Source organism: Lissotriton vulgaris, chromosome 4_1, assembly GCF_964263255.1.
Source record: "Lissotriton vulgaris chromosome 4_1, aLisVul1.2, whole genome shotgun sequence".
NCBI lineage: Eukaryota > Metazoa > Chordata > Amphibia > Caudata > Salamandridae > Lissotriton > Lissotriton vulgaris.
The window spans coordinates 824,609,939-824,682,027 of record NC_141691.1 but is presented as its reverse complement, the minus strand read 5'-3'; positions in this window follow the sequence as shown (position 1 = coordinate 824,682,027).

The following is a 72,089-nucleotide window of genomic DNA, read 5'->3' as shown; positions in this document are numbered from 1 at the left end:
AAGTGACAGTTTCCCATATTTTGATTGGTCAGGAGAGGTGGTGCGATCATTACCACCTCCTAAAATTCAGCTTTCCCAGATTCAATATTCAGGTTTTCATACCCGCCCCCCGGGTTCACGTTCCCATCCATAGAGTACAACAGAAAGTATGAGCGCATAAGACAGTTGCAACAAGTTTGTTAAATTCAAGGTGATTGTCCACACTGGGTGCTGGATTCCCAGGCGCATTTTGCTTCAGGAGCCAGCTGGCTTGGTTTAGCTTCTGCGCAGTCGGGTTTCTCCCAGGTCACATGGAAAACCCCAGAAGAGAGTCAAAGATGGCGTAGCTTAAGAGCTCCCAGCCCCAAAAGACGCGGTACATGAAAAATAAGCGAAAACAAATTAATATCACATCCAGAATGATCACACTGTATACCATGAAAAATCTTATCCCACCCTTACTTTATAATGACTATAGCATTAAGGTTTTAGTGCGAAAAGATAGATAGGCTGAAGCAGCAGCAATAGCAGAGAGCGTGGTGAGAGTCAAGCGGCCATATTAGCAACAATGCGCATGTGCACAGAACTCCCTCCAGAATGCGAGTGCGTCACATCACATGGGTATGACCGACGCATGCGCAGACTGAATTTTAGCGAAGCAGCCATTTTCCTTAGCGCAAGCTTCGTTAATATGGAAAAAGACATACAGGCAAGCATCCGGGGACACCCGTGTGTTTGGAAAAACGTGTAATAAACGACAATAATGATTTTTAGTAATGTTATACATTTGGCGAGGTTCTTGCACGGGGCAAGGCGCTTCACGTGCAAATCCTTGCTCCATCAATACCGCATACATACGTCTGCCTCTAGATTGGGATGGTACCTGTTATATTGCATTCCTTCTGCCACCTGTTTTTTTAGCTCCTCCTGATTATCACAGAAACACAAATCTAGTAAAGAATAGACTCCGAAGAGATCTCCCGCTTGTCGACTATACAGAAACGGCATGGGAACAATACACCGATTTTAATAAGGGATTCTTTTTCTTTTTAGGCCCCGTCCAAAACAGTAAATTAATACGTAGATTAACTAGAACCCTTGAAGCTGTAGTACATGAAACTGCCTCCGCCTTAGGTAACCTAACAGAGGAACAGTCCGCCATGCGGGTTGTTGTCCTTCAGAATCGTCTTGTTATTGACGTCATCTTGGAAGATAGAGGTGGAGCCTGTAAGGTCATCGGGTCAAGTTGCTGTGTTTTCATTCCAGAAAACGCGCCATCTGTATACAAAGCTATTACACGTCTTCACAAAATTGCAAGTTTAATACATCAGACTCCAGGCACCTGGACGTGGTCCGGTTGGTTCTGGACAACGTTGTCCGCTTGGGGATGGAAGATCCTATCCTTCCTAGGCTTTGGCCTTGTCATAGTATTCAGTTGCTGCCTGTGCCTACAGTGTGGGCCGGCGATATGTGGACTGTGTGCCACATCGTGCATTGAACATTCCAGTTTTCTCTCAAACAGACAACGGAAGAGAGACGAACAAATTATGTTACAAGAACAAACTGATCAATTTATGATGATCGATATATCATGAAGGGTCCGTAGGGAACAAGGAGGGAATGAGGAAATATAAATTTTTGGTCAAGTTATGTTCCCTATCGTGTACCCCACCGTCTCCATGTACGAGTTAAAGTGCATGTAACTTCCCTCCTGTGCCAGCTATGAAGACGCAAATACATTTGCGTCCAACGTTAACATGTCCTCTTTCAGACCCACCCTCAATGGGTTGGATAGTCCGTTCCTAAGTATGCTATGCCAACGTCTTTTTGTAGTGTACTCTACATGTTTTTCAGCTCTGGCAAAGTAGGCCCAGAATTTCTGCCATCGAGCCTTTTTCTTCCTTCTGACTCTAAAAGCCTCAGCCCAGGCTGCCCCCGTACCTGTGAACTCTGCCTTACTTTCAGCGCGGCCCACCACGCTCAGCTCAGCCTGCTGCCTGCCAAGATTGACTACAACCTTCGAGTTATCTGTTCCGCTCCTCGAAGATACATTCCTGCCTACTAGTTTCAGTAAACATTCCCCAGCTGCAGAGCCAAAGGGCCGGCCTGTCTCCGTGCAAGTAATTCATAGCCTCTGTTACCATGCTCCCATGGAAGGCCCATGCCCCACGCTTCTCATACAGACACTCAGGCGCTTATACACGCACTCACAGTCAGTATAGAATAGCTTCTGCCCCAGAGACCTTTCCGCCCAGATAGCTCAGTTCCTAAACATCAGATATCAGATATGATAGAAGCACAAGTCGATCTGACATGCCAGACTTCTGTCTCTTTCTGTCATTGCAAATGTCAAGCCCCCTGCACCCTCCAGTTTCACGCCAAATCACACGTCATGCAGCTGCGCGCGCATCCAAGCTTCCGATTTCTGCTGACATTGCAACATTTCTGTTTTAGTGCCACCCACATGTGACACCTACCTATGACGTTTATAGAACACACCTCCAGTTACGCCTAGTCCACGCCTTCTGATTACGTACTAGTAACACGTGGATGCTGTTATCTTGTCTACTCTCAGTTGTTACGCCTACTATATTGCTTCCTATGATGTAAATTAAGTATATAAGCTATGTATTGTTAATAAAACATTGCTCTATCCCTTCCTGAACCCCGTGTGGTTGCAGGAACATGATATCCTATTCCGGAATAATTCCTTTTTAAGGAATAAAACCCCTAAGAACTCTAACACCACGGACTCTGTTTTCTTTCTTTCCGATTGAGTTATTATTGATTAAGTACTTACCTGCATAGAAATTAAGATAGTAAATTAAATATTTACGACACTACTTCACTTCCCTTCTCCTCTCGTCCCTTTCTGTGCTTTCATACTCATTTTCCTGTCCTTTATCAATGCACTCCACTTCACTTACTCCTTTTAATTTTTTTAAGAACACAGCTCTTTGATGAGAAATGGAGGTAGTTCTGAAAAGAACTTTTTTTCTCTTCTTTTTTCCTTTTTTAGAACAAAAACAAAAACAGGGAATGGGAAACTGCTCAACAGGAGCAAAAAAAACAAATTTAGGGCTGGGAACGGCAGCAATGGTTCTCCAATGCTCAAACCATGAGCAGAACACTTTGTTCCCCATAGCAAAGTAGCTGATCACAGTCTCTGCATTTAAGAACGCCTTATTTAAAAACAGACTTTTGGAGCATTTACTTTTTTCTGGTAATTTGGAATGGAAAAATGTTTTCATATGAAGTGTTCTTTTATTTTCGGCTGAGGAACCTCTTCATCAAGAAATTCTTTTGAGTCATCTTCACTGCTGGATGGTCTGGCAGCCATGGTAATCCAAGATATTAATCCCACAAAGATCCTACAGCAAAAAGAAAGGTCTTGCAGTCACAAAAGTGAAAGAAGAAGTGAAGGAAATGGGTGGGGATTTCATTCTTTGCAAAAAAAACTGTTAGCAACCAATGAAATGAGTTATTTTAAGGTCACATGACTTGACGCGCTTACGCTGCGCGCACCGAAGTACTTCCGGGGTCGCTTACGCGGCGCGAACGTAGGCGCCTCCGGGGGTGATTATGCGGCGAGAACGTCGGCGCTTCCGGGGGCGCTTACACGGCGCGCCTAAGTGACGTTTCGATAGCTTTCTGGAAATGCAAAATCATTTTCATTTCGTAAATCAAGAATACTGCTTTTATAAGTATGGTACTAAATGTCTTCCATTATTATTTACTTTTCATACATTTTTTTCTACGAATGCAGAAATAGCGCTGTCGGTGCGCTCTCGGGAGAGCTTACCAGTGCGCGCACCCTGAGCGCACTGGGAAAAAATGTTAAAAAAAATATATACATTTAACAAATGTTTTTAAAAATATATATATTTAATTAATTGTTGTAAAAAACAGCTAACAAAAAAAAACTAATCATAGGTTACAAAGTCGATACAAATGAATTAGCTTTTAAAAAAACTATGAAATTTACTGAAAAAACCATAGCTTTCACAAACTTTATTGTTAGGAATTATCTTTTAAAAAACCTTTGAAATTCACTAAAAAAACCATAGGTTTCACAATCGTTATAGTTAGGAAATAGGTTTTCAAAAACCTTTGAAATTCACTGAAAAAACCATAGGTTTCACAGCAGTTATAGTTAGCTGAACAGTTTACTCATACAAAACCATTGAAATTCCACGTTATAGTTAGTTGGACTCACTATAACTTGCGCGTGCAATGCACTGCTGATGACGTCACATATTACATCACTCATGACATGGTCAGTGACATCACTCATGACATCACTGATGACACCATCCTTGTGACATAGTGACAGACCTCCTTTCACTGTAATGTAACCCTTGAAACACATATTCAAAAATAGAAACTGAAATTAAAAAAAAAATGGAGATACCTATATCAGTTACAACAAGCAATTCAGTAATGCCACTATCTATATACACATCCACTCATTCACCAACAGTTCTATATAGTCACTCATGCATATACTCACTCATCATATGAAGTGATACACCTATACATCCTGTTACACACCGACAGTCATCCAAAAGTTACTCACACACATATTCACACGTGCAAATAAACTATTGAACATCCATTTATTTGAATATAGAGTTATACACACACTTCCACCTTACTTCTATTGAAAATTACACATATTTATTCTCTTAAACAATCACTTATAGAAACACATACTTATTTAAACAGGAACTCTTACAATCTCTTACTCTCACATATACTCACTTATATACATCAATATTCATATATACTAGATTAAAACATATGTAGTTACTGATAAAGACACTAGTGAGACAGTCATTCACTCACTAACAAACACATATAGACACTCATCCACCCATACAGTCCTGTACATATGCTGTCTTCAAAACACATACAAACAGAGAGTCAGTCACTCATGCATCTATGTGCTAAGTAATACCCCCACCAAACCATATAGACACTCATACTGATACTAAGAAAAATATCTAATAACCCATATACATACGCATGTAGCTACTTACCAACACATGTAGCCACTTATACACAAAGTGAAACACTAATATATATATTTAAATATTTAAACATAACTCACTAATATTTATTTTTAAGAAAGACACATATTCACTGGATGGTGTCATCAGTGATGTCATGAGTGATGTCACTGACCATGTCATGAGTGATGTAATATGTGACGTCATCAGCAGTGCATTGCACGCGCAAGTTATAGTGAGTCCAACTAACTATAACGTGGAATTTCATTGGTTTTATATCAGTAAAATTTCCAGCTAACTATAACATGTGTCAAACCTATGGTTTTTTCAGTGAATTTCATAGGTTTTTTAAATGCTACTTCCTAACTATAACGTGTGTAAAACCTATGGTTTTTTCTGTGAATTTCATTGGTTTTTAAAATGCTAATTCAGAAATATGTCGTGTATGCAACCTATACTTTTGTCAATAAAGTTCTGGCAATATTTTTTTCAAAAACAAGCCGTTTTCTTCACTGTTCAAGTTGCATAGAGACTCCTTGTAAAGCGATACAGAATTCGAAAGTCTGTACCTTGCCTTTTTTTAAACACATTAAAATTTGTCTGTAAATAAAAATAGCATTACTAAACTTTCGTGCGCGACCCGGTGTGCGCACTCTCGGCAACAGTTGTCAATAAAATGGATATTGCATTTCCAGGCTTTCGTGCGCGACCGAGTGCGCGCACCTGCCTATATATTTCGTGAAAACTTTGCAATTTGAACTTTCCAAAAACAGCTCCAGGAGCATATTATAAAGGGCGTTTATCGGCTTTCGATCGTGCGCGACCGTGTGCGCGCACCCGCCTATATATATTTCGGGAAAACTTCGCGATTGCAACTTATTAAATTTCTTCATACACCCACCATAGAACTTATACTACTCAGAAGATATATTAAATCCGGATATGTTTCGATTTACTCCTTTTCTCGTTTTGAAATTGGACCGCTACTTCCAACCAGATACTATCACCGCGTACACGTCCTGAGACGCGCATGTGAAGTCATGTGACTTGAAAACAACACTTCCAATTGGTTCCTAGTAGTTTCTATGCTGCGTCAATACCTACGCCTGCTTCAAACACATGCACAGTTTTGAAACAGCATGGGCCTGAAAGTCACTGAGTGAAATATCATACATTACAGTCAGCCACTTTCAAGACGCATTCCTTCAGAGGAACACTTACCGTTTATTAGAGGTAGATCGTCCGACTCCACTGGAAAACACCCCTAATAAAAAAGACATATATATAAAATGCGGACTAGCCGCTGTATCGTACTAGCAAACTTTAACTTAAAAATCGTTAGAGAAAACAAAAGGAATCGAACAAAATCAATAGGCCACTGATAGGATCTCTTTTTGACCTTGCTAAAATAGAAACATTAGGAACAACCCCTCATGAGAAATATGAAACTAGTGAAACTAGTGAGAGAAACCGAGCTCGACGCCATCTTGCCCCCTTTTAGGCCCCATCACGAACATAGATAGCCCTACATAGCAAAACATGATCTTATCGCCTGCCCAACTTCAGATCTGACCCCCCCCCCCCTTTTGCTCTCATGTCCTGTCGGAATGTCCGGCTGTAGATTACAATCACATGTTCCATTTGGGAGGGGAAACGACATCAGAGCGACAAATATTAGAAATATACCACACGACAGCAAAATAACAGATTAAAACGTTTTTATTCTTGAACAAAAATATATTAAAACAACTATGGAGAACCATTACGCGAATAGTCCGGAGGCGACACCATGCGCCAAGGCCTGTCCCCAGGATGAACCAAGGAATCCGTTCCTGGGACCGTGGCAAAGAGCAGCCGGTCGCCATCGGCCAGAGAAGGCATGGGCCCGACCCGAGATGTAGTTGTCTTCCCATTCTCTTCCTCTTTCGGCGCCTTGCAGGCCACGAGGGGGGGATGTCTTGCATATGCCTCCGACCCCACCCCCTCTCTTCATCGCCTGGTCCGGCCATAACAAATGTCAGCAAAACGCCGTGGGGTACACTGGGAGGGAGAGACGGCGCGGACGATAATCTTTCGGCGCCTTGCAGGCCACGAGGGGGGATGTCTTGCATATGCCTCCGACCCCCCCCTCTCTTCATCACCTGGTCCGGCCATAACAAATGTCAGCAAGACGCCGTGGGGTGCACTGGGAGGGACAGGCGGCGCGGACGAGCCTCTCCAGCCTCCCCACGTGCAGGCCCCTCAGCTGCACCCCCAACGCTCCACGCACCCGTCAAAGGACTCGTCCACTCTTGCGGTGCAGCGACGCTCCATGCACCTGGCAAAGGACTCGTCCACTGTGGCGGTGCAACGATGCTTCGCCCGACAGGCTTGAGTCCATCAGCTCCTGCAACCCAGTGACTGCCGGTGGTTGCAGATCTTTCCTTTCAAAATGCTGCCAACAATATTTTCTGAATGGCGTAGCCACGAGACGTTGGCGCTCTCATGCTGACGCCAGCCTCAGTTTGAATGACCAGCAATCCGGGGCGCGACGCGGAGCGCGTAACGTAAGCATAACAGGTCATGTGACTTGTTAAGGCTTTTCATTGGTTTAGAAATATTTTTATGAGCATATTTGACTATTTTATTAAAGACACTACACATAACCTGTTTTTCAAGTTATGTTTAATTTTAAATGAAACGGTTTACATTTTCACTTTTTATTTCCAGTAAATTTGAAAAATAAATGTTTATAGTTCCATATGCTGAAGCACGTCAGCTTCCCACCCTATGTCATACAATTCTGACAAATCGGCATCCTCATCATGTTCTTCATCATCCTCAGGATTTAAATCATCTAAGGGTTCCACTTCCACTGACGTTTCAATGACATGTTCAACAATAAGATCGAGACCAACGGATTGCTCATTATCACTCATGGTTAATGTCCTTATCTTTAAAGAAAGAGAACAACAATGAGATGTTGCAGAGTAAGAGACAAATCTCAGACACTATAATAGTAAAATTGTTTAACAACAGTAACATTTTGCAGCTAATATTTAGCCATGTCCAGCGATGCTGAGGAGGTGAGTCCTATGTCCAAGTTTTCAGTGAACAGGACTCATCTCTTTTTAACCTTGGATAAGCTTCACCAACTCTGTGTCCCCTGCTCATACTTAAATGTAAAGGAGCAGATTTATGTTAACTGGCGCATCCCCAGAGATGCACCAGTTAATGTGCACCGCTGCTCTGCCACCCATGGTGTGCTGCATTTACAATGTGGAGCACCATTTACTCGCAGTGACAAAATGGCGGTCAACACTTCCTGATTTCCTTCGAATCGAACGTTAACAGACGTCACGCAGCAAAAAAAAATTCCGCTCGTGCGCAGCCCCTCCTTCCCCAAAGTAGCAATGTTGGGCTACTTTTGGGCTGCTTTCTAGTAGGGTTTTTGAGCGTCAGAAAGTCTACAAAAGCCGTCGGCAACGGCCTGGGGTGGAGAACCATTACGCGAATAGTCCGGAGGAGACACCACACGCCAAGGCCTGTCCCCAGGATGAACCAAGGGATCCGTTCCTGGGGCCGTGGCAAAGAGCGGCCGGCCGCCATCGGCCAGAGAAGGCATGGGCCCGACCCGAGATGTAGTTGTCTTCCCATTCTCTTCTTTTTTCGGTGCCTTGCAGGCCACAAGGGGGATGTGACATACCTAATAGTATAACTCATATATATCCGACCTCCCCCTCTCTTCATCGCCTGGTCCGGCCGTAACAAATGTCAGCAAGACGCCGTGGGGTCCACTGGGAGGGAGAGGCGGCGCGGACGAGCCTCCCCAGATGGAGGCCCCTCAGCTGCACCCCCAACGATCCATGCACCCGGCAAAGGGTTCGTACTCTGTGGCGATATAGGGACACTCCACGAGCCCAGCAAAGCGTTCGCATACTGTGGCGGTATAGGGACGCTCCACGAGCCCATCAAAGGACTCGCCCACTGTTGCGGAACAGCGACGCTCCACTCACCCAGCAGGGTCTCGTCCACTGTGGCGGTGCAACGATGCTTCGCCCGACAGGCTTGAGTCCATCTGCTCCTGCAACCCAGTGACTGCCGGTGGTTGCAGATCTCCTAAAAATGGCGGTCGACTTTGCAGGAATGGGCCTGGCGTGAAAAGTTGGCCTGGTCACCTGTTAACCAGAAAATGGGCCCCTGTCTTTCCTTTCAAAATGCTGCCAACAATATTATATCAAACTCTGCATCGGTACTTACTTATAAATGCAGAAACAACTCAATTAACACAAGGGCTCTTTTCAGAGCCACCTTATATCAAAGCACTCAAACTTCTGATTTATCTCCATTTTCACACTTTTGTAAATAGGTGTGCGCGCCCGAGTGCGCGCACCCCGCAACTTTTTCGAGAAAAAAATATATATATTTTCGCTTTTAAGGACCTTACTGCACACCCTGAGAAAACCTACGCAGCAAAACAATCTCTACCTTCTCCCCTTTCCATGTTCCAACGCTTTGAAATGACAATATATTTACTCGCAGTGACAAAATGGCGGTCAACACTTCCTGATTTCCTTCGAATCGAACGTTAACAGACGTCACGCAGCAAAAAAAAATTCCGCTCGCGCGCAGCCCCTCCTTCCCCAAAGTAGCAATGTTGGGCTACTTTTGGGCTGCTTTCTAGTAGGGTTTTTGAGCGTCAGAAAGTCTACAAAAGCCGTCGGCAACGGCCTGGGGTGGAGAACCATTACGCGAATAGTCCGGAGGAGACACCACACGCCAAGGCCTGTCCCCAGGATGAACCAAGGGATCCGCTCCTGGGGCCGTGGCAAAGAGCGGCCGGCCGCCATCGGCCAGAGAAGGCATGGGCCCGACCCGAGATGTAGTTGTCTTCCCATTCTCTTCTTTTTTCGGTGCCTTGCAGGCCACAAGGGGGATGTGACATACCTAATAGTATAACTCATATATATCCGACCTACCCCTCTCTTCATCGCCTGGTCCGGCCATAACAAATGTCAGCAAGACGCCGTGGGGTCCACTGGGAGGGAGAGGCGGCGCGGACGAGCCTCCCCAGATGGAGGCCCCTCAGCTGCACCCCCAACGATCCATGCACCCGGCAAAGGGTTCGTACTCTGTGGCGATATAGGGACACTCCACGAGCCCAGCAAAGCGTTCGCATACTGTGGCGGCATAGGGACGCTCCACGAGCCCAGCAAAGGACTCGCCCACTGTTGCGGTACAGCGACGCTCCACTCACCCAGTAGGGTCTCGTCCACTGTGGCGGTGCAACGATGCTTCGCCCGACAGGCTTGAGTCCATCTGCTCCTGCAACCCAGTGACTGCCGGTGGTTGCAGATCTCCTAAAAATGGCGGTCGACTTTGCAGGAATGGGCCTGGCGTGAAAAGTTGGCCTGGTCACCTGTTAACCAGAAAATGGGCCCCTGTCTTTCCTTTCAAAATGCTGCCAACAATATTATATCAAACTCTGCATTGGTACTTACTTATAAATGCAGAAACAACTCAATTAACACAAGGGCTCTTTTCAGAGCCACCTTATATCAAAGCACTCAAACTTCTGATTTATCTCCATTTTCACTCTTTAGTAAATAGGTGTGCGCGCCCGAGTGCGCACACCCCGCAACTTTTTCGAGAAACAAATATATATATTTTCGCTTTTAAGGACCTTACTGCACACCCTGAGAAAACCTACGCAGCAAAACAATCTCTACCTTCTCCCCTTTCCATGTTCCAACGCTTTGAAATGACAATATATTTACTCGCAGTGACAAAATGGCGGTCAACACTTCCTGATTTCCTTCGAATCGAACGTTAACAGACGTCACGCAGCAAAAAAAAATTCCGCTCGCGCGCAGCCGCTCGGGTTCGCGCACCCGTCCGCGCTTATAGATATATAATTGACTTTGACTTTAATTTTCTCAACAACTACTGAACGGATTTACACCATTCCACAATAAGCGTAATCTGCGAGCCGGACTCTACAGTTTTGCCAAATTTCTTATAAATCCATTCAGCCGTTCGACCTGTAGCCGTGTCTAAACGTCCTATGGAAAATAACATGGAGAAAACACGTTTTGGGACCCCCCTTATATCTCAGCCCCCACTTGAACAATCCCCCCCAAACTTTCAGGAAATGAGCGCAGCGCACCGAGCCATCTTCTTTGAGAAATTCACAAAGATTCATCCACCAGGGCCAAAGTTATTCCAAATAGAATGTTCAGAATTTCCTATGGAAAACAATCCTAACTATAACTACCTACTGGCGACTGCCAGTAGGTAATATATATATATATATATATATATATATATATATATATATATATATATATATATATATATATATATATATATATATATATATATATATATATATACATATATATAGATATATATAGATAATGATTCACTGAAAAAACCATAGGTTTCAGCCCCGTTATAGTTAGGAATTAGCATTTAAAAAATCCTTAGAAATTCACTGAAAAAAACATAGGTTTCACCCATGTTATAGTTAGCTGGACATTTCTCGCATACAAATCCATTGAAATTCCTGGTCAGTGACATCACTCATCACATCACTGATGACATCTCAAATGACATCACTGATGACCTCAGTGAATTACGGTGTGAATTACGGTGTACCAACACCCACCTTACTACACAAACCCCCTACCAAACTAGCAATCAGTGACTCATTGGTTCTTCGCCCTAGAGCAAAAACACCAATGACTAGTCAACCAAGAACATGCGACATGAAGTAAAGTAGATAACAAAAACACTCTTTCAGTATACTCTTACACCAGTGAAAAACAAGATGTAAATAAAGACACGTGCAACTTTGAAATGTTTATTTCTAACGCCATAATCTCATGCACAGTACCTTAGAAAATACAACCAAACATATTATCAGAAACATGGTTGTCAGCATTGTTACTATTCTATGAAATACGAATGGAAAAGCATCCTATAATGCTAAAGGTAAACACATTTAAAATATACCTACATTTCAGCCTCCCTACCAAGCAGATTAGTTTATAACAGAAAGTCTCATAGGATTACATGGGCAGACCCATACCTCTGGTACTCAGCAGTAGTGGATCACATTCAATGCTCCACAAACTGTCAAGATACGAATGTTCTCCAACTGTGTGTAACTTTGCCTCCACAATGGATTATGAAACGTGCAAGTATCAGAGGTTGCCACAGCTCCACATGCATTCTGGCTCGAACGTGCGAGGATTATTCTGAATAGACACAGTATTCAAGATAACCTTGATGTTCCATGCTCTCACTATACACACAAAACTAGCGAGGCAGTTTACAAATCTAGCATACCAAATTATTCTTATATAAAGCAAAATACTCAGCCTTCTCTAAACAATATCACAAGTACGTGCCGTGTGCAAAGCAGAGCAGGAAAGCAAAAATAGCGTGTAAGCTTCTAATAAACCCATGCTAACTTAAAAGGGTGTGAGTGCAACGTTCAGCCCCACGGCACCCTTTCTTGATCAAAGCACGTGATATAAACATGGGTGAATTAGGAATGCAGAGTCCAAGCCTAAAAAGGAGAGTCAAGTTCACATTTCCCAAAAAAAGTTATTCGCTCTTTCATAGAAAACAGTAACTAAATAATAAAGAATACGTAGAAAAATCAAAGAGTCTTAATCCAACAGCGTGTAAGCACAGTATGTAGCAACAGCCTCCAAGAGGAAGTCATTGTTCTCATCTGAAAACATTTCAGCCATCCAATTCAATAGTGGGAATGAACATACATGTTCCTCAACAACCGGAGCCTCTATCACCATCGGAGGAAAACTTGGGTCATCTTCAATGTAACTGCGTGCAAAGAACTCAAGCGCCGCTGCAAAAACATTCCAAGGTCCCATTATTCCATGTATCGCTGCTAAGTCCATAATCCCACCGCCAGAACAGAGCAAGTCATGAACCACTGAGGGGCTCATCAGCTGGTCATATTCCGCGTTGGGAGACACCGTACTACAGAGACACAATTCCAGGGCCCAGTCGAAATCGCAGCTCAGGCAATGGAAGACAGGTTGAACGCATGTGAAAAAGGAAATTTGAAACGATAATCCATAAGCTGCACTCAATGTAGCCAAAGGCAGAGCTCCATAGTAACTAAGTATTTGGTTGCGGAGAAGCAACAGCCAAGACATATTATCGTCTGCTGCAGAATGTGCATCCATATTTATGTAAACAGATTAATAAAAGCACACATACAACTAATGCGAGTATTGAGCGCAATCAACCAAAGAGGCTGAAAAAAATTGAATGAAAAAATCCCAAAATGACACCAAATATACTTTCTACAGAAGTCACAAGGCCACTGCTTCTAACTTTAAAAAAGTAAAGTAACCCCGTAGTCAAGGACACATTAAAGATACTCTAAATTAACTCCCCAAAATTCAAGAGCACGTCTGTATTTAATAAATCATGCACTTCTGTGCGGGTGTTTGCTACTTAAAGGACAAATGTTTCTGTATCAGATATAAGAGCGACCTCTTTTTGAGACAATAGCGCTCTTATACGAATCATTTGGTTGACTCTGTTTTCAAGGTCGAAATCGATAGCCAGATGGAAACATCCAGCTTCCCATGCAGATGAATTAACACAACTTTTTTTTAATCAAACCACACGCTCAGTTACCGCAATCATGTAAGGGATGCCTGCTAACATTGCACAACAATCTCCATTATTTCAAAGTAAATAACTCCTGTTTCCAGTAAACTGAACGTTGTTATGCTAGCAGGTATCGGACTACCTTTCAAAACTCAGTCCAAATTAGGCGCATCTTGTATACAAGAGCCATACAATTGTATGTGTCTACAAATTAAGGAGTGATCTGGTACTATTGTGCAATCCTCGCCATTCCCATAGACTTCTTTTCCCTCCCTCAGACACCTATATGTAAATGATAATAACCAAGCTTAATGGAAAGGGAAGACCACTCGGTCCACCCGAACGTATGGATGGGTGCCCCGCTCTCCCCCAGGAAACCATTTTGGGCGGGGGGCGTGGTTCGGCTGGTATGCCCAAAGCGGCGTAGCCGGAGCACGCCCTTCCCGCCCAGAAGGGGTTGTCCTAGACACCCGCCCAGAAGACCGCGCCCAGATGGGCATACCCGAGGAGGGCCCCGCCCCCCCCGCAGACGGATAAATAGAGCGGGAATCCAAGGAAGCGGCCTCTTGTTCCAGTGCTCTGAAGGCTGCACCACTCGTTGCTCGTGAGCCCTCAACGGAACAAGCAGCAATTTTGACCCACCCACCATCCCCTTCTTGCAATGTTTGTTTGAATAAAGTAATTGTTGGTGATATTCAAATGTATTAAAGAGATGCAGTCACATTTTACAGCATTGATGTATGCCTTGGATTGTATTGATGTGTATAGGCCTTTTTTTCCTTTGTAGAAAAAGTGAAGGAGTGTATCACATGATAAAAATTGTCTTGTGCTTTAGGCCTTTTTTCCTTTGTAGAAATGAAAAGTTGATGAATCGTCAAGCTGTTGCAGATTAGGTGTATTTTCTTTCCTTAGTAGGTAAAACACCTGTTGTATTTATTTTGGTCGGGCGGTAAGGTCATGATCGGTGAGCAGTAATTTCAAGGTCCCTAGGGGGGGCGCCACCCACTATGGATGGGGTCACCCGGGGGGAGGCGGCCATTGGCCCCTCCCACGGGGAGGCGGTACCCACGACGGATGGGTCGCCTAGGGGGAGACGGCCATAGGCCCCTCCCAGGGGGGAGACGGCTATATGCCCCTCCTATGAATTTCCCGGGGGCCGGATATCCGCTCCGGTGGAAGAGAGTGTGGGGAAGGGGGGGGAATCCACGCTGTCCTTCTTACAGATACCTCACACGGGAACTCGGAAGACCTTTAAAATGGCGTAGAGTGAAAGGGGGCCCCCACGACAAGGGAAGTTACAGTTGGCAACGAGGGTAAAGTCCTCTGCGCATGCGCCACTCAAACCGTGATGGCGGGAGTTTGGTAGTAGGGATCTGACACCGGTTAAGACCTTGCCGTTGGCCCTTAATGCTAGGATGTACAATTTTATTTTAGAATGTATGCATTTTCAGGATGCTAGACTTGGCTAGGAAACCTTTGTATTAGAGATCTGTTAAGGTTAGCCAAAGAACATGTCTTCATCAAAATGTAATGAAAGTAAAATTGTACATAATGTATGAAACGTTTTTATTTAAAGTTTTAAATTTTGTTTCATATTTTAATAAATACGGCCGGGGGGGTAACTCCCCCCCGCCTTCCAAAAGCTCAAACTTGTGTCTGTCTCCTCCCCTGGGGAATTGGTGTTGGGAGGGGGTGGCGGGCATCCCGGCCATATGGAGATAACCGCTCCCTAAACATCCGTATCTGCCTATAGCACAGTATTTCATGCAAACCTCAAACTTAACTAGGTTAAAAAATAACGTTATGATACTGTGGATAAGCCACACACCTGAATTGGATCTTAAATGAGTGACCACTTCTAACCATTCTCATAGCGGGCCCTGTGCTCTGATTTGACAGTGAGAGAGTGATTGCACCATGGTTTGTACTGCTCATCATTCTCAGCATACACTACGAATACGCTTCGAGGTTACGCGTCACATCAAAGCTTCTGTGTGACTTTTTTGTACGGCACCCCGTACAAAAAGACGCAAATGTTTTTAATTGTTTAAAAACATATATTCATATATTTAATGAACATACTAACAGAGGACTTAATCTAGGATAATTATGGAATACATTTTTTTAAGTTTTAAAAATCCTATATTACTTATATATTGTATGAGTGCAGCTGCGTGCCCCTCCGCCTGGTACCCTAGACTCAACCACGCCCAGACGCGGTACGTAAGCACGTGTGATCGTCACCACAAAACCATTAGCAAGCATATTGCTTTTCCACACATGCTTTTACAACATGTATGCATTTACCACACATGATAAATGCATAATCTTAATAATGTTTTTTTGTTGACCAACACGTGTTGTAATGCCTCTGCCTTACGTCCTTCAAATTAGTTTCTAGATATACATGTGACCAAGTCTGATAAGATCGGAGGCCAAGGACAAACACCATGGTATCTGTGGCATGAAATCTCATCCATCACAGAGAAAATATGCGCAGGGTAAAATGAAAGTAACAGGTATAATAAAAATAACCGAGGAAAACTACAAAAATGGCGGTTGGATGGAGTATATAATCAACGTTTGGCGCCTCAACACTCCATTTCAAATAAATATACATACAATATGCTTATTAATATATTACAAAAGCATAGCACCGGATAACACACATGACCTGGAAAAAGAAAGCGGCAAATTTAATACCTAAAATCAGGAAAGGTTTGCTTGGTGAACTTGAGGAAAAAGAAAAAACAGTGCACTTGCAAACAAGGCTGCGCATGCGTAGAGAGTACAACTGATGCAGCAAAAAAATAACGGAAAAATTGACATACTGTCATAGAAATATAGCTCTAAAAATTGCCCCTGTAATTTGCCCCCCCAGAGACCTAATAAACAAAACAGATTTCTAGTTTTTTTTCACCTTTTCCAACATGTACAAGTACTGCACGAGTACCCCGCCATTTTTTATTTTTTTTTAATTAAAAATTAAGCCTATAGATCCATGTACCACCCCCTGGCATGACTACAACAAGATGGCTGCCAACATTTCCTGTTTTGGAGTATTGACAACCAATCAGCATACAGCTCTTGCTCGTAATTGTACGTAATTGTACGTATTTCCATACGCGTACGCATTGATTTTCCTTTCAAAAAATAAAAATAAAAAATGAAAAATAGAGCCTAAACATCCATGTACGACCCCCTGAGCAAGCCTAGAGGGTCAGAATGCTTCTATCCTACCCCCTTCCCTTATTTCTCAATTTTGCTTTACTGTTTTCTTGTGACTCGGTTCTAGCGAGGCACAAGATGGCCACTAACACTTCCTGGTTTCGAGTGTTGATAGACAGTTCACAGCCAACCAGCATGCAGCTCGCGCTCGTAATTGAACAGATTTCCGTACGCGTGCTTAACTCCGTCTCTAGATATCACTATGATTTTACTTGCGATTTTCTCAGAAACTACACCATTTAACAAAAAGCACAATCTGCGAACAGAACTCTACCTCTCTGACAAATTTCGTGTAATTCTGTTCAGCCGTTCGGGCTGTAGCCCTTGCTAAATGTCCCTATGGAAAATTGCATGGGGAAAACATGTTTTGGGACCCCCTTTTTTCTTAGCCCCCACTTGACAAATCACCCAAAAACTTTCAGGGAAGGAGCGGAACCAAGCAGGCCATTTTCTTGGAGAAATTCACGAAGATTCGTCCACTGGCGCCAAAGTTATTCCAGATAGAATGTTGTGGATTTCCTATGGAAAGTAGGTCCTAACTATAACTACCTACTGGCGACCGCCAGTAGGTAATATATACATATATATAAACCGGAAGCAGTTTCCAGAACGTTGTCCTGGATGTGGTTATCCCAGAAGGAGTAGGGCGCCTGACCCCCACCGACCGAATGAGCTACAGGCTGACGCTGCTGTGGTGAAATCTTGATCGAGGTAGTCCGCGACCTCGCGGCATGGAAGATTGAAGTTCCGAAAAACAACTACCTTAATACAAGTAAGCACGCTGGCCGGTTTGGTGGGAAAGAAGTTATAGTGCACGGCTGAGTACGCTGGTGGATATTTATCTGTACAAGTGAAAACGCAGTACGTATTCATCTTCTGAGGGCATTGCAGAGATGTCTAATGACAATGTTCGGGACCGGGAAACATTGGCAGCCACAATGTTTTCTGACAGCACCCCTCTTCCTATTGACATCAGAGGAAGAACTAATGATGACGCTAGTGGCAGTATTAACAGCGCGATGAAAGATTTAATAAAGACTCTTGAAAAGAAATCCTGCCTAGAACAGTCCAAATGGTGGGAATCAAAATCATTACAAAGCTACATTGAGGTAAAACGAATACCACGGGGTCTCCGTATATATTAACTGCCCCAACATATGAGGACCCCAACCCTGAGCTCATGAGGGAGTGGGCTGACGTCAGGTCCAGATTTTAATAAAATATGCCGATATTGACAGAGCTAAGCTGTTGAGTGAAATAGCTAGTATTCAGGAAGAGTTGGAGGCCAGGGGGGATGAGGAGGAGCGGACACGTCTGCTAAAAGCTATGAATGAGCGTCTTAGGAAGGAGGAAGCTAAAATCACTGAAAGAAAAGCTTACAAATTTGTGAGAGATTGTAATGATTACGAGTTGGGTCAGATTTTTACGTTTTCTCGTAAATATGATTCACTCCGTAAGGGAGCAGCTAAGCCACCACTACCTAAATCTAAGACCGTTCATCAAAAACAGATGGCATCAGACTCCACAGCCTCATCCAACTCCACCTTTAGCTCTGACATTGAAACAGGATCGGAAACAGACCGCCGCAAACAAATACAGGCGGACATTGGACCCAAACCTTCACCTGGCCAGGAAATTGCTTTTTTATGTCAGGAGAGACTGAAATCACTAAGGCCGCGAAATCAGAGAGGTCAAGCAGCAAATGTGCAAATTATCGAAGGCGCCAAAGAAACAGGGCGGCAAAAAGAAGGTTTCCAAAAGAAAAAACGAGGACGGGGACGAGGTCGGGGGCAGGGAGCTGCTTCCCCACAGGATTGGCGGGGGACAAGAACCGCACTATCATCAACCTAACATCATTAAAATTAACAGCAAATGAGGAGGAAATTCTCAAATTGAGCTTGACCTATGCCTCTCCTTGCAATTTCAATTATGCGGCCACTCGTTGTGATGTGTATAAAGCAGTGCGCAAACTAAAACTACGAAAATTCTACACTTTGAAGGAAAGGAATAAAAACAACACAGCCCAAACTATGAACTTGAATAGCGATACTATGATTGCCACACAAGGTACAAAAATCATTACGGAACTTTGGGAAACAGAGGGAGCTGGCTATGAGGATATTCATGCGAATGAAGATAAAACATTTGAAGTATAGGGCAACAGAATTTCGACAAAAACCCATTTCAGGCCACCTTCCGTTTTCGTACCAGTTTTGCCCAGAGACAATATAGATGTCTTCCATGAGAATGTGGTGGGGGACTTAAAACAACTACATGGTGAGACAATAACTAGAAAGAAAATGAAATGGCAACATAATGATCGCACACAACGATATGAGGCGTTAACTAAAAGGCTTTCACAAGATAAAGACATCATTGTGAGGGGAAGTGATAAAGGGGGCAATGTAGTCCTCATGTTTAAAACCTACTACCACCAAGAAGCTTATGCTCAACTCAACGATCGTACATGTTATGAACGAGTTCAGATGCAAATATTAACAACGGTTAAAATGAACTACCATCACAAACTGACTAAGTGGAAGACTTCTAAACTCATCAGCGAAGCTGAGTACAAATATTTAAAAGTTGACCATCCTATCACACCCATATTGTACTTTTTACCTAAATTACATAAAGACCCCCAACATCCACCGGGCAGACCTATAATTTCTGCTACAGGCAGTCTTCTGGAGCACAGCTCTGTTTACATTGATTATTTTTTACAGGGTTATGTGCGGAATTTAGACTCATACATTAAGGATACTGGGGACTTATTAACTAAAATCATGGACATTGAATGGGTAGTGGGGGATTGGCTAATCTCGCTGGATGTAACATCGCTGTGAATTTGAAGATCATAACAAAATGTTATTGAGCATGCTTCGTTTGTATCTGACAAATAATTTGGTTTTGTTTAATCATCAGCTATAGCGCCAACTTCAGGGTGCAGCAATGGGGGCCAGCTTCTCCCCGAGCTTTGCATGCTTGCACATGGGAGCTTGGGAGGAGTTGGTCCTCAGGCCTAACTACCACAACATTGTTAACAATAACCTGATCAGATGGTATCGTTTCATACACGATTTGATGATTATATGGAGAGGTAGTAAGGAGGAAGCTCTGAATTTCATTGAGAGTTTAAACAACAATAACCTCAACCTCAAGTTCACTGCCACCCTTAGCCAAGAGTCTATCACTTTTTTGGACACTGAACTATATATTCATGATGGACATCTTGAGAGTAGAGTTTTCCGAAAAATAACTGCTGGAAATACTATACTTCATGCAGCTAGTGCTCACCCGGAGCATTTAATCTTGAGCATCCCCTATGGGGAAATGCTTTGTTTACGCCGAGTATGTAGCAACCCCACAGACCTGAAGGTAGCTCAGGAAGACAGTAAAAAACGGTTTTTGGAACGTGGATATTCTAAACATGTAATTCACAAAGCTATAGAAAAATCCATGTTGTCAACTAGGGAGGAACTCCTGACTTAGACTATGAGGCAATCACTACTTGAGACTGGGGAATCTGACAACAGAGTGTGTTCAGAGGACAAGAAGTTCCGCATGATAACAGGATACAGCAGGCAACATAAAGAATTATATAAAATCATAAACAAACATTGGCCTCTTGTTACCCGAGATTCCATCATTGGAGCCACTCTTCCCAACAAGATCTCACTTACTTTCAGTAAAGCACCTTCCCTTAAAGATAAAATTGTTGACACTAGTCCAGAGCCATTCAATAAAACATATTGGAGGCAACAGAACAAAGGATTCTATCGCTGTAAAACCTGCAAGGCGTGTGTCCATGGAGAAAACACTAGAACATACATGGACGGTTTCACTAACCATCCTCACCCTATAACACAGGTTTTAACCTGTAAAACCGAATTTGCGGTTTATGTTCTCCAATGCCCTTGCCCACTAAGATATGTGGGTAGCACGAAGCATGCTGTACATAAGCGCATTTTGGAACATCTACGTGCTATTGCCAATGGTGACAATACTTACCCAGTGGCCCGATATTTCAGGGATATCCACCAGAGTAATAACAGCTTGCTCAAATACTGGGTAATTGATTCCATACTAGCCAGTAGAAGGGGTGGAGACAGAGAGAATAAACTGAGGAGGCTAGAGACTAAATATATCCTGCTACATAACACCAAGAGCCCGGGGGGGGGGCTTAATGTAACAGAAGATCTGTATACATGTTTACCGTAGCCAATTCTGTACTAACACAGTATTGACTGTCATCCAAAATACTGATGTAATTTTAGCCCGGCTGGGAATTATGCAGTGTAGCATAAAATATTCTAAATATTCAAAATATTCAAGCTCTTGATTTTGAAGCTGATATCAACCTGTATTGACTGCCAATTGATTAAAAGTCTGACTTCATTCATGATGGGTATGGCTGAATATGGCAGACTAGTTGGGTCTTTGGTTCCTGATAGCCATTCATACTCAGCCACTTTATGCACTTTATTCACGGTGATTATTATTATTTCTTAACATAGTGACATAGATCAGAGATAGTGCAGAAGCGGAGGTCCCCTAAGAACACATAGTATGTTATTTTGAATTTTTCATCAATAGCATCTACATAGGACTGTTGATTTTAGTATCTTTGTAAATATTTTAACCATATGTGTGGTTATTGATATGTATAAATTTAAATTTGATATACAAAATACAGTATTTTAATGATAGGACCGTAGATTTGGGTAGGTGACCTATCATGTGACAACGGATAATATTTGCACTATTATGCAATATATTGCACATTACAAGTCTTTGCACCATTGCTAGTTTTTGCACATTGGAAATTGCACTATTGCGAATTTTGCACATATAAAAACAATATGCATTTGCACTTTATTATATTATAGAGTGTAGTCAATACTGTATTAAGTATTTGGGTATTTCACCAATAATTGATATTCTCAGTCCCATTAAGCTAGTAAAAGAAATGATGAAAGAAATGTATGTATTTTGCTTATGTAACCTCTGTTTAAATTTAAAGTGATTTAAATAGTTTTTGTGTACAATTCTCGTATTTTACCGTAATCCTTTATTTCAAAACTTTGGTTTATATCTGTTTTCCAAAATTTATACTTTGGAGACCTGCCAGTATTTCTTCTATGTTCACTTTGACACAACACTACCCTCCCATGTGACGAACTTTACCCAATCACTGGCATTATAAAATGGTGTTTTCTCTAAATGAACATTGTCATGTGAACAAGGCTCTTGCGAGCCAAAACGTCATGAGGCTTCTACTGCACCTTAATAAAAAATTTGGAGCACTTTAACTGGTCCGTGTCCGTTGGCTTTTTTCCTGGCTGGAGGTGGTCCAGAGCGCGAGGAAGGTGACGGTGTGTTGGATATATATATATATATATATATATATATATATATATATATATATATATATATATATATATATATATATATATATATATTACCTACTGGCGGTCGCCAGTAGGTAGTTATAGTTAGGATTTTTTTCAATGTTAATTCTCAAAATTCTATTTGGAACAACTTTGGCTTTGGTTGACGAATCTGCCTCAAAATTTCCTCAAAATGGCCTCGCGGCGCCCCGGTCCTTCCCTGAAAGTTTGGGGGGGATTTGTCAAGCGGGGGCCGAGATAAAAGGGGGTCCCAAAATGCGTTTTCCCCATGTTAATTTCCATAGGGCGGTCGATTTCACTTTTAGCTCGAACGGCTGGATGGATTTACACCAAACTTGGCAAAATTGTACGGACTGGTAGCCCGATGTGCCTTTGCTATGTCTCAAGATATGTGCTCCAGTGGATTTTGAGTAATTTAAATTAAAAAAAATATATATATCTATAGGCGCTCCCCGGTGCGCGCACCGGAGAGCGCTCCAGGCGCGACACGCAACTTGCGCGCAGATAGCTGATTGGCTCTTGGGTGTCTGTAAACATTCTAAACAGTCTGGAGCGGCCGCCATCTTGTGTCTCGGTAAAATCGAGACACAAGGGGTTTGAAAAAAAAAGGGGCAAATGACCATAAGGGGGCAGAGTAGACCCCCTCTGACCCCCTAGGTTTGATGTGGGGGCTAAAATAGGGTCCTGTGGGGCATTAAATATTTTTTTTTCGATTTGCGCGGGGGAAGCGCCCGGTACGCGCTCCGGAAAGCGCACCGGGGAACGAAGCACGGGGAAAATCCAGGACCATATTTATGAAGGCCTTGCGCTGCCAGTTTTGCTCTGCCTGTGCGTCACTTTTTGTGACGCACCAGCGGTGTAAAAAAATGCGCCTTGTTACGCTATATTTAAAAAGTGATGCATCTATCTAGATGCGTCACTTTTTAAATATAGCGCAACAAGGCGCATTTTTTTACACTGCTGGTGCGATGCGTCACTTTTCTGTGCGCACTCCTTATGACATTCCAGATGTGTCATATTTAATGTATGACAAATCATGTTGCAAGGAGTTACAGTATTTCTGACATATCTGTAAACATAAAAGTGACGCGAGGCAGGCGCAAGATTTTGACGCAACAGCATCCTAAAAGTGACGCAGTGAAATCTCATAGATTTCAGTACGTCGTTATTACCAAGCTTTTTGCGGGGGAATGCCCCCTCTGCATACATTATACCTGACGCAGATATAATGTGGCGCAGAGTTTTAAAAAGTGACCCATGTACCTAGATGCGTCACTTTTTAAAAATAGCGCAACGAGGTGCATTTTTTTACACCGCTGGTGCAATGCGTCACTTTTCTGTGCGCACTCCTTACGACATTCGAGATGTGACATATTTAATGTATGACGAATCATGTCGCAAGGAGTTACAGATACGTCAGTATTTCTGACATAAAAGTAAACATAAAAGTGACGCATTGCTGGAGTGCGTCACAAAAGTGACGCAACTCCAGTAATGCGTCCTTTCACAAGGGGAAAGCACCATCGCACCAGTGGTGTAAAAAAATGCGCCTCGTTGCGCTATATTTAAAAAGTGACATATCTAGGTAGATAGGTCACTTTTTAAAACCCTGCGCCACATTATATCTGCGTCAGGTATAATGTATGCAGAGGGGGCGTTCCTCCGCAAAAAGCTTCGTAATAGCGACACAGTGAAATCTATGAGATTTCACTGCGTCACTTTTAGGATGCTGTTGCGTCAAAATTTTGCGCTTGCCTCACAGCAGGTGTAAGACTGACGCAAGACCTTTCACATGGTGCTTTTTCCATGTGAAAGGACACATTACTGGAGTTGCGTCACTTTTGTGACGCACTCCAGCAATGCGTTACTTTTGTGTTTACAGATATGTCAGAAATACTGACATATCTGTAACTCGTTGCGACATGATTAGTCATAAATTAAATATGACATATCTGGAATGTCATAAGGAGTGCGCCCAGAAAAGTGACGCATCGCTGTTTTCACGTAGCGATGCGACACTTTTCAGAAATGAGGCCTCCAGTTAATTCACTGTGTCACCTCTACGACCCTTTCTTGCGTCAATACGTCCCTTTTGCATACATTACACCTGACGTAGGAATAATGTGGCACAGGGGTTTACAAAGTGATGAATTTACCAAGAAACGCCACTTTGTAAATATGAATAAATAAGGTGCATTTTTTATTGGACTGTTGTGTCACAAAAAGTGATGCTTTGGTGGTGTTAAAGTGATGCATGGCTTCATAAATGAGGCCTTCTACCTTCAACTCCAGCAATGCATCTTTTCTTATCCTTCAACACTCCTGTTCTTTTCAACATTTTCATTGAATATCAACATTCCCAATATTCACTCTTCTTCTCATAACTTTCTTTTCTAACACTCACCTTCTTTCAGTCCTCCTACTTCACTTCTTTTTTCCTCTCATACCTTTCTGTTCTTTCTTACTCATTCTCCTTTCAATTATCAATCCACTATATTTCACTTACTCTTCATTTTTTTAAGAATATAGCTCTTTGATGAGAATTGGAGGTAGTTCTGAAAAGAACTTTTGGTTTTCTTCTTTTTACAAAACAGGAACAAAAACAGGGAATGGAAACTGCTCAACAGGAGCAAAAAGAACAAAAAAAATTAGGGGTGGAAAGGGCAGCGATGGTTTTCTAATGCTCGAACCATGAGCTGGACACTTTGTTCTCCAAAGGTAAGCAGTTGATTGCAGTATCTGCATCTGAGGACACCATGATTAAATGCAGGTTGAATGTTTGGCACCTGCTCCTGTGATTGCCCCCTCCCAGAAGAAGTTGCTCCTCCGGTTGATGTAGAGGCCCCATCACTGGGAACCTCTTGTGCCAGAGCCCTGACACTTTCCCGGGCATAATTCTGGGGGTGCCTCCTCTCCACATGCCGGATCATCGTGAAGTTCCCAAATGAGTATTTTTTTTTGGGGTCACCCCGTGACAGGACCTGTTTGCAGATCCTGCACTCCACTTTTGGAGCATTCACCTTCTTCTGGTCAGCTGGAATCTTAAAAAATTTCCAAATAAAATGTTCCTTCACCTTTGGGGTAGGAGGCTCTTCATTGATGAAATCAGGTTCATCCTCACTGCTGGATTCTCTGGCAGTCATGGTAAATCAAGAAAGATCCAGGAGCAAAAAACAGGTCTTTCAGTCACAAAAGTGAAAGAAGAAGTGAAGGAAATGGGTGGGGATTTCATTCTTTGTAAAAAAAACTGTTAGCAACCAATGAAAAGTGTTATTTTAGGGTCACATGACCTGACGCGTTTATGCTGCGCGCTCCGGAGCGCTTCCGGGTGTGTTTACGCAGCGCGATCGTAGGCGCTTCCGGGGCGCAAACGTGGCGCGAGCATAGGCGCTTCTGGGTGCGTTTACGCAGCGCGATCGTAGGCGGTTCCGGGGCGCAAACGTGGCACGAACGTAGGCGCTTCTGGGTGCGTTTACGCGGCGCGAACGTAGGCGCTTCCGAGGGCACTTACGTTGCGCGCCGAAGTGACGTCATCAAACCTTTACAGAAATGCATAATCATTTTCCTTATAAAAAAACTGATTTTATTTATATGGTACGAAATGTTTTGCATTATTATTAACTTTTCATTCATATTTTTTTTCACGAACGACAGTAGCGCTCTGGGTGCGCTTTCAGGTGAGCTCACCGGTTAGCTTACCGGAAAGCTTACTGGAGAGCTTAGCTGAAAGCTTCCCGGAGCGCGCACCCAGAGCGCAAAAGAAAAAAATTATATAAAAAAAAAAAAATGAATACTTACAAAAAAACAGCAAATTGTAAAAAAAAAAAAGGTTAGAAACTCGATATAGAAAGGAATTAGCATTTAAAAAACCTATGAAATTCACTGAAAAAACCATAGGCTTCACACCAGTTATAGTTAGCTGGAAATTTTACTGACATAAAACCATTGAAATTTCCACGTTATAGTTAGTTGGACTCACTATAACTTGCGCGTGTAATGCACTGCTGATGACATCACATATTACATCACTCATGACATGGTCAGTGACATCACTCATGACATCACTGATGACACCATCCTTGTGACAGAGAGACTGACCTACTTTCACTGTAAAGTAACTCTTAAAACACATTTTGAAAAATAAAAAATAACATTTATAAAAAAGTGGACATACCTATACCAGATACAACAACCAATTCAGTAATTCCAACATTTATATACACATCCACTTGCTCACCAACACTTCTATATAGTCACTCATACATATACTCACTCATCATATGTAGTGAGACACCTATACATCCGTTAACACACTGACAGTCTTCAAAAAGTTGCTCACACACATACTCACACATGCAAATAAACTATTGAACATCCATTTATTTGCATATACAGCTATATATACACTACCACCTTACTTCTAAGGAAACTTACACATACTTACTATCTTAAACAATCACTTATAGAAACACATACTTATTAAAACAAGAACTCTTTAAAACTTTCACTCTCACATATACTCAATTATATACACCAATACTCACATATACTACATTAAAACATATGTAGTTACTGATAAAGACACTAGTGAGACAGTCATTCACTTACTAACACATACATATACACACTCATTCACCCTTACAATCCTACACATATGCTGTCTTCAAAACACATACAAACAGTGAGTCAGTCATTAATGCATCTTTGTGCTAAGTAACACCCCCACCAAATCAAACAGACAATTATAAAGATTCTAAAAAAAACATAATTTGTTTAAATTTTTGTCTTAATGGATGTTTTTTTAAAAATAAATGATTGGATAACTGCCTTATTAAGTGTATCTTAGTGAATACATATATTAGCGAGTAATGTTAAAATATTTAAATATATGTATCAGTGTTTCACTTTGTGTATAAGTGGCTGCATGGGTTGGTGAGTAGCTACATGTGTGTGTGTATGGGTTATTAGATTTTTTTTGTATCAGTATGAGTGTCTGTATGGTTTGGTGGGGGTATTACTTAGCACATAGATGCATTAATGACTGACTCACTGTTTGCATGTGTTTTGAAGACAGCATATGTGTTGGATTTTAAGGGTGGATGACTGTGTATATGTGTGTGTTAGTGAGTGAATGACTGTCTCACTAGTGTCTTTATCAGTATCTAAATATGTTTTTTTCTAGTATATTTGAGTATTGATGTTTATAAGTGAGTATATGTGAGAGTGAGAGATTGTAAGAGTTCCTATTTAAATAAGTATGTGTTTCTATAAGTGATTGTTTAAGAGAGTAAGTATGTGTAAGTTTCCTTAGAAGTAAGGTGGTAGTGTGTGTATAGCTGTATATGCAAATAAATGGATGTTCAATAGTTTATTTGCATGTGTGAGTATGTGTGTGAGTAACTTTTGGATGACTTTCGGTGTGTAACAGGATGTATAGGTGTATCACTACATATGATGAGTGAGTATATGTATCAGTGACTATATAGAACTGTTGGGGAATGAGTGGATGTGTATATTCAGGTATGGGTATCTTCATTTTTTTGAAAATGTTAGTTTCTATTTTTGAATATGTGTTTCAAGGGTTACATTACACTGAAAGTAGGTCAGTCTCTCTGTCAGAAGGATGGTGTCATCAGTGATGTCATGAGTGATGTCACTGACCATGTCATGAGTCATGTAATTTGTGACGTCATCAGCAGTGCATTGCAGGCGCACAAGTTATAGTGAGTCCAACTGACTATAACGTGGAATTTCAATGGTTTTATGTCAGTAAAATTTCCATCTAACTATAACTTGTGTGAAACTTATGTTTTTTTCAGTGAATTTAATAGGTTTTTTTAAATGCTAATTCCTAACTATAACTGGTGTGAAACGTATGGTTTTTTCAGTGAATTTCTTAGGTTTTTTAAATGCTAATTCCTAACTATAACTGGTGTGAAACCTATGGTTTTTTCAGTGAATTTCAAAGGTTTTTTATATGCTAATCCCTAACTATACCGTGTGTGAAACCTATGGTTTTTTTCAGTGAATTTCATAGGTTTTTGAAATGCTAATTCCTAACTTTATATAGGGCCTCATACCTATGTGTTTTTAGTGAATTTTTAAGGTTATTTATTAACAAATGTCTATAGCTAAGAAAGGTATTTTTTTCTAAAAATGATTCCTATATTGTATATTAATGTAATACTTTTTTTAAAAGTATATGTATATTTTTCTTATGTTTCACCCTGGTGCGCTCCCGGTGCGCGTACCGGTGAGCGCCCCGGTGCGCATACCGGGGCGCGTCCCGTCAGCGCACCCCAAAAAAAACAAGGAAAACAAAAATAATGAAGGAGTGAGCATGAGGAATGGGGACAGAGAGAGTGGTGTAAAGAGAAAGAGAGCTAGAGGGAGAAACATAGAGGGACTGTGTAATAGATAGTAAAACAGAGAAAGAATAGCCTCCTCCCTGTTAATCCCCACAGAAGGTCTCTCAACTACAGAACTCATCTCACACTACAACACCACCACATCCGCCATACTAGACCAACTGGCTCCCCTAAAACGAAAAAAACCCAGGAACATCCCATCGAGAACCTGGTTCAACAAGGACATCAACGAGGAAAGGAGACTCCTCAGAGCCACAGAACGACATTGGAGAAAGAACCCCTCCTCTAACAACCGGGAGGAACTCAGAGCAATGAGAAAAAGGTACAAGAACCACATCAACAATGAAAAAACTAACTTCTTCTGCAATGCGCTAGAAAAGGCAAAGAACAGGCCAAGAGAACTCTTTGATATCATCAAAAAACAAACCTCCAAGACATCCACGGTCCTTGCGCAACCCTCCAAAACCCTATGTGACAACTTCGTCTCCTTCTTCAACGAAAAAATAACCAAGATCGAACTATCCCTAGACATCAACCCGACTCCGATCATCAACATCAACCTAACCACAACACTCACCACCTTTGAAGCTTCAACCTCCATCACCTGGCCCGCTTTCGACCACGTCCACGAAGCCGAGATCCTCAATCTAATAGCATCCTCCAAACCCTCCTCCCACAACCTTGATCCCATCCCCGCCCAAATGGTCAAAGACCTCAAATTCACCCTTGCTCCAATCTGGTGCAAAATCATCAACAGCTCCCTAAAAACAGGCACCATCCCGGACTGCCTCAAAGTGGGCCAGGTCACCCCCCCTCCTGAAGAAACCAGGTCTCGACTCCAACGACCCAAACAACTTCAGACCAGTCTCAAGTCTACCCTTCCTAGCCAAAATCCTAGAAAAATGCGTGCTTCGTCAACTCAACAACCAGCTCGACAATATCAACCTTCTTGACCAAAACCAATCAGGCTTCAGAAAAGGCTACAGCACCGAAACCGCAATCCTGAACATAGTTGACGACATACGCAACTCCCTTGACGCGGATCAGTGCTGCCTACTCATCCTCCTAGACCTGTCAGCGGCATTCGACACGGTTGACCACAAGCTCCTCATCAAGGCCCTCAAAGAACGAGTAGGGGCGGGTGACATGGTCCTGAAATGGTTTGACTCCTTCTTCCAGAACCGCTCCCAAAGAGTAAAAATAAAATCGTTCTCATCTGATCCTCTCCCTGTGTCCAGAGGGGTCCCACAAGGATCCGTTCTCTCCCCTCAACTTTTCAACATATACATGGTCCCCCTCACCACCATACTGAAAAAAGCCAACATCCCTTTCCACCTCTACGCAGACGACACACAGATCTACATAGAAATAACGTCCCAAAATGACATCCGAAGACTCAATAACACTCTAAAAGAAATCCAAGACTGGCTAGGGATGAATCACCTCAAACTCAATCAAGGAAAAACAGAGATCCTCCTCATCTCTAACAAAGACAACAACCCACAAGTAATGGAATGGCTGAACGACATTGACGCCCTCAGTGGAAATCTCACCTTGACCAGCTCAGTAAAATCCCTGGGAATCACCCTGGATCACAAACTAACGATGTCAAATCACATCAAGAACTCCGCGAAAAGTGCCTTCCTCAACCTGAAGCTCCTCAATAAAATCAAACCTCACATCCCACAAAAAGACCTCCTACAAGCCACCCAAGCTTTGGTCCTGTCTAGACTGGACTATGGAATCGCAACCCTAACCGGCACAGCCATATCCCACCTAGCGCCACTAAAAACATCCCTCAATGCAGCAGCCAGAATGGTCTCAGGTGTAAGGAAATTCGACCACATATCCCCCGCACTCAACGACCTGAAATGGCTCCCAGTGGAAATGCGCGCAAACTTCAGAACAGCCTGTCTCACACACAAAGCCCTACACACAGGGAAACCGGAATATCTAGCCTCCAAACTCAAGAAAGCTGGTCAATCCAGAAATCTCAGAAGTTCAAACTCCCTACTACTCATCCCCTTGAAAACCCGGAAACAAAGAACCGCCAACCGCTCTTTTGCTTGCAACGCCCCGAAAATTTGGAACTGCATCCCAGTGGACATCAGAACTACCCCGTCCTTTACGGAATTCAAGAACCGCCTAAAAATCCTCTACCTCAACCGTGCTTTCCCGAACTCTACCTCAATAGCGCAATCGAGAACCTTAACTACCTCATAAATACTACCTCAACAACGCGACAGGAACCTTGAATACCTCAAAAACACTCCCTCAATCCCGCCCCTCAGGCGGCTGTTAATTTGCTGAACTTGTATGATGTCTGTCTATTTTTCACTGTACTATTTCGCTCTCTTTCCTCCCAATCAAATTGTGAAGCGCTCCGATACCCCTGGGTCTGGCCAGCGCTATAGAAAACTCCAAAAATAAAAAAATAAAAAAATAAAAGGTATAAGAGGAAGTAACTGAGAAAAGGAAAATCAATAAGGGAGCAAACAAAGACAAGAAAGAAGAAGAAGACTAAAGCAGAGGTTCTGGGAGAATGTGAATGGGTGATGTAAGTAAAAGGAAGGAGAGTAAAGGATGGGGAATGACGGGTAGTGACGGAACCAGAGAAAAGGAACAGCGGGGACGGAGGGAAAGAAAAGAGCAGTGAGTGTAAGTAAAGAGGGGTGAAAGAGGGTGGATAAAAGTGAATAAGGGTAAGACATGGGGAGTGACAGAGAGAAAGAACAGAGAGACTAAAGGAAGGAGTGACAGAAAGGGACTAAGTGAACCAGAAAAAAAAGGTAAGTGAGGGAGTGTGGGTGAGCAGGGGCACTGAAAGAAGTTGAATGAGGTAGAAATGTAAGGAAAAGAGAAGTAAACATGGAGGATAAGAATAAGTGAGGGAAGCAGAGTAAGGAAACAGGGGTGAGGTAGGGTGAGAGAAAAGTAGTGAGGTTAAAGCAAAGGAGGATGACAGACTACATTTTTTAGTCACATTTACCATATAGAAATAATGAAAACTTAATTGCATGTTTAAACTACACTTTGTATCTGTGAAAGACAAAAGAAAAAAAAGTTATAATCAGCAAAATATATATTTTAAAAAGGAAGAAACAGGTCAAGAGGTAAACAATCAAAATAAATGTAGTAAGAAATAAAACAAGAGTGAATGATACAGAAACGGGAATAAAGTAATGTAGAAGGACAAAAAAGAGTGAAAAAGAAATAGGAGAGCAAATTACTGAAGGTTAGTAAGATACTAAAAGAAAGTGAGATACCAAAACGAAATCAGGAAAGAGAAGTAAGTAAAAGGAGAATGAGTGAAAGGGAAAGGAGTCTAAATGAGGATCCATTTACAAGAAAGAAGAATGGAAGATAACTGAGAGTGAGTGAAGGGGAGTTACAGAGTGAAGGGATGAAAGGAATGAGGTTAATATAGAACAATAGAGGAAAAAGGAGCGAGGAAGTAAGTACACAGAAAGACTAAGGGAAGAACTGAGTGAAGTGCAGTACAATGAGCGAAGAAAGGAAAAAGAGTAAAGGAGCAAAAGAAGGAAAGAGAGGGGAAGAGAACTAAAGCAGTGGTACTGAGAGAATGTGAGAAAGCTGAAAAGTGGTGCAAGGGAGAGAGGAAATGCAGACAATTGAAATTGGATTGAGGGGTTGTGAAAGAAGTGGAGTAAAGGAACAGCGATGAAACAAAGTGAAAGAAAGGCAGTGTAAGTGAGTAAAGAGAGGTGAAAAAGGGTGGAAAAAGGAAAATGAGTGTGAGACAATGGGAATACAATATAAATTACACAAAATAAACTATAGAATAACTTCTACAACAAGTTACATAGTTTATTTTTGCTGTTCTCAGACTGTATTGAATTTCACTAAAAACATGGGGCCCGATTCACAGAATGAATTTAAGACTCAATCCTAAACTTACTACTGTTTTGGTATTCACAGATTGCACTTACTACTTTTGGTATTCACAGAATGACCTTACTACTTTTGGCATTCACAGAATACACTTACTACTTTTGGTATTCACAGAATGAACTTACTCATTTCGGTATTCACAGAAGTTAGGACTCCTAACTTTAGGACTCCTAAATGCCATCTGTGAATACCAAAAGTCTTAATATTAGGATTTTCTCAATTTAGTAGTAGTAAAGTTAGGACTACTAACTTTAGGACTCCTAAATGCCTTCTGTGAATACCGAAAGTCTTAAAATTAGGATTTTTCTCAATTTAGTAGTAGTAAAGTTAGGACTCCTAACTTTACTACTACTAAATTGAGAAAAATCCTAATTTTAAGACTTTTGGTATTCACAGAAGGCATTTAGGCATCCTAAAATTAGGAGTCCTAACTTTACTACTACTAAATTGAGAAAATCGTAATTTTAGGACTTTCGGTATTCACAGTAGGCATTTAGGAGTCCTAAAGTTAGTAGTCCTAACTTCTGTGAATACCGAAATGAGTAAGTGCATTCTGTGAATGCCAAAAGTAGTAAGTTCACTCTGTGAATACCAAAAGTAGTAAGTTCAATCTGTGAATACCAAAACAGTAGTAAGTTTAGGATTGAGTCTTAAGTTCATTCTGTGAATCGGGCCCAGTGAGTTCAAACTCTTCATCATATAACAGCGGGAAAAAAAACACAATCTAAAAGATTGTGTTTTAAAAAACCCATATAAACTTACAAATCATATATGTAAACTAATCTTTGATTCACTTACTTTTCCTTGAGGCCAAATAGTAGATAGAGAAAGTCTTTTTCGTAGGGAAATACTCTGCTGTTCTCTAAAACTTCCATTTCACCGACTTTCTATAAAAAAAGCTGTAAGAACATCTGAAATAATTGTCAACGTTTTCATTTTCCTCCTTGTATTAAGTTATGATTTATTGCTCATACCTTCAACTTTTCTTACGGCCAAATAGTGTCAGATATATGAGTATATTTTGAAATTTCTCTAAATAAACTCTGAAATTACCGTTTACCTGAAGTTTTCAAAGAAAAGCTCATATGACATTTTCACAATGTTTAAAAATTCATATTCCCTTTTTTGATCACTCATGTTCAACATTTCCTATAATACTGATATCACTTACTATGAGATCCACTTACAGTACCTATATGAGATAAATAATTTTAAACATTAGACTAACTAACTAACTAAGTTTTATTTACTGCTCCCGTCTTCATAGGCCAATTACCTTTAATAAAACTTTGGTTCTAAAAACACTAAGTAACAATTTTTTAAGTCAAAAGGCAAACATTGTTTATAAGTCAAATGAGAATCATTGCAGTAACGCCAACCTTTTTGACATTTTAAGTAGCATGTATAATGTACTGATGTTGTCGAAGCACCGTCATGATAAATATTAGCTACAGTTGTAAAGGTTCTTCCGGAAATTGATAACTGAGAAGCCACAACATTTTTGATACAAGTTGTCAATTTAGTTCCATCAGGTCTACATTGTTGGAAAACTAAAATGACATACTGACCATAAGTTTGTATAAATAATGTGGACAGCATTGGACACTTACAGTGGGTACACACCATATTATGATCAGCTGCTTTAACTAGATTTTTAAATGACACTGATTTGCAGTCTGGTAAAGTCAAATATATAAATCTTTCAGTGTCTATTCTAGTAGTACTTGATAAACTACAATTGTCGCAGTCATGCTGCCATTGATAAAAAAGGCTAAAAAGAGTTTCTACATCTACACCTTCATCTTCCAAAACACCAAACATATACATTAAAATTTCCTGACAATCCTGCTGAAGGTTCTGTGAAAATTTATCTTGACCAGAACACATATCTAAAATATTTCGAATTTCTGTTACACTTTCTATTTTTGCTCTATCACTGCTACATTTCTCAAACACAGAATTCAATAAACCACACAATCTTTGATCCCGATTTTCAACAATCTGTTCTTGTAAAGTTTGAAGAAAAAAAACAACATTAACCACTACATTAGCATAGCAGTTGACACCAGAACTGTTTTCAAACTGAAATCCAACAACATTTTCATCAAAATCCTTTTTCTTTCTGTTTTCAATTACATTTTCATATACTTTTTGTCTTTTTTCTACTACCTCACTACAATTACTCTCATTTCTTCTTTTTCGGCCTACCACACGTTTTTCAAACAGAGGATATTGTGGCAAATGTGGAGCATACTCTCTTCTTAATCTATTGTATTCTTTAACACAATCCAGATCTGCACAAATCTTTGTCTCATCACACTTAATCAAGTACAATCCTGATAAAGTTCTGACTCGTGATAATGCCACATATGCCATACCCTCTTTAAACACAGAACTTCCAATTTTCACCAAAGCACAATCTACACTTAAACCTTGAGATTTATGAATTGTCACGGCATATGACAAACAAACAGGAAACTGTTTTCGGCGAACATATAAGTCTTTTACAAGCAAAAATCTAGCAGAACCAACGACTGATTTGTTGTACTTGCTCAATGCCATCAAATTTAATTTTTAAAAATTCAATTCCATCTCTATTTCTGTAATTCACAAAATCAACAACATGACCCATGGCTCCATTTACCAGACCTCTTTCAACATTTAAATTTCTTCTCAAAATGATACGACAATTTAAACACACATTTAGAGTCTTTTCAAAACCAGCTGTTTTAGATATGCCCTTCTCTAATGAATCCAATTTTGATTTCAAATTTTCTGACAAAATAATTGTTGCTCCCATATGCTCTATTTTATCTATTGCTCCCAGTTTCACAATCTCTTCATTTTCTAACTTTAATATTTTGTTGTTGAAGATGGAACATTCTTGCAGAGTTGGCATTAAACATATCCCAGATTTGTTCTCAGTAATTTTCTTGAAAATATTCTCTGGAAGAATGTTTTCATTTGGATACAAATTTGAAATTAATCGTGCATGTAAAGCTTCTTTCCCATGCTCACTTACTTTTCCGATTCTTACATCTTGTAGAATATTTTTATAATCTTCACCCTTTGCCTGTCGCATATTCTGAAGCAGTTCTACATATTTGAAATGTAACCATATATTAACGTTTCCAATGCTTCCAAGGGATTTCCTGGTATCTTCATGCGGGAGCATTTTAAACACTGGTTGTCCTTTTACTGGAGTCAACTGCAGTAGATCTCCAAAAACAATAATGTGTTTTCCTCCAAATAACACATCATACTCTGTTCTAAGAATTTCTTGCATTCTCAAATGCACAAAAGCAAGAATTAGATTTGAGACCATGCTTACTTCATCAATGATAAGAAGTTTCATTTTCTTCAGGACTCTGGAAACTTCAGAACACGCATCTCCAGATAGCCTGTTGTAATGCAATTTATTATCATGCTCAACTGGCAGCATCAGTAAACGATGGAGAGTAATCCCTTTAATGTTATGTGCTGCCAGTCCAGTTGGAGCGGTTACAACACAAGTCAGCGGTGATTCAGTCCTTTTCTGCAGATAAGTTGCTATTGCTTTAATCAGAAAACTTTTTCCTGTTCCCGCTTCTCCACTTACGTATAGTCGGACAGGCTTAAATAATGTACATGAGCACACTTTTTTCTCATGTCTAAATCCATGTTCAATCTGTTCTGTGACTTCGTCATATATCTTTTTCTGCTCAACGTTTAGTTGCTCCACCAAATCTTCTAAGTTAATTACATCCTCTTGTGCTTGTTCCATAGCTCTTTCCACCTCATCCATGGCAGTGGCAGGTTCATTTTGGATAATTTGTCCTCCTAGTGGATCCTGACTCAATGAAGTAGAACTCTGACTGTCTTGAGAACTGTCTCTAGCAATCTCTTCAGCAACTGTGGCTTCTTGCTCTATTTCTTCATTCAACATTTGCAGAAAATTTTGAAAAACAGGACTTTCTATGGTATCCTTGATTGCATTAAAAGAATCTTCGTAACAGAGAAAATCTCCAAGTAGTTCCTCTTCTTTACGCCATGGTTTAAAGAGTTGCAAAAGAGCTAAATAGTAAAATACTCTTTTTTCTGGAGATTCACAACTCAATTTTCGATGATTAATCAAATGACGTTTTCTCTGCTTCACTAGACATCTTTCATTTCCAATGACAGCATATTTTCCATTATTGATATCTTCTGTGATGTTCCTCTTATAACTATAATTTTGCAGAATTTCATACAAACTCGGTTTCGTGTTGCAGGAAGACCTAGACTCACCCAAATTATTGTTCTAGATTTGGCATAGAGACTTGCTGATGATAACCGATCCGAACATTCATATGCTCCAATTTCTCGATGCGACAACATCTTCAGACTGTAACTGTATAATTTCTTGCTTAGACTCTTTTCATGTGAAATGTCCTCCCACATTTCCTTTAGTTCTGTCTTTTCTTTTTTTTTGTGATGTAAGATGTCACATATCGAGCCACAGCAATAGAGTTGTCAGCAACGAACTGAATATCCATGTTAGCATTCCACATGGACAAAATCACTGGGTTGTAGTCGTTGATGTACTTGGACTCTTCATTTCTTTTTAAATTGTATGTATTTTTTGGTGATTTCCTCGTCACAGTATGTCGTAGAGATGACATCAAATTATTTACTCTTCCCTTAGAAATCACTGGTCGTGGAAACGCAAAACGATATTTTGTGTAGAACTTTTCCTTGTTTTTGAATTTTCGACGACAGTACTTCCTACAACGATGGGATTGATACCGTAAAACTTGTTGCCTTAAATTGTTTTCTTCAGTAGTTTTCGAACAGCACATGTTGAATACTCTTCAATGAAAGCCATCACTGTTTCATCTGAATCTTATCCAACTTGGGTGCATCTTTAATCCACAACAACATGTGTATATGTGGAGCACCTCTCGCTTGATACTTCTTTCTCCAAAAGAAATCCAAACCCTCTCCAAGAGGAGGATTTTTTTTATTGGTAATAACAGACATCATAGCTTCAAATCTATGATTGAAATATCTGCATACATTCACTGGATCCAAAGAACACAGTTCTCCTGGTGTTTTTAATTCTATATTTTGTATATTTGCATTTGCCTCGTGTAGAAATTCAAGGAAGTCGTCCCATGCATACTCGGCACAGCTAAGAGTGAGGAACAATGTAGTTTCTTAGCATACATTTCAATTCCCCATGACGACGGTACCAATACTCGTTTGTACCACGCTGACATGCCATGAGATTGATTAGATGAGATTCCAAAATATTATCTTGCAGATTGACTTTCTCCATAAAGTCCCTTGCCGAAACATTTTGCAGATGTGCTCCACTTTTCAGTATATGGTTTATTGCATATGAAAGTCGAGGCAAGTCACTTTCATACAGTAGATGAAACAAATATGGAATGCATTGACAAAACCTTGGATCTTCAGCATATAATCTTAAAGTTCGGTATTCAGAAACAGGAATTTGAACTGGTCGATCGTCATATCGTCCACCTCGACCTGTTGGAAATAGTTGTGGAAAACAACGAGCTTCCAAACTTTCTTCCCATATACTAATGGGACTTCCTTTTGCTGCTTTCATTTGAAACAAGTCAATTGCCTTCCCCATTACTTCTTTGGAATGCAAAGGATGAACAGTATAATGTTCATATATTTCTTCACCTCTAGACACATCAACTTTTTCAAGTTGGCCGACTGAACAATTACTGTCTTCTTCTGCAGCTATTTCCTCTGCTCCAACACATACATGTTTGTAGTACTCATTGTTTTTTACCAAATACAACTTTGCCTTTTTGACTTTCCTAACATCCACTAAATCTTGCCAGATTTTCTTACTCTTTGTCGGAACCCCATTAACTAGAATAACTAAAGGTTCCTCTTCAACTTTTCTACACCAATTATATCAATATTTTTCTTGAAATCTAGAGGTAAATAAACAACTCTTCCCTTTAATCCTCTCTGTAAATCTGAAGGAGGCAATTTCCCTGTCTTAGGCTCCATGCGAACAATTGCCTGAAAAGTATGGACACATTGAATCAAAATAGATTCATATGTATTTAAATCCATCAATTCAGCAGGAATGTCTACCAACTCAAGATTATTATAAACAGCTCTAGCAGGCATTCTGTTTTCATTTAATTTATTATTACAATATTTACAAATACGCTGATCAAAACTCAAATCAAAAGAATTCTCCACCAACAAATAGGTTGAAAAATTCCTCCATTCACTATTATTTTCCATTACACTTTTTGCATATAAATCAACTAACCTAGTCTGAATCTTATAATGAGTCCGTCGACAACACACACAAGTAAAATTAGGCCTTTCACTTGATTTCAACTGAAACTTGCTAATTTCCTGGTCAAACTTTTCTGTACTTGAAATCTGTACATTGTCTTCCACATTACCTTCTATTACTGTGTCAATTTCTACACTGTCCTCTTTTTCACAAAAATCACAAATCTCAATTTCTTCACAAATCTTCTTCACATCTAATTCAGTTCCATGCAAAAGAGCACTGTTTAACTGTTTAAGATTAAGTGCTGGACTTTTTGCATAATACAACCATCTCACTAATTTCCTCATTTTGTTATGATGTACTGCTAACATCCTAAAATGATGAAAAACACTCATACTTTTCTAGAAAGACAAGCCAATGAATGTCCATGCAAACCTGTGTTTTCTCTAACTCTGCAAGGATCTAAGTCTTGCAACATCTTAATTTTTTGTTTTAGACTTTTCTTACTATATGTACGTAAGAAATTACGAAGCACATCGATGGAATCCTGTCGCACACTACAAATACTACTACACTTCCAATTGTGCACTGGACCCTTAGTACGTCTTCCTAAAACTTCATCACTTAATACCTCTTCTACATCTCTAGACACAAGTTTCTCTTTTCAATCGGACAACCGTCTTTCACCTCATATGCTCGACCACTGGTGTCAACTCCATGCACCAAATCATTCTCCTGAAAGTGACTCTCCTCATTAAAAAATGGCTCACAACTTGAACTATGCATCCATTCTCCAGAAAAAACTTTACAAAAATTAGTTCGATTAATTACTCTTTTGTATCTACTGTTTGATTTGAAAACATCAATTGTCTTGTTAAGTGTCCTAATTCTATTGATTACTAAAATAAATAATTTGTTCTTAACTTCAAAAGCTTGATCAACAACCTTCTCTAAATTTTTCTTTTTCTTATAAAAAGCAGCTCTCTGTGTACCTTTCTTAATGTTTTTTAATAAATTAAATTTAAAACTACCCTATTACGAAACATTCGTTTACGAATGTCCCTAAATACATTTTGCCTTCTATTACTATACATATTATTGTCTCCTGCTGCAGTAGTAAGATTTTGGGGGGCCCTCTCCTTTCTCTTCAAATTTGCTCTCTCCTTCTGTAAATTCACATGTATATTATCATTTTTTTTATCTACATATGTTCCGAAGAAAAGACTTTGTTGTCTTAACAGGAGCTTTTTTGGCGTTTTTTGTAGTACTTGTTGTAGGACACTGCTTTAATTCCGTTGCTGTTTTTTTTTTCGCATAGCATCTTTCCTTCTCTCTGCCTTGAGGGCATATTTCCTTACTATTGAAATGTTGATTTAAATCTGTGGTAAACAAAAAAAAAACACATTATAGACCACTTTTACCAAATAACAAAGCAATGACAATAAGTAAACAATATGAACACTATAATGCTTATACATATGACCTTATCTCTGTTTTTTAAATGTTATTCTAAAAATAATATTTTGAGCACATGAATTGGTTTTACATTATTGACAAGGATTAGATAGTACCATTGATTTACCCCCAAAATCTATTTTTAAATAACATTTTAGAACACAGCGCAGGTCCTATGTACCAAGCATTCAATTTCACTACTGAAACCTCACTATTTCACAAAATACAAATCCTCTATCTTGCAAATGTTGATAGCAAGCATTATCAAAAAGCAGGACACAAACCAGCAGCAAAGAAACTCAAGGCCTTATTTATGAAGGCCTTGCGCCACCGGTGCGTCACTTTTTTTCCCATGTTAAAAGTGACGCACCGGCGGCACATGGCAATCATAAATAAGGCCCAAATGAAAATACCATTGATTTGCCTCCAAAATCGTTTTTTGAATAACATTTTAGAAACACAGCGCAGGTCCTATGTACAAGCATTCAATTTCACTACTGAAACCTCACTGTTCCACAAAATACAAATCCTCTATCTTGCAAATCTTGATAGCAAGCATTATCAAAAAGCAAGACAGAAACCAACAACAAAGAAACTCAGGGCCTTATTTATGAAGGCCTTGCGCCACTGGTGCATCACTTTTTTCCCATGTTAAAAGTGACGCACCGGCGGAACAAGGCAATCATAAATAAGGCCCAAATGTAAATAACATTGATTGGCCCCTAAAATCGTTTTTTGAATAACATTTTAGAAACACAGCGCGGGTCCTATGTACAAGCATTCAATTTCACTACTGAAATTTCACTATTTCACAAAAAAATTCCTCTATCTTGCATATGTTAATATCAAGCATTTCCAAAAAACATGCCACAAACCAACAAGAAAGAATCTCAATCTTCTTCCAAATCTGAGGTAATGCAAATGACATCATTGTAAAAGGTTCAAATATATTTATTTAATGAGGCAAACACTATTAATTTCTTCTCAAAATATAAAAACCATTCATTTACCCCAAAATCGTTTTTAAATAACATTTTAAAAACACAGCACAGGTCCTATGTACAAGCATTCAATTTCACTACTGAAACTTCACTATTTCACAAAAGACAATTCCTCTATCTTGCATATTTTAATATCAAGCATTTCCAAAAACATGCCACAAACCAACAAGAAAGAATCTCAATCTGCTTCCTAATTTGAGGTAACGCAGGTGACATAATTCTAAAAGGTTCAAATATATTTCTTTACAGAGGCAGACACTATTAATTGCTTCTCAAAAATATAAAAGCCATTCTTTTACCCCAAAATCGTTTTTAAATAACTTTTTACAAACACAGCACAAGTCCTATGTACAAGCATTCAATTTCACTACTGAAACTTCACTATCTGCTTCCAAATCTTCTCCATAGAACAAACAAGTCTCTATCTAAATTAAATGAATCATTACTTACCTTTACAAATGCTTTGGGAGATTGAGAACAGTGTCAGACACACACACCAATTTGTCTTTAGCAGAGCAAAAGGTGTGCACTCAAGACACTGAAACCAAGACTGGCACAGAAAACCTCTAATTCTACACACATATGCCTCAATTCAACCAATCAAAACTCTTCCCTCACTATTTTCAAACCAACACCCTTCCCCCTCTCAGGCCTTTCTATCTGGTACCATAGCAACTCCCTCCTAACTGAACTCTCAGGTTCAAAAGTTTATTCTACAATGTTGCAAATTAAGTCAGCAAGGATGTTTGACCTCTCAATACACCCGCTTATCCAGGGCATTATTGCTTTAGTTGACTTTTTCTTAACCATTCAAATTGCTTCTTTCACACAACACAACCATGCACTCTAACTTTCAGTTTTTAACTATCTGAATCCACCAATCATTGCTTGTGATTCAAGAGCAGGGAAACCCCACAATTATTTTTTTATAAACTCCTACTGTTCCAACTGCCATTTCATTCCCACACTTCATCTGACTGCACCAGAACCTTCTCTCATCATGTATTCTGTGTGGATTATTGGACATAGCTACATCCACTGGGCTCAAAGGTATGCAGCTAGCAGAAATTTTCACAACCTTGATTTATCAAATGTGGAAATCAAGTGGATTGGCCAGGGGGATTGAGATGTCACCAACTGATACCATTGGTGAAAACCTTTTTGCATCTGCCAAACCCTGACCTCTTAATAGTGCACTGTGGTGAAAATGACTTGGGCACTTTGACTGGGGTTGGTCTGGAAATGCTTTTAAAGGACACCTTTGATCAATTGATGACACTTTTTCCACAAACCGCCTTGGTATATTCCAATATATGCCAAAGACAGAAATGGAACTGGTCCAACCAATTTTGTCCACAATTTGAGAAAGCACGGAAACATGTGAATAAATCTGTTTCTGCTTACATGAGAGACTATGGTATGGGTTCAATATACAACAATAACTTGCGTTACAACATGCAAGACATCTACAGAGGAGATGGTGTGCACTTCTCAGATGAGGGGAATAGAATATTCCTCCTGAATTTAAGACTGTGCATTGGAACCTACTTGTAGGTACTTAAATCAGCCACAGAACCCAAAAGCTCTTTTCAGGGCTACCCTACCTCTGATCACTCATAATGATTTTCTTTTTCTAACTTTTTTCACAATTTTTCACCAAAGTACGCTCCCCGGTACGCTTCCCGGTGCGCGTACCGGGCACTCCCCCCGCGAAAAATGTAAAAATGTTTTTTTGGGAGGAGGGCATAAATAGCCCTCCTAAACCCCCCTCAGAAAACCTAGAGTGTCAGGAAGTGTCTACCGTGCTCCCTTCTACCCACATTCCCAACGTTGTTTGTCCTCCATCTTGTGTCTCAATTCGACCGAAACACAAAATGGCGAACTCCCGTAGCGCTCCCGGTACGCGTACCGGGACGCGCACCGGTAAGCGCTCCCTAAAAAAATGTGAGAAAGTAATTTACAAAAAAACACCTGGAGACACTTACACCAAATATCAAATAGGCCCTACTACATAGAAGTCCCTACCATTTACCTAAATTTGGTGGAATTCCATTGAGCCATTTGGGCTGTAGCCCAGTCTAAATATCCTGAGGTAAATTACATGACAAAAACACATATGGAACTGTTTGAAATTTCAACCAATTAAAATGTTACTTACATTTTGTACTTTTTTTTGCTGACATTTGATTGGTTAAGTACATGAATATATATGGAAAATGAGAGGGAAACACAGCCATTTTGACTAGTACTACCTGAGGTACATTTGAAAAGGATTTTCACTGAAAACTTCAACTACTTTCACAAAGGTAAGTTGTTAATTTGGAAGGGGAACCATGTTGTGCACTTTAAGTTAATTTGGGAAAACGTTTTCTGATAGTTATACACTATCCCTTTGTAATAGTTATAGATTGAGATAGGCTTCTCTGTTATAGTTATGGATTGAGTTAGGCTTCTCTGGTATAATTATGAATTTACTTAGGCTTCATCACATGCACTTTTTAATAATTCTACTTCCTGCCTGAAACCATACACTGCCCAAAAATTACTTCACTGTTAAAAACTCAAAAGTACCTGTCTGAACTTAAACCCAACAGTGCCCTAACTCTACTGATATATTTATTTTTTATGCAATTTACAGCAAAAAAATGGAGGGAGAAAAACAATCAACTGTTATTTCTTTTGAAGTAAAGGTGGAAAATCCTGAAGAACAAAAAGATGAATTTAATTTAATGGATGACTCTTTCGACCAACAGTTACTAGAATCTTTGGAACAAATAGAATCATGTACTAATGATTATGAGGAAATTCCGGACGATATTATGTTAGAAGTTTTATTACATTTTGAAAAAGAATCAGAAGAATAAATTTATATTTAATAATTAAAAATTGTTTGAGACATTATTCATTTTAATATGTATTTCATGAAGTAGTACCAAAATGTTTATATTATAAAGTGAGACTTATAGTATACTATGCAACTTTTTTGTGTTACATAGTAAGTTTACTCATAGTTACTACCTTTCTCCCACTATATTATCTCCAATGTGTGTTTTACATCTCTTTTTCATCATGAGGGAACAGGATAGATTACCCATGAGCCCCTAGGACTTCTCAAGGATTGCTTAAAATATCTGTTTCTGCTTTCCTGACACACTATGGCATGATTTCCATGTACCACAATAACTTCTATAACAACATGCAACATCTACAGAGGAGAAGGTGTACATTAAATTTAAGACTCTGCATTGGTACCTACATGTAGGTACTTGAATAAAATTTTTAAAAAACAACAAAAAGAACATTTTATTTTTTAAACTGCTACTTTTTTTAAAAACTGTCATTCTTTTTCCCCATGGTACGCTCCCCGGTGCGCTCACCGGTGCGCGTACCGGGCGCTCCCCCCGCGAAAATCGAAAACATTTTTTTTTATCCCCGCGGGGCCCTTTAATGGGCCCCACTTCAAACCTAGGGGGTCAGGGGAGGTCTACCCTGCCCCCTTATGGTCATTTCCCCCTTTGTTTTTGCCACCTCTTGTGTCTCGATCCTACCGAGACACAAGATGGCGGCCGCTCCGGACTGTTTTGAATGTTTACAGACACCCGTGAGCCAATCAGCTTTCCGTGCGCAAGTCGCGTAGCGCGCCCGGTGCGCATACCGGGGTGCATACCATGCACGCCTATAGATATATATATATTTTTTAACTAAATTACTCAAAATCCACTGGAGCACATATCTTGAGACATAGCAAAGGCACATCGGGCTACCAGTCCCTACAATTTTGCAAGGTTTAGTGGAAATCCATTCAGCCGTTCGGGCTAAAAGTGAGTTAGACGGCCCTATGGAAATTAACATGGGGAAAACACGTTTTGGGACCCCCCTTTTATCTCGGCCCCCGCTTGACGAATCCCACCCACATTTTCAGGGAAGGAGCGGAGCGGAGTGGGCCACGAACTTTGAGAAATTCGCAAAAATTTGTCTACCGGCGCCAAAGTTATTCCCAATAGAATGTTGCAGATTTCCTATGGAAAGTAGATCCTAACTATAACTACCTACTGGCGATATATATATATATATATATATATTGAAGCTCCAAAGTGTACCGGCAATCCCAGGGCACTCAACAGCGGGTGCAAGCTCCGCGCTGATACTCGCGGTAAACATTAAGGCTCAGAAACCATTTCCTTCAAGAATAGTATACTATTCCCAGCCGTGGGTTTCCTATATAGGGCTATCTCTAACTTGTCCCTGTGTACAAAAACTCTCAGGTCCAAATAGTGTACCTCTGATGTGCTAATGTCAGCTGTGAATCTCAAATTAAGATTATTTTTATTCGGGTCCTCAATGAATGTTTCCGCTTGTGTGGTGGAGCCCCGCCACACAAGAAAGAGATCGTCGATGTATCGACGCCATACCACTATATGTTCTGCGCACTTGTTGTTCGTTCCTGCTAGGGGGGGGCAGCCCTATATAGGAAACCCACGGCTGGGAATAGTATACTACATGCCTCAAGTAGCCATCCTCCCAGTCTCATTCGAAGTATCCCCTATGGGGAGTTACTAAGGTTGAGGCGCAATTGTTCGCAGGACACAGACTTTATAAAAGCAGCAGAGGAATGTGTTGCGAGGTTTCTTATAAGGGGTTATGATCAGGCAGAATTGGATAAGATCTACAAAAAGGTAGTCAGGATCCCTAGGAAACATCTATTTGAGAATAAGGAGAAGAAAGATTTATCCACTGACATGAAAAATACATTTCGCCTGATCACTACTTTCTCTGACCAGGCCAATATCTTGAGAGGGATAATTACGAAGAACCGGCACATCCTTCACACAGATCCTGTAATAGGGAAGGATGTCCCCACAAAACCCCTCATAACTTTCAGGAAATTGAGATCCATTAAAGATAAAATTGTCAACAGTCACCTGAAACCAGAGAAACCCAAAGTGAGTGCAACCCTTAAAGACATGAAAGGATTCTTCCCATTTGGGAAATGCCGAGCATGCAAAAAGAGTAAACGAGTCTTATCATATAAGATTCCAGGGATGTCCCAATTGAAATCTATCAAACAGTTTATCACATGCACGACTCCCTATGTTGTTTACTGTCTTACTTGCCCCTGTGGACTCCAGTATATTGGAAGTACGATTAAAAATGTGGAAATGCGAATTTTAGAGCACCAAAGAGCTATAATGAACAAAGATATGATATATCCTGTAGCTCGGCATTTCGCAGAGGTACACCAAAGTAACAGGGAGCTGTTACAGTACTTCGGCCTGAACCACATACCCTTAAACCCTAGAGGGGGGACCGACTACTTAGTCTTCGTAGACTCGAGTCACGTTACATCATTGACATGCAAACAAAACACCCACAGGGTCTTAATAGTGGGGAAGAATTAACGGTGCATTTGGGAAGATGATGGATGTAGTTGAAATATATTCAAATGTGTAATTTCATACGTATGAGACGGCTGATGTATTATAAACTGATTCATGTGGGTGACTTGTATAGGACCCTGATGGTGAGATAATGGGTCATCTCCTCAACAAACAGTTGTGTTGTTTTGATAATTTGGAATGTGATTATGAAATTCAGATATTTTAAGAAATCTTATTAATTCACCTCTAGGATGGCAAGGTGTGGTGATAAGCCGATACAAGGCTCTATTTCTAAATTTCTATTAATTTTAGCCTTGATTTAAGGTAATTATTTTAATATACATGCACATTTGATTTAATAACTATCAGAATCACGGATGTGATTGATGCGTGCATACCCACATATACATATGTATAAATGTTTGCCCTCTTATACTGCTGAAACGGACAGTCCGTTAGCGCTTAGCGATGCAGTGATTTGCCGATACACGGCACTATAAACACGACCCGAAGGCCATTGTGGCCTTTTTGACATATAATTGGAGTTTTTCCTAATGTCGATTGTAGTATTTAACCCACTTTGAAATGGCCGCTGCATTTGCATACGCTACAAATTGTTGTCCGTTTTTCAGTTTGTTGGGAAACTTTATATGTTGCTGCTAGACGGTTGAAGGTGTAAACACTGACGAAGGGCTTGGCGTCCGAAACGCGTCTGTTGCACGAATTGTTTGTGGGCTGAAAATAAAACCTTGCCGCCTTACCTCTGGAGTGCCCTTCACATTTCTTGAAGGAAATGGTTTCTGAGCCTATATATATATATATATATATATATATATATATATATATATATATATATATATATATATATATATATATATATATATATATATATATATATATATATATATATATATATATATATATATATATATATATATTCACTGAAAAAACCATAGGTTTCACACCAGTTATAGTTAGGAATTAGCATTTAAAAAACCTTTGAAATTCACTGAAAAAACCATAGGTTTCACACCAGTTATAGTTAGGAATTAGCATTTAAAAAACCTATTAAATTCACTGACAAAACCATAGATTTCACACCATTTATAGTTAGCTGGAAATTTTACTGACATAAAACCATTGAAATTCCCACGTTATAGTTAGTTGGACTCACTATAACTTGCGCGCCTGTAATGCACTGCTGATGACGTCACATATTACATCACTCATGACAAACGCAGCCCACTGCCGCGTTTGCAGAGGGGGAACTAATTCCCCTTGCATACTGGGGGTCCCTGGGGTCAACTGGTCCACCAGGAGCCTCCAGTATGCGCGAGGGAGCTGCATTGCAGAGAAGTGTAATGAGGCCACACCCTTGTTACACCTCTCTGCAATGCACGCCACTGGCGCGTTTGTAGAGGGGGGACTAATTCCCCTTGCATACTGGGGGTCCCTGGATCATATCTGCCCAAACACCGATATTCCGAACGATTGTAAATTACTTTTCTTGAGAAACATTTGGATTTGGATTATCATGTCCTATACTTTGGAATTTTTGAAAGACTGACTTTGAGGATGCTATAAATTACTCAAGTCTGCCCGAATTGTGTGGGTAAAATTGATACCTAGTCACTTTGAATAAGAATATACTTATGTCTCGTCTAACATTTGGAAGAAATATCTAGTTATATGACAACTGGATACCGACATAACTTGAAGGAAATAAGAACGCCCTGAAGAAGTTCTGTTGTACAGAACGAAACCTTTCGGCTGGCTGTGGTACATAAACTTAAGGAAAATAAAAGCATTTGAATATACACCAAGATTCAGCGCTTCAATAAGGACTCTAAGTGATATGATTTGATTGGACTCATTGTGAAAGTGGTGCTGTGCCAAACTTTGGAATATTCTCCACTACTCTCTACTACTTACTCTCTCCTACTCCACTACTCTCAAATACTCACTGTCTACTACTCATTCTCTACTACTCTACTACTCTCTACTACTCTCTCTCTACTACTCACTCCCTACTATTAGCTACTCACTACTCCCTACTACTCACTATCTACTACTCTCTACTACTCACTCTCTACTACTCTCTCTCTACTACTCACTCTTTACTACTCACTACTACTCTCTACTACTCACTCTCTACTTCTCACTCTCTACTACTGTCTACTACTCACTCTCTACTACTCTCTCTCTACTAGTCTCTACTACTCACTCTACTACTCACTCTCTACTACTCACTACTATTCTCTCTGCTACTCATTCTCTACTACTCTCTACTACTCACTCTCTACTACTCACTCTCTACTACTTACTCTTTACTACTCTCTACTACTCACTTTCTACTGCTCTCTACTACTCACTCTACTACTTACTCTCTACTACTGTCTACTACTCACTCTCTACTACTCACTCTCTACTACTCTCTACTACTCACTCTACTATTCACTCTACTACTCTCTACTACTCACTCTCTGCTACTCTCTCTACTGCTCTCTACTACTCTCTACTACTCACTCTCTACTCTCTATTACTCACTCTCTACTCTCTACCTCTCTACCTCTCTCTTCTTCTCTCTCTACTAATCTCTACCTCTCTACCGCTACCTCTCTACCTCTACACCTCTACACCTCTACCTCTCTACCTCTCTCTACACGCACACATATACACATATATGCATATATATATATGCATATGCATTTATATATATATGTATGTGTATGTATAAAAAAAACAACAAAACATTTTTTTTTAAACAGCTACTTTTAAAACTGTCATTCTTTTTCCCCATGGTACACTCCCCGGTACGCTTACCGGTGCGCGTACCGGGCGCTCACCCCGCGAAAATCAAAAAAATTTTCATTTTTTTTTTGCTCCGCGGGGCCCTTTTATGGCCTCCACATCAAACCTAGGGGGTCAAGGGGGGTCTACTCTGCCCCCTTATGGTCATTTCCCTCTTTGTTTTGGCCACCTCTCGTGTCTCGATCCTACCGAGACACAAGATGGCGGCCGCTCCGGACTGTTTAGAATGTTTACAGACACCCCAGAGCCAATCAGCTTTCTGCGCGCAAGTCGCGGTAAGCGCCCGGTGCGCGTACCGGTGCGCGTACCGGAGCGCGGCTATAGATATATATATTTTTTTGAACCTTAATTACTCAAAATCCACTGGAGCACATATCTTGAGACATAGCAAAGGCACATCGGGCTACCAGTCCCTACAATTTTGCCAAGTTTGGTGGAAATCCATTCAGCCGTTCGGGCTAAAAGTGAAATCGACCGCCCTATGGAAATTAACATGGGGAAAACGCGTTTTGGGACCCCCCTTTTATCTCGGCCCCCGCTTGACGAATCCCCCCCAAACTTTCAGGGAAGGACCGGAACGCCGCGAGGCCATTTTGAGGAAATTTTCAGGCAGATTCGTCAACCGGCGCCAAAGTTATTCCAAATAGAATTTTCAGATTTAACATTGAAAAAAATCCTAACTATAACTACCTACTGGCGACCGCCAGTAGGTAATATATATATATATATATATATAAATATATATATATATGTGTGTGTGTGTGTGTGTGTGTGTGTATATATATATATGTATATATATATATATGTATATATATATATATATGTATGTATCTATATATCTATATATATATATATATATATATATATATATATATATATATATATATATTAAAATCCAAAGGTTACAGGGACATTATAGTGAGGCTCACATTTCACTTATACAAAACCAGTGAAATTCCGCAGAAATAGTTAGCTGAGCTAACTATAACTTACGCTCCTGAGATGCACTGCTCATGACCTCACATATTACTTTACTGATGACATAGTCAGTGACATGACTGATGACATCTCAAATGACATCACTAATGACCTCATCCAATGAGTGTGAGTGTTTTCTAAAAGATTATGATTACGAGTGTTAAGCATAATTACCAAGGTACTACAAAAGTTAAAATAGTATACTTTCTGTACTAGTGATGAGTGATACTATTTTTAACATATATGATGTGAGTAGCTGTGTGACTTTGTATATCTGTGTGTGAGTGGGTGTCTGAGTGCCTGTAAGGGTGTGTGAATGGTATGTGAGTGGCTATATGGGTGTATACGTGGGTATGTGAGTAGCTGTGTGGGTGGCTGTGTGAGTGACTGTATTGGTAAGTGAGTGGGTGTGTCAGTGGCTTTATGGATGAGTGAGTCAGTATCTAAATGACTGTATCAGTGAGTGACTGGCTATGTAAGTGGCTATATTGGTGAGTGAGTGACTGTTTGGTTAAGTGAGTTGCTTTGTAACTGCCTGTATTGTAGTATAAGTGTCTGTGTGAACAGATGTATGGGTGAGCAGATGTGTGAGTGCTTTTATGGATGTGTGAATGGGTATGTATGTGGTTGTGAGGGTGTGTGAGTGAGTGTGTGAGTGTGTGAGTGCTTGTATTGGCGAGTGAGTGACTGTGTTAAGAGGCTGAATTGGTGAATGTGTGGGTGTATGAGTGCTGTATAGCTGAATATGTTGCTGTGTGAGTAGCTGAATCGGTGGGCGTATGCCTGTGTGAGTGGCTGTATGGGTAAGTGACTGGTTGTATGAGTAGCTCTGTTGATGAGTTAGTAGTTGTCTTAGTACTTGTATGGGTTTGTGAATGGGTATGTGAGTGGTTGTATAGGTGTGTGAGTGAGTGTATGAGAGGTTGTTTAGTGGTGAGTTGGTATGTGAGTTCTTCTGTGGATGATGTCATCACTGATGTTATTTGAGATGTCATCAGTAATGTAATCAATGATATCATGACCATAATATGTGAGGTCATAAGCAGTACATTGCAGGGGTGTAAGTTATAGTTAGCTCAGCAAACTATAACTGCTGAATTTCACTGGTTTTGCATGATTGAAATCTAAGCCTAACTATAATATCCTTCTAACCTTTGTTTTGTCTGTGGATCTCTAAGTTTTGTAAAATTCTATTTCCTAATTATAACGTCCCTGTAACCTTTGGTTTCTTCAGTGAATTTCTACGTTTTTTTAAATGATGTTTCCTAACTATAATGTCCCGGTAGCCTTTATCTTTTTAAGTGAATTTCTAAGTATTTTTTAATATATTTTCCTAAATGTAACCACTAACCATTGACACCGAGTGTGCGAGTGAGTGCATGAGTGTCTCAGTAAGTCTGTAAGTCGGTGTGCAAGTCTCTGAGTGAGTCGGTTCGAGAGGCCTAAGTGGGTCTCTGAGTGTGTAAGTAATTGTCTGAGTGCTCTCTTTTGACCATCTTTTGCTCTGTTTTGCATTTTCTGCTAGTTTTGGTGACCTCTGTATTGCCTTTCTTGCTCCTTTTTTTGCACTGGGTTGCCTTTCCTGCTTGTTTTTCTGCCCTCTTTCTGCTTCTTTTTGTCCATTGCTGACCTTTATTTTGCCTCTTTCTGCTTGTTTCTGACCTTTATTCTTCCTCTTTCTGCCCCCTTCTGACCTCTATTCTGCCTCTTTCTGATTGTTGCTGTCTTTTATTTTACCTCTTTCGGCTCGCTTCTGACCTTTATTTTGCCTCTTTCTGCTCATTTCTCACCTTTATTGTGCCTCTTTCGGTTTGTTTCTCACCATAATTTTGCCTCTTGCTGCTCGTCTCTGACCTTTCTTTAGCCTTTCTGCTCTTTTGTCACCTTTATTTTGCCCCTTCCTATTCTTTTCTGACCTTTATTCTGCCTTCTTCTGCTCTTTTCTAATCTTTATTCTGCCTATTTCTTCTCCCCTCTGACCTTAGTTCTGAATCTTTATGTTCAATTCTCATCTTTATTTTGATTCTGCTCAGTGATGACCTTTAGTTTGCCTCTATCTGCTCATTTCTCACCATTATTTTGCCTCCTGCTGCTTGTTTCTGACTTTTTTCTGCCTCTTTCTGCTTGTTTCTCACCTTTATTCTGCCTCTTTCTGACTTATATTTTGCCCCTTTCTTCTTCTTGCTAATCTTTATTTTGCCTCTTCGTGCTCAATTCTGACTTTTATTCTGCCTTTCAGCTCATTTCTCACCTTTATTTCACCTCTTGCCGCTTGTTTCTGACCTTTATTTTGCCTCTTTCTGCTCATTTCTCACCTTTATTATGCCTCTTTCTGCTCATTTCTCACATTTATTAGGCCTCTTTGTGCTTGTTTCTCACCTTTATTCTGCCTCGTTCAAATCCCTTCAAACCTTAATTCTGTTTCTTACTTCTTGTTTCTCAGCTTTATTTTGCCTCTTTCTGCTTCCTTCTGACCTTTATTCTGCCTTTTTCTGCTGGTTTTCACCTTTACTTTGCCTCTTTCTGCTTGTTGCTGACTTTTTTGTTTGCCTCTCTCTGCACGTTTCTCACATTTATTTTGCTTCTTCGTGCTCCTTTCTGCCCTTTATTCTGCCTATTTCTGCTCATTGCTAACCCTTATTTTGCCTCTTTCTGCTCATTTCTCACCTTGATTTTGACTCGTGCTGGGGGTTTCTGACCTCAATTGTGCCTCTTTCTGCTTGTTTCTCACTTTTATTTTGCCTCTTTCTGCTCGTTGCTGACCTTTAGTCTGCCTTTCTGCTATTTTTTCACCTTTATTTTGCCTCTTGCTGCTCATTTCTGACCCACATTCTGCTTTTTTATGCACATTTCTCACCTTTATTTTGCCTCTTTCTGCTCATTTTTCACATTTATTCTGCCTCTTTCTGCTCATTTCTCACCTTCAGTCTCCCTCTTTCTACTTCCTTCTGACCTTATTCTAACTGTTTCTTGTGCAGAGAAAGAGATGAAACCTCCGCTTCGAGAGGGCAGGAACACTCACAGCTCCCTCCTCCTGTTACCGGAGTGCTTGCTTCAGCTTGGCGGGAGCTGTCACAGCCACTCACACACTGATACAGACAGTCATCCACCCACTCAGTTCACACATGTTAGAGATAGTCTCCCTCATGCATCAAGGCAAATTCCTTAATTGCGATTGTTAAGGAATTGCAATTATGGAATCGCAAAATCCTATGCATGTAGGAATCGCAAAAAAATAGCAATTCCTACACATTCCTTAATTGCGACTCGCAAATTGCACGTTGCAATTAAGGAATGGCTTCACATTAATTCCTATGGGCCTACAGTCCCATAGGAATGAATAGGAATTGCTTGCGCATTTTGCGAATACCCATTAGGTGCTCGCAAATTACGCATGCAATTTCAAGGGTGACACAAGGTCACCCTGTTGCACCCCTGAAATTGTAATGTGCACCAATGTTGTGCACACATGTGCACACATGTGCCCCAAGGGCATGTGTAAGTGTAACATGTAACTTTAAAAAATGCACTTTAGTGCATTTTTCAAAGTTTTCTCAAATTACCATCCTGTTTCATTTGACGGTTATTTGCGACCCTAAATAGCGAAATCGCTACTTTAAATTGCATCATGCATTTCATTTAAGGAATCGCAATTTGTGATTCCTTAACCTCATTGCTGCTGATGCCATTTCCCTGCTGTGCTGAGAAATCGTAAATCCCATTGTTCATGACGAGCTGGGCTCGTCATTAGCCTGGGAGGAGGCTACTTCATGACGAGCCCAGCTCGTCATGAGCCTGGAAGGGGTTAAATGCAATCAAAATTCTGCGATTCCTTAATTGCGATTTTTGCATTTGAGATAATGCATCCCAAATGCAAAAATAGCGGTCGCAAAGGGGCAGATTCTGAGAATCTGCCAGTTTGCAACTGGTTTTTTTAGTTTGATGCATGGGGCCCAGTCTCACTTGATGATGTCATCAGTGATGCCATTTGAGATGTCATGAGTGATTTCATCAATGATATCGCTGACCATGTCATAAGTGATGTAATCTTGGAGGCCATAATCAATGCATAGCAGGGGCGTACGTTATAGTTAGCTCAGCTAACTATAACTGCAGAATTTCACTGGTTTTACACAAGTGAATTCTGAGCCTAACTATAATGACCTTGTAACCTTTGGTTTTTTCATTGAATTTCTACGTGTTTTAAGATTCTATTTCCCAATTGTAACGTCCCTGTAACCTTTGTTTTTTTTCAGTGAAATTCTACGTTTTTTTTAATGTTGTTTCCTAACTATAATGTCCTAGTAAACTTTGTTTTTTTTGTGGAATTTCTAAGTTTTTTAGAATATTATATCCTAAATGTAACCACTAACCTTTGACACTGAGTGTGTGATTGAGTGCATGAATGTCTGAGTAAATCTGTGAGTGGGTGTGTGAGTCTCTGAGTGGGTCTGTGAGTTGGTTTGAGAGGGTCTAAGTGGGTCTTTGAGTGTGTGAGTGAGTGGCTGAGTGCTCTCTGTTTTCCATCTTCTGCTCTGTTTGCCTTTTCCCTTTTCTGCTAGGTTTTTGTGACCTCTGTATTGCCTTCCTTGCTTATATTTCTGCATGTTGTATTCCTTTCCTTTAAAATTTTCTGCCCTTTTTTGCCTCTTTTTCCTCATTGCTAACCTTCTTTTGCCTCTTGCTGCTGGTTGCTGACCTCTATTTGTATCTTTCTGCTTCTTTCTGGCCTTTTTTGTGCCTCTTTCTGCTTCTCACCTCTATTCTGCCTCTTTCTGTTCGTTGCTGACCTTTATTTTGCATCTTTCTGCAAATAAATTTGTCACCTTTTGCTGCTAATTTCTGACCTTGATTCTACCTTTTTATGCACATTTCTCACCTTTGTTTTGCCTCTTCTGCTAATTGCTGACCTTTAGTATGCCTGTTTCTGATCTTTTCTCACTGTTATTTTGCTTCCTGCTGCCCGTTTCTGACCTTATTTCTGCTGATTTCTCACCTTTATTCTGCTTCTTTCTGCTCCCTTCTGACTTTGATTTTGCCTCTTTCAGTTCGTTGGTAATCTTTATTTTGCCTCCAACTGTTTGTTTCTCAACTTTATTTTGACTCTTGCTGCTGGTTTTAAGACGTTATTTTGCCTCTTTTTATTTGCTTGTCACCTTTATTTTGCCTCTTTTTGCCAGATTCTGACGTTTATTCTGCCTTTTTGCTCATTTCTCACCTTTATTGTGCCTCATTCTGCTAATTTTTAAACCTCTATTGTGCCTCACTGCTCATTTCTCACATTCATTCTGCCTCTTTCTGCTTGTTTCTCACCTTTATTCTGTTCCTTCCTGCTCTCTTCTGACCTATATTCTGCCTCTTTCTGCTTGTTTTTCACCTTTATTTTGCCTCTCTTTTAATTGCTGATCATTATTTTGCCTCTTACTGCTCATTTCTCACCTTTGTCTCTATCTGCTCCCTTCTGACTTTAATTTTGCCTATTTCTGCTTGTTATTATCCTTTATTTTGCCTCTTTCTGCTCCTGTCTCACCTTGATTTTGAGTCTTGCTCCTGATTTCTGATCTCTATTGTGTCTCTTTCTGCTCATTTCTCACCTTTATGTTGCCTCTTTCTGCTCGTTGATGTGGCAGAGAAAGAGATGAAACCTCCACTTGCTGAGGGCAGGAACACTGACAGCTCCTGCCCACTGGAACCACAGTGTTTCCTTTAGCTTGGTGGGAGCAGCCACAGCCACTCACACACCCACTCACACACTGATACAGACAGTCATCCACCCACTCAGCTCACACATGTTAGAGATAGTATCACTCATTAGTAGTAAAACTTACACTCACTTGCTGATGTCATCCGTAATGTCATCTGTGATGTCATTTTAAATGTCATCAGTGATGTCATTTGAGATGTCATCAGTGATGTCACTGCCATGTCATGAGTTATGTAATATGTGAGGTCATAACAAGTGTATTGCGGGGGCGTGAGTTATAGTTAGCTCAGGTAACTGTAAGTGCTGAATTTAACTGGTTTTGTACTAGTGAAATCTGAGCCTAAATTTAACGTCCCTGAAACCTTTGAGTTTTTTCAGTGAATTTCTATGTTTTTTATATTCTATCTTCTACCTATAATGTCCCTGTAACCTTTGGATTGTTAAGTGATTTTCTATGGTTTTTTAACTAGTAGTACTATTTGCAGAGTGATGGAGAAAGGGGGCAGTGCATTCGACCAGCTACAGCAATCCTGCTGTGTAGGACTTTCTGGAGGTAACAGGAGGCGTTCTTGGCCCCTAAGGACCCTTTGAATCCAGGGGGGCTTAATCTCCCAATCAGTGCACCATGAGGTACGTTTGCAGAGTGGTGGAGAAAGGGGGCATGGCCTCCGAAGACCTCTCAGCAGTCCCGCTGTGTGGGACTTACTGAAAGTAACAGTAGGGGTTGTTGGCCCCCAAGGACCCTCAGGATCCAAGGGGATTTCATCCTTCTTCTAGTAATGCACCAGGAGGCACATTTGTAGACAGGTTAAGAAAGGAGGTGGATTCTACAACAACTTTCCCAGGCCAGCCTTTAAAAACAAAATAAATCTTTCATTAGGGGAGGGGGAGCTTCTTTCCCTGGCCAATTTTATCTCAGTGGACCCATCCCCCAGGGTCTGGCTATACAAAATGGGATGGGGCTGCATGACCACCCTCCATGGCCTGGCCATCTATCTGTGGGTGCCGACAGGGCACTCACTCTCCACTGTGACTGCCTGAAGGCCCCTGAGGTCCCCGCCTGCTCCCTGCCTCCTACGGGAGCCAGCATTGCTTTCAGACACAAGGAGATGATGGACAGAGCACTGAAACATTTCAGACAGACACCCCTGTCTCTATTAAATCTCGGTTGAATCCATCATTGCTCTTTAGCTCACTTCACCACCCCAGTTCAGACCCAGCCATATGCAAATCAGTCTTGAACCTGTTCCTCATGGGAACAGTCCAACCCGAACTGCCAAGCCAGGTCAACCCTGGACCGCAAATAGGCATCCTGGGACTTAAACATGCATTTCCATGTGCCTGAAAGCAATTCTGCTCCGCTTTCAGCAAGCGAGAGCATTTCTGAGCTCTCGCTTGTTGGAAGCAGAGCTTTTGCTGTAGCTTGATGGGAGTGGTAATGCTGATGAATATATTTTCTTCTGCATGTGTTACAATTCTTATGTTTTCTCTAAAATAGCTTTTCATATTTTATATGTCTGCCTATTTTCTGTTTTACAGTTCCTCAAACCACCTGAATAGATTTATCAGAAAAAACTTTTCTTCTTATGATTTGTTTCTTTTTCGTCGTAGGCCATAAATTAGTTTCAAAAAACGAAGGACAGATTACTTCATAAAGGAGATAATACACCTCACTGTGTAGTAACTGTTAGCTGTGTCGCTATCATGGGTTTTGTAGTTTTTTCTTTTTATATTGATTCCTGTGATGTGTATCATGTTTTGGCTGCTCTTGTGGAAATGGCAAAAAAGACAACATTATACACACATTAGAACTATCCCTCATTTAAATAACATGGACCATGCACATTTTAGACTACCATTTACAAATAAAACTAAAAGCAGTGTTACCACTGCAATTTTCCACCTATATATACACCTCGGTACATGGGTACAAATGATTTTTGCACTGACTCACTAGAGATAACATTCCATTTTGAAAAACTGTTTTCAAATATTGATTTACAATTGATCTTACACAATGGAAGTCTGTGGAATCTGGAAATGGTGGTGCAAAAAGTCATTGTCACTAATATGCTAGTGTTGAAGAATAAGGTTTAAAATATGACAGGTCAATTGTTCGTGCCTTGGTGGGGATTTCTTTATCATTTCTTTGCTTCTTTTACTTTCTACTGTCTCTATGATCTCTTGTTTCTGCCTGTATTTCAGAGAAAGTGCCAAAATGTGAATTTAAGAAAGAATTAGATAACGGGCTAGACAGGATCCAACGCCTGGTGTTGAATAGGATTGAAGGATCAAAGCAATATCCTGTTTTGAGCAGAACTGTTTGAAGTCTTTGAAAAACACTAAGAAGTAAAATTACTGGAAAAAATCTGCAACATTGTGGGCTGCTTTTAAAAGCACATCAAGGAAGACCAAGCCACGGCAGATTGCAGTTACGTCTTCACGAACTGGTAAGCTACCATAAAATCCCAAATAAACAGCACTGTATTCACCGAATGAACACAATTTAAATCAAGTTAGAGTGTGTCCTATAAGTATGTTTTAATGACCAGCAATATGCTTTACAAGGTATAGACTTTTCTTGCTTGCTCATAAGCTGGCTGCACAAAGGAATTTTATTTCCAAGGGCGTGCATGAGTTAGCACTGCGGGTCAGAGGCAATAAAGCGTGTTAGTTCTAAAGACAAGCTATACGGACAAAAGCAGGGACACTTCTACAAGTAGCACAGGGTTATGCTTGTCTTACATTTAATGCTTCAGTCTTACATTTAAAGAACAAATGCGTTCGCAAACGCCGAAATTCGCAGAATTTCGGCATTTGCGAACGCATTTTTGCCAAATGGTATGTATCAAGCAAATCTGCGTTCAAAATAAGGAATCGCAAAATTTGTGATTCCTTATTTTGCGATAGCATTTAAGGAATCGCAAAATGTGCGATTCCTTAAATGTTATCGCAAAAAAAGCAATGTAAGAAGCACAAATAAAGTGCAATTTTGCCTGAAGGAATCGCAAACTTCTAGTTGGTGGTAATTTGCGATTTCTTTCAAAAATGCCTTTTTTTGCATTTTTCAAAGTGCCATGTGACGCACATACAAGCCCTTAGGGCATGTATGTGTGCCACATGTGCACCCATGTGCCACATGTGCACCCATGCTTATTTCAGGGGTGCAACAGGGTGTCCTTTTGACACTCCTGCACCCTTGAATTTGTATTCTCAATTTGCGAATCGCTAATTGCTAATCGCAAATTGAGAATGTCTTCCCATTCATTCCTATGGGCATCTAGGCCAAGAGGATTGAATGGTGAGGTATTCCTTAATTGCGAATCACAATTTGAGATTCACAATTAAGGAATATGTAGGATTCGCAAAATGTAATGCAAATCCTACATACATAGCATTTTGTGATTCCCAAATAGTGATTCGCAAAAAAAATCGCTATTTGAGAATCGCAAAATAATTTCTTGATACATATGGCTCTAAGACAAAAGAAGAACATGCATTTGCAGTGCAATAGGTCTAGCATTAATAATTTTTGAGCTATTAGCAATGCAATAGCTTGAACCTTCACAGATGCGAGTTCTACTGCATTGCAAATATTTTTTTTTTTCCAGCGCCCATGCAGCGCTTTCACATTTATAAAGGCTGCGCCCCTTTCTTTAAACAAGACATGTTTAAAAAAAGGGGTGTGTCTGACATTAAAGTGAAACAGCAGCATAGGGGCTTTGACGAAAAAAAACATCTGTTTGGCAAGTTGACAAACAGATGGGTTTTTTGGTGGTAAAAGCGACCATGCAGCGCTTTCTCTTGTCACTTCAGTAATGTCAGCCGTGTATCTTTCTTTAGACGCAGTTTGTGTAAACGAAGAGGCACAACCTGTATGAATGTGAACGAGTTGCATGGGCGCTAGTAAACTAAATCAATAAATAAGTAAGCAAGGCGCTAAATGAGGATTGCGCTGCTAACAAAAATAAATAAATAATAAATCGCAGCCGCTATAGTTAAACATGACCACCATTAGTAGAAATTAAAATAAAAGTGGGCAGCGTGCTGCGAGATGGCGGGTGGAATTGGGGAAGCGCATTAAATAAAATAGTGCTCACTGATAAAGCAGACCATGAAACAACACCAGTAAAAGTTCCAGTCGTTATGGGAGGTAACCAATGCAGATAAGGCAGTATCAAGGAGGGACTAACAAGCCTAATAATGACTTGGAAGTCAGAGTTAATGAAGGACAACAACACAAGCCAGTTAAAAATGTGGGCGGACAGTGGGCGGGGCTTCAAAGCCATACTCCACTCCTGCATGCGTAGCTGCAACGCATGAGCTGCCCAAGTTCGACCTAAAAAAACAGGGCCCAATTGAGTAGATTCTAGGGCAAAGGTGAAACATATGTTGAGGGCATAGCAGATACTACAGAAAATATATGCTCACAACATTTTCCCTTGCTTATGAATCATTGTTCTACCAATTACTCTGGCAATGGTACTCTAGTACACTGTTTTGATTAAGATTCAAATGTATGTCATTTTTCTAAACCACCAACATATTAGGAGACAGTAGCTTAGGTTCAGTTAGTGCAGCAAGTGCAGTGGACCAGGAATAAGAGATGCGAAAGGCCTACTGGAACCTGAGTATGTTTAGTGCACCAAAATATAATTTTTCTAAATATTGTTTACAGAAATATCGCCAATTCTCACTAATACAATCTACACCCAACACATTTGTAAACGATATTTAGGGCACAATAGTTTAGACCAGACACTATTTCTGTAGATGATATTCTAACACACAACCCAACTATGATTGCTTGTTACTACTCAACCTGAGGCTGGGGTGGCTATTTTACTTGCTTGCATTATGGCCCCTCCCACCGTTCAGCACCTCTGGTGACTCAGAGCACTTTATAGAAAGCGTGTGTCTATTGCAACAACATCTCAAATATGAAGTCTTATACATGGAACAGTACTGTTTATATGTGAACAAGATGTGATTTGGTTATAGTAACTATGTTGTGACTTGAAGTGGGGATGTGAATACATAATTGATAAAGTAAATTGTACATTTTTAATAAAAGCATATTGTTGACGTTACACAATTACATTATTTTGTACGTATTGAAAATACGAGGCATGAGGAGATACAGCAATTTATATGAAAGATTTTCTTCCAAATGTCATAGCCGTTGCTGATAACCCAGGAAAACAACCTCCAACCCAATAAATGAGAAATCTGAACTCAGGCTAGATTATGAGTTGTGTGTAAACTTTTGCACTCAGTTGTAATTGGTGCATGGAGGACTTTTCACCATTGTCTACAAAATCTGACTGTACTAAGAAGCGTATGTGCTTTTTAGTGTCCCAAAATACATATTGACTGTTCTGCAGGATTTTCCTTTGCTTGCCAGTGAGGCTAAGATGCTCGCAGTGAGAGTCTTGTATACCAACAGTTCTTACAAACATGAAGCTCAGTACGAGCCAAGGGTTGGACTGTTCGGGCCTCTTTGCATCATGTGTGGTAGTTGGAATGTATGAGTCCTTCAGCACGTCACTGTCAGCGACTGAGCTCAATAAATTCTGTTCTACATGCTGTATTTGTTGTGATGTACCTTACTGGCGACCAGTAGCGGCTTGTGGAGGGAGTGCCGCAGGGCGGTGTGGCGGGGGAGGGGCAGGGTGGAGGGTAGTAAACTCCGGCTTACGGCAGACCGGAATAATGTAAATAAATAAATAAATAACACTAATTGCATTGCGCGTGCTAAAAACGCATTTGGCATTTCAGCAACCACAATGAAATTAGTTTTATTTATTTATTTATTTACATTACTCCGGTTGGCCGCGAGCCGGAGTTTACTACCCCCGCTTGCCCCTTCCCTGCCCCACCGCCCCTCGGCACTCCCTCCACGAGCTGGTACATGAATGCCTTAGTGTCTGACTGGATCAGCGCATCAGTACAGAATAGAGCATTGCTGTCACTGTCACCAATCTCTGGAGCCACATCTGGTGTGGGCGAGGCAGAGGTGGACCCTATGGCTAGTGTGCAACATGCTTGCTTTTATCCCCTTCACCTACTTTCTTTACTCTCCTGTGTAATTTGGATCCACAGTACACCTTTGTGCAAGCCTTCTTCAGATTCCCTTGGCTCAGTTTGACTTGCATCACCCTATCAATCTTGATGAACACTTGTGAGGCCAGTATTTTAATTTTATATCTATCATTTTATTTAAGAGGAACTCACAGAAGTTTATTGTTTACTACTTCATCCAATAATATTAGAAAAATAAAAGATGATCTTCTTTTACACTATTGAAACTGATTTTGTCTTCATTTTGTGAATACAGCAGTCTTCCACATGTTTCTATACTAATTTTGTCTTGCAACTGTGTTAATCTGATCTGAAAATTTGTACAAAAGTCAAGAAAATGTTAACTGCCCCCTACCGGCTGACAAGGAGAACCGTCAATAAAATGGAAGGTATTGTTACAGGCATTTATTAATTATTTTAGAGATATGCAGGACTAAGATTTAGAACAGAAAGAAAAACATTTGCCCTTGTGCACCATTTAAGTTTGGAAGGGCAGGTCAGTTTCAAACATAGCACTCCAGGAGACAGAGGTTGTGGCAGTGATTATTTTCAAAGCTATCAAATGCCTAGTGACTGAACATTGTAGTACCCAATATACATTACTTTCAAGAGCACAATAATCAAATGAAAGTATTGACCTTAATATTCCTGGAATACATACCCTTGCATCACCATGTAAAATTTGAAAACCTCTGAGACCAGTTCATTGGAGATCATCTCACTACAAGATGTCAGGAGAATCCATCTCTCCTCAAAGCCATTGAGATGTCCAAAATGTGGAACACACTAATTGAGACCTCCAGCAGAATCAACAACATCATACACAAGAAATATCGATTTCGTAAAGCCTCACAGTCCAAGCCTATTCTCATAACGACGTCCACAAAGAACAAAGAGTCATTCTGCGGTTGCAGGAGTATTTTCCGCCTAGCAAATGAAGAAGAAGTGTTCACCCTTAAAGTGAAAGTGCAAAATATATAGGCAGAAGGGCCACTTTACCCATGTGTGCTAAAGTATGGAAAAGAGTGCGTTAAATGTTATCCAAAATGAGGAACAGGACTTGTCACCTGAACTACATTGGAGCTGTCCATTAGAGATTCACACATTGCTAAAATTAATGATCCATTTCACAAAGATGATGGCATTAACAATACAGATTTGAACGATGATGGCATTCTCTAAAATGATCTTTATATAAATGTCACTGCGAATTTGAATTTGTTACTAGAGTCTGGTTCAAATGTAACTATATTGACACTACTTTTTATCTTGGATGTGCTATGGGAATTAAGTTATTTTCAAGTGATGTACATCCTACTAAATATGGGGACAATCATTAAATGTGCTAGGTTAATTTAATAAGGAAATTAATTTCCACAATAGAAAAATTGAGCGAAAGGTGTATATTTCTTAAAATGGAATTGCGTTGGCCTTGATGAGCATTCGTCAGCAATGAGCTGTATCTTTTTTCCTTTTTCTGCCATTGCATATATAATTCGCATTCCAGCAGTGAAATAAGTAGTGTAATTTTCTATCTATCAATCTATTTAAGTGGAAATCGCTGAAGCTTATTGTGTATTACTTCATCCCATAATAATATAATAAGGAAAGATTAATACGCTCCCATTGCCATGCATAGAAGATTTTCTCAGCAAGATATTGAATGCAAAGTTTTTTCTAAACCTGATATGCATTTCACATACTACCAGACTGGATTTGCTCAGTTGTACCTGCATGTTAAAAAATATAATATGCCTGATAGATTAAATCAGTATTGCAGAAAGCCATATAGAGTCACATTGGCAGCTTCGGTTTTTCAAAGGCTGATGTTCAATTTATTAAAAAATCTGGAGGGTGTGGTTATATTTAAATATGACCTGTTGATATTTGGAAATGATAGAGCTTCACAGTATGCATTGTTGGTAAAATTCCTTGCACATTTTAAACAATACAAGAGCTACTCCCATGATAGAGAAGTGTTACTTTTAGAAAGAAGAAAACGAATGTCTTGGCCATCTTATTTCCTAAGCAGTGTTCTTTACTTTACCCAAACTGTGCTTTGCTATGATACAGGCTAGCTAATCTGGGAATAAGGAGGACTTGAAATCCTTTTTATGTGAGTCTGCATTAATTTATGCGGGGTTTGGTAGTAATACTGTATCTCTAATGGAGGTTTTAAAGAAGAATACGTTCTTATGATATCCAGTACAAATTTTGGTCACAAAATGCTTTTAGGCATGCACCTACTTTAGAAACTTTTAATGAGAATTTCAAAGCATGCATCACTGTGGATGCCAGTAACAATTGTTTACTGACAGTGCTAAAGAAAATGAAGGTGGAAAAAATAATTTCCATTAAGATTTGCATTTCAACTTTTAGGGGAATCAGAGACATCAGAGAGAGTTATTTTCGTGCCTATGGGCAGTCAATACATTTCAAGCATTTGTGTGGGGCAGAGAATGGAAAGGGGCGACCACTCGGTCCCCCCGAACGTATGGCGGAGTGCCTCGATCCCCCCGGGAAGCCATTTTTGGGCGGGAGGCGCGTCTCGGCTGGTATGCCCGAAGCGGCGTAGCCGGGGCGCGCCTTTTCCCGCCCTAGAGTGGGCTGGCCTAGACACTGACGCAGCCAGCCACGCCCTCGGGGCAGGCAGGGGCGGGTTTACGCCCGCCCTGAAGACGGATAAAAGGGACGCAAGACCAGAAGACGTCCTCTTGTTCTTGTGCTCTGAAGCTGCACCTCCTCGCTGCACGTGAGCTCGAGACGGAACGAAGAGCCAATTTTGAGCGTTTTGATCTTTCTTTTTGTCTTCCAGATACTTTGTCGGAGAGATGCCCAAGAAAGGCGCGAAGAGAATGACGACTGACCAGATGGTTCGGGTCCTCGTGAAGGAGATGTCCGAAATAAAGAAGCGGATGGCTGAGCGAGACGGGGAGGGGGGATCGGGGCGTCCATCGGCTGGAGCAGTTCCTGGAGGGAAGCCCAAGAGGCCAAGAAGGGGACCAGCCGGGGGAGACGTCCCGGTTCCCAGTGCCCCGCTCGAGGCGCCAGCCCCGGTACCGGGGGAGGGGAATCCGATTCCCGTTGTGGTCACCCCGACATACACTGAGGATATGCCTCCCGAGTTTGCGGCACAGCTAGCAGCGTGGTTGGGCGACAGTAGCGAGGGCGCCACGGCTGCCGAGGCACAAGCGCTGATGAAACAGTTACGTGAGAAACGAGATGCAGCCAAGGTGCCCGCGCCGGCTGCAGTGATAGACAAGCCACGAGTGGCGGAAGCAGCGTCCGGTGCAGGTAAGCGGCCATTGCCGATCGCGAGGGATGAGTCAGCACCCTCCCGTAGAGAAAAATTGGGGCAACATGTTCCTTTGGCAATAAAGGAAAAGATTTGGGCGGGGGAATACGTGAATATTTTCTCCCTGCTTGTCGATCATTATGAGGTGGAAACTGTTAAGGGTCAAAAGGATCTAATGCATCCGAGTGTTTGGCGTGCAAAAATGGCCGCCTTTAAAGTGAATGAGAATATTGGCAACTGGGGCAATGCATGGGGAATTTTTACGTCGATTTTGGGGGAACGTAGGCCTGAATTGCTTCCTGAGTTTCCAGTTTATCAGTCACGAATTATGGGGTACTCGACATCGCACCAAGGTAACCATTGGTTCTGTTATGATAACCTTTTCAGGCCGGCGATGGAGCATAACAAAAGTTTAACCTGGGACTGTTATGATTCTTTAACATGGGATAAGATGAAAGAATCAGGAATGTTGAAAATGCCGTTGGTGGGGGGCAATGTTGGCGAGTCCTCCCGCCAATATGCAGGGACGCCCTTTCGGTCAGGTGCGGGTACCGACGATTACTCGAGACCTGCCGGCAATACAGGGAAAAGGGGTTTCTGTTTCAATTTTAACAAAGGTAAATGTACTAGGCCCCAGGGATCGTGCAAGTTCAAGCACGAATGTAGTGGTTGCGGGTCGCCCCATCCTGAGTCCTCGTGCAGAGACAGAACGGGTGAGAATGGGGGTAGAGGAGGCGCCAAACAGGTCTAATGTAGTCCGAGGGGCGCCTTTACCAACCCCGATTGATACCTTGGCGATGATTCCCTGGCTCAGTGAATACCCGGATCGTACTTCTGCTGGGGTGCTGCGGAACGGTTTTTCATATGGTTTCCGCATCCCGGTAGGGGACTTTCAGGGTGTCGGGACGTGCAAAAATCAACTTTCCGTCTTGCAGCATACGACCGTAGTGCAGGATAAGATCCGGAAAGAGGTTGCCCGAGGTCGGGTCGCCGGCCCGTTTAGTGTACCCCCGGTACAGAATTTTGTCTGTTCTCCTTTAGGGGTGGTCCCCAAGAAGGACCCAGGTGAGTTTCGATTGATTCATAATTTATCAGCTCCTCATGGTCTTTCTGTAAACGATGCAATTGATCCAGAGGTATGTTCGGTGCGGTACGCATCATTCGATGAAGCCGTAGCCATTTTGAATCGCCTGGGGCCCGGGACGCTGATGGCGAAATCAGATATCGAGTCAGCGTTCCGATTGCTCCCGGTACACCCAGACAACCAGCGTCTTCTGGGATTCATGTTTCAAGGTTCGTATTACATGGATAGGTGTATGCCGATGGGGTGCTCTATATCTTGTGCATATTTCGAGAATTTCAGTAGTTTTTTGCAATGGGTCTTCACGAAGAAAACGGGTTTCCGAAATGTAATGCATTACCTTGATGACTTTCTGTTCCTTGGGGCCGCCGGGGATGACGAATGCGGCCGGGCCTTGGCTGACTTTTGTGTGTTAATGGGTCAATTTGGCGTGCCATTGGCACCAGGTAAAACTGTGGGTCCCACGACTTGCCTCGAGTTTCTGGGGATTGAGTTGGACTCTAGTGAGGGTTGTTTTCGTTTACCAGCTGCCAAAGTGTCGAAATTCAGGGCAGCCCTGCAAGTATGTATAAATGCATCTAAAGTTACGCTGCATCAATTGCAGCAACTGGTGGGGAAGTTGAATTTTGCCCTGAGGGTGATCCCAATGGCCCGCCCCTTTTCCCGTTCAATTGCCCAAGCGATGGTTGGCCTAAAGGAGGGTCATCATCGCACGAGACTATCGGCTGAGGTCCGCCAGGACATGCGTATTTGGTTAGCATTTTTGGCGGACTTCAATGGTCGAGTCGTCTGGAACAAACCAGCCGTGTCCTCTGATGAGCTTGGTCTATGGACAGATTCAGCGGGAAGCATGGGCTTTGGCGCCATCTTCGGCACAAAATGGTCGGCACAAAAATGGCCGACATGGTGGCATGAAGAGGGGCTGACAAGTAATATTGCTTTCCTTGAACTGTTTCCCATTTTGGTGGCCCTCAGAACCTGGCCCGAAGGGTTCAAAGATCATTCTGTCATATTTTGGTCTGACAATATGACCGTTGTAGAATGCATCAATAGTCAGGCAGCACGTTGTAAAATGCTTTTAAGGCTGCTCAAAGAAATTGTCTTACTGTGTATGCAACTGAACGTGATATTCAGAGCAAAACATGTCCCAGGGGTGTTGAATCAGGCGGCTGATGCACTGTCTCGTTTTCAAATGCAGGCTTTCTCGGGTTTTCTTCCCTCAGCGGACCCAGAGCCGGCACCCTTTCCCGAAGCTCTCTGGTCTCTCGGTGCCCCGAACTCCGTCACCTCGTGGGAGAGAGTCTAGCACCAAGGACGAGGAAGGCATATGAAGGGGCGTTTAGGGCCTATTTAGCCTTTTTGGGGACTGAGAGAGAGGGGCTTTGGGGCTATGAGGAATGGGTAGTACATTTTCTGATGTTCTTGCGTAGGGCTGGGAAGTCAGTGGCTACGGCCCAGAGGCATCGTGCTGCCATTTCCTTTGTTGCCAGGGCTCACAATATCCAGGACCCGACAGCGTCTTTCGTGGTACAAAAAGCGCTGCGTGGGTGGCAACGCCTTGAGGGTCGCAGAGTAGATGAGAGGCGCCCGATAGGTCTGGATAGGTTGTCCCAGTTGCTGGCCGCACTCCCTGCCACATGCTCGTCTCAGTTTGAGACGTTTTTGTTCCGAGCTGCTTTTACGCTTGCATTTCACGGGGCGATGAGGATAAGTGAATTAGTGGCGAGGAACAAACAGGATGTGGTGGGGGGTTTGTGCCAGGAACACGTTCAGATCAGGGGCGAGACGATGACTGTCTCCTTTGTCAGGTCCAAGACCGATCAAGATGGGATGGGTGACTGCATAATCATTCGCAGGATTCCTGGGTCCTCCATGTGTCCGGTAAAGTGTTTAGAAGATTACCTAGCACGAAGGGTGGCATCATGGGGGGGGACATTGTTGAGACACGCGGACGCCACCCCACTGACGAAATTTCAGTTTCAGCGGGTGCTTGCGATGTCAATTACCGCAGCGGGCTTGGACCCGGGCGAGTTCGGGACCCATTCCTTTCGGATAGGGGCTGCCACTGAAGCTACAGCCAGGGGTCTTAATGTTGAACAAATAAAACGAGTGGGGCGTTGGTCCTCCAATTGTTATAAGAGGTATGTGCGGTTGCACATGTTGTAAAGCTGTAATGATGTACTCACGCCTCTTGTTTTTGTTTGGTTTTCAGTTGCGCAAGCCTACGAGGCAGGGCGGACTATGCAGTCGACCCAACACCGGGCCAGCGGTCAGACATCACCGGCTGTGAAAAAGGAGGTGTGGGTCGTGGGCCACTCATACGTGAGGCGTGCCGCAGACGTATTCGAAGCAGGTGACATGATTCACGTAGCCTGGGAATACGGGTACAGGGTGTCCTTCTACGGAAGGGGCGGTCTCTGTATTGACCAGTTTCAAGCATTCTTTGAGGGTTTGTTAGGGCGGACGAGGTCACCGCCGTCTATAGTCATAGTACATTTGGGGGGCAATGATTTGGTCACCACCGGTAGACGACTTCTCCTAGAGGCAATGCTTTCCACTGTAAGTTGGTTGGCGAGGAAAGTTCCGGGGTGCATAATTGCGTGGTCTCATATGATCCCACGAAAAGTGTGGCGGGGGCTATCTCGATTCCTGCTTTGAAACATTCTGTTAGAAAACTTAATAACAAAGTGAGTAGGTTGTTCCGTTCCAGGACATTGCATTCTATCTCGCATGGTTGTATCAACGATGACAGTATGTATTTGGGGGATGGTGTGCATTTGTCTCGGGTGGGAAATGAGTTACTCATAGGAGACTTCTTAGCATGGTTAAAAACGTTGAAGCATGACCTTTAGGTAGGAGTTTTGTGGGGGGTCCGGATAGCCGGTCAACTATCCGGGCCTGTGGCGGTAAGGTCATGATCGGTGAGCACTAATTAGAAGATCCCTATGAGTGGGCGTCACCCAACACGGATGGGAGCGCTCGGGAGAGGTGGCCATTGGCCCCTCAATGGGGAGGCGGTCCCGTCTAAGGATGGGTCGCCGGAAGTAAAGGAAAGGCGGTCAAGGCCCCTTCCTTTGTAGGAGGGGTTACAGCCCCCTCCTGGGGAATTTCCCGGGGCCAGTGACATCTGCGACGGCAGATGCGGTAAGTTGTGTGGGGTTGGGGGGAGGTCTACGATACCTTCTAGATACCTCACACGAGTCTTCGAACGACCTTTAACTGGCGTCGAGTTTTTAGGTGCCCCCGTCAAGTCAAGGGAAATTGGTAGTAGTTGCACTTGAGGTACGCCTCTGTGCTGTCGCCCCTCCCAAGTGGGAGGGGTAAGTCTGGTTAGGGATCTTGACACCGGTTATGATCTTGCCGTTGGCCCTTAAACGTTAGGATGTACAATTTCAAGATTTCAAGAGAATGTTTTGTAGGATGCTAGTTCGGCTAGGAGAACCTCTGTATTAGAGAATCTGTTAAGGTTAGCCAAACATCGCAATGTGGTAATGAAATTGTACATAACATGAAACGTTTAATGTTTTTAATTTTGTTTTAATAAATACGACCGGGAGGGTCACTCCCTCCCACTTCCAAAAACTTCAAGAACTGTTTCCGGTTTCCCTCCTTTTGGGATTGTGTTGAGAGGGGGTGGCGGGTATCTCAGCCATATGGAAAGGGGCGACCACTCGGTCCCCCCGAACGTATGGCGGAGTGCCTCGATCCCCCCGGGAAGCCATTTTTGGGCGGGAGGCGCGTCTCGGCTGGTATGCCCGAAGCGGCGTAGCCGGGGCGCGCCTTTTCCCGCCCTAGAGTGGGCTGGCCTAGACACTGACGCAGCCAGCCACGCCCTCGGGGCAGGCAGGGGCGGGTTTACGCCCGCCCTGAAGACGGATAAAAGGGACGCAAGACCAGAAGACGTCCTCTTGTTCTTGTGCTCTGAAGCTGCACCTCCTCGCTGCACGTGAGCTCGAGACGGAACGAAGAGCCAATTTTGACCCACCCACCAGCCCCTGAGGACAGCCAGTTGTTTGTAATAAAGTTGATTAATAATTCTGTTTTGTTTCGTTTACAGGTTGTGATAGTATCATGTTGATGTTGAATATAATAAAGATTGGTCTATTTTGTGTACGTTTTTCGATTAAAGAGATTCGGATATAGTGTTAGTTTTAAGCATGCACTTTTCGGTCATAGTGGCCAATGTATTCGTATGTGTTGTTAGCATTGTCGTATTTATTTTGGTAGGCGGTAAGGTCATGATCGGTGAGCACTAATTAGAAGATCCCTATGAGTGGGCGTCACCCAACACGGATGGGAGCGCTCGGGAGAGGTGGCCATTGGCCCCTCAATGGGGAGGCGGTCCCGTCTAAGGATGGGTCGCCGGAAGTAAAGGAAAGGCGGTCAAGGCCCCTTCCTTTGTAGGAGGGGTTACAGCCCCCTCCTGGGGAATTTCCCGGGGCCAGTGACATCTGCGACGGCAGATGCGGTAAGTTGTGTGGGGTTGGGGGGAGGTCTACGATACCTTCTAGATACCTCACACGAGTCTTCGAACGACCTTTAACTGGCGTCGAGTTTTTAGGTGCCCCCGTCAAGTCAAGGGAAATTGGTAGTAGTTGCACTTGAGGTACGCCTCTGTGCTGTCGCCCCTCCCAAGTGGGAGGGGTAAGTCTGGTTAGGGATCTTGACACCGGTTATGATCTTGCCGTTGGCCCTTAAACGTTAGGATGTACAATTTCAAGATTTCAAGAGAATGTTTTGTAGGATGCTAGTTCGGCTAGGAGAACCTCTGTATTAGAGAATCTGTTAAGGTTAGCCAAACATCGCAATGTGGTAATGAAATTGTACATAACATGAAACGTTTAATGTTTTTAATTTTGTTTTAATAAATACGGCCGGGAGGGTCACTCCCTCCCACTTCCAAAAACTTCAAGAACTGTTTCCGGTTTCCCTCCTTTTGGGATTGTGTTGAGAGGGGGTGGCGGGTATCTCAGCCATATGTGTGCTGTGCAGAGTTAACTGTCCATTAATCAATGTTTGAATGGGCGAGTATGGAAATAATGTAATGCAAAGATTTTAAGGTATCTCTTCGATGCAGAGTACATATCAGGTTTATTATCTAGTACTTCTTTAGCTTGTATGACTGATAAAAAGGAAGTAAACAGAGAAGACACATGTGTTGTACCTGTCATAGATTTGAATGATTCTTTCAGTGATAAGGCGTTGGATGTTTTGTCTTCAGATTTGATGGACTTCTAAGCTATGACACATCATCAAAAAGAGTGGTGAAGGACTGTGTGGAAGTTTGGCTCAAAGAGAAGAGTCTTTCTTCTGATTTTAGATCATATTGGAACTTTTACGAAACAGATGTCTATGAGTGATGGGTTTCATTTAAAAAGAGCCAATCCTGTGCCTAACATTTGTTTCAGAAATAATGTCTGTCTGGTATTTGGGACCACCTTAACGAAACACATATTGAGGGATTTGTATTGCTGGTACAGCATGGATAGTATTTACATTAAGATAGGCCTGGGTGAA